At 43.4% G+C, this 52,478-nt stretch overlaps 1 long non-coding RNA gene across 1 annotated transcript; it reads right to left on the bottom strand.

The window, feature by feature from the left end:
* Positions 1-802: 802 nt before the first annotated feature.
* Positions 803-38,289, bottom strand: LOC134808783 (uncharacterized). Its single transcript, XR_010152521.1, has 3 exons — positions 37,933-38,289; positions 14,174-14,240; positions 803-1,147 (listed from the first exon to the last, which is right to left on the bottom strand). It is a non-coding gene; the product is annotated as an uncharacterized LOC134808783 (long non-coding RNA).
* Between the last annotated feature and the right edge of the window lie 14,189 nt (positions 38,290-52,478).

Raw genomic sequence — 52,478 nt, forward strand, 5'->3', positions numbered from 1 at the left:
TGAGCTATGATTCCACAACTGCACTCCAGCCTGGGTGACAGAGACTCTGTCTCACACAAAATATATATATACACATATATATATATATATATATATACATATATATATATATACATATATATATATAAAAAATAAAAAATTTAATAGTCAGCAATAATGTATTGTACACTTAACATTTTGTGAAGAGGCCAGATCTTATGTTAAGTGTTCTTGCCATAATTAAATTAAATTAAATTAAAATTAAAAAAAATTTTTTTAAATAATAAAGTTCGACACCCTTCCTCCCAAATGTCAGGCTGCAAAAGACACGACAATCACCAACATTTAAAAACTCAATATCCATGAAAGATTGATGTGAAGGCTTTGGAAGAACGTGACTTTTCCCCAGGTGCCTTCCTCTCTCCAGGTTAAGAGCTGCTGTGTGGCTTTTGGAACTGAGGACACCAAAGCCTCAGGTGTCTGAAAGGTGGCTACTGCAGTTAAAAAGCCACGCACCCTCTGTTCATGTTACATATTTATATTTTGGCAAAGCTTCCAAGTGACTGCTCAGAGGGGCACTGGCAATCCGTCATGCCTAAGGCATTCACGTGATAGCAAGTGGCAACTATGGGTGCCCACCAACACCACCCAACATTCCCAAACCCTCGCTGGAGCACATATGGCCTGCAAGTGCTTCGACACTGATGTTGAGTTTCAGTGTGAAAGCTGGAATCTGAGGTCCACACAAAAATCTTTTAACATTTGTTTAAATTAAAAAAAAAAAGAAAGAAAGAAAAGCTCATAAATAGCAAAGAGCCGTGTTTATGATTGCCTGAGATTTTGTTTGGTTTTTATTTTCGGAGCCAATTGCAGATTTTATTCCTTCCACTTGGAGAAGGCCAAATCCCAGCTGAGTCCTTTTGATCTTTATCTTGCTTCTGGATCACATCCTCTTTGGATAATTGGCTTCAGTAAGCTCAGTAAATTCCAGCCTTCCTCTTGGAAGCTGCAGAAATATGTGGCAGGTTCTGTAAGGGATGCAGCCAGTTCTCCATGGGACATGGATTTTAGGCCTCACCAGACCACCCCACTTTGAACCCCAGTTCGCAGCATCACTGGGAATAGCAGGAGTCTCCCAGGAGCAAAGAAACTATGATTCAAGTAGAACCTAAGAGATGTGCAGATAGAAGTAATTCAAGATGTTAGTTTTTGTTTGTTTGTTTGTTTGTTTTTTAGTGAGGTCTTGCTCTGTTCCCCAGGCTGGAGTGCAGTGGCACAATTATAGCTCACCGTAACCTCAAACTCCTGGCCTCAAGTGATCCTCTCACCTCAGCCTCCTGAGTAGCTGGGACTACAAGCACACACAGCCATGCCTGGCTATTTTTTTTTTTCTTTTTTCTTTTTTTAGAGACAAGGTCTCACTATGTTTTCTAGGCTGGTCATGAACTCCTGGTCTCAAGCAGTCCTCCTGCTTTAGCCTCCCAAAGTGTTAGGATTACAGGCATGAGCCACTGCACCTGGCCTAAGATGTTAACTATTTTAACTGTAACCCTGATAACACCAACCTAGATATAACTAAGTCTTCTAAGATCACTCTTTCCTTCACTGATGGTGTCTGATGGAGTGCTTTTAGCTGGAAGCACTGAAGCTTGCAGAAAACCCAATTCAACTGACTTAAGCAATGATAAATGCATAATCTAATACCTTGAGATGAAATCATGAATAAGGCAAGAATGCATATTCTCACCACTTCTATTCAACATTGTACTGGTAGTTCTAGCCCTTACAATAAGGCAAGAAAAAATAAATAAAAAGCATAAAGATCAGAAAGGAAGAAGAAAAGCTGTCTCTATTTGCAGGTGACCTAATTCTTTGTTGTTGTTGTTTGTTTTTTTGTTTTTTGTTTGTTTTTTTTTTTTTGAGATGAAGTCTCGCTCTTGTCCCACAGGCTGGAGTGCAATGGCGTGATCTCGACTCACTGCAACCTCCACCTCCCAGGTTCAAGCGATTGTCCTGCCTCAGCCTCCTGAGTAGCTGGGATTACAGGCACCTCCCACCATGCCTGGCTAATTTTTGTATTTTTAGTAGAGACAGGGCTTCACCATGTTGGCTAGGCTGGTCTCGAACTCCTGACCTCAGGTGATGCGCCCACCTCGGCCTCCCAAAGTGCTGGGATTACAGGCGTGAGCCACCGCACCCAGTCAACCTGATTCTTACATAGAAAAGGTTTAGGAATCTACAAAACAACCACTAGAACTTATAAATGAATTTAACAAGGTTGCAGAATACAGGGTCCATATACAAAATAATTACATAGCAAAATGCCTGAGGGTGGAAGAGTTGGGGAGGGTCCCAATGGGTCAATGATATCATCAAAGGCTTAAGTTCTTTTGAGCTTTTCATATTGCCAAACATAGCGTTGTTCCTAATGGTTGCAAGATGACTGCCACAGCTATGAACATCACATCTTCACAAAGTAACTTCCAAAGCCAGAGCAAGAAAGGAACACATGTTTCCTCCTTGGGTTCATTCATAAAATGAGAAAAATGTTCCCAGAGCCCCACCCCTCAGGCTTTCCTGCATTGGCCAGAATGGTGTCACATGCCTGTTTCTGAACCAATCACTGGCAGAAAAAAGAGGACTTTCCATGATTGGTTTGAAATATTCAAGATCCACTCTCCCATCTCATGGACCTGGGGAGAGGGCTAGGGTTCCTTAAAGCTCACGGCCACTGAATGTCTGAAGGAAACCAGAATTTGGCTGATGAGTAAAAAAGAGAAAATGACTACCAGGTAAGCAATGGTATCTGCCACGCTATCCCACACACAATTTCCAAGAATCAAGCCACTGCAGGACTCCAAGCTGATTATGAATGAGATCTTAGCTTCTGTCTGCACTCATGTGTACTGCCTTGGGGTGGCCTCCAGCCCCTCTGGGGCTTTCAACTCAACCAGCAAAAACCCTTCAGCTATTTATTAATATATTATTGAATGGTTAAAAAAGAAACAACTTCTATTAATAAATACAGTTCTATTTTTTTCAAGGCAATTTCCCATCCTTTGTATTATTTTCTCCACATGAACAACCCCAAGAAGTCCCAAGAGATTAAATGACGTCCCTAAGGTCACCCAGAAACATAGCAGCCACCATGTATGCACCAGAATCTGTGCTAGGCACTGTACGTAAATAGTCTTATCTAATTTTCACTACAACCTAACGAGGTAGACTTTACTGCTATTCTCATTTTATAAAGGAGGACTGAGGCACACAGAGGTTAAGTAACTTGTCTATGGTTACACGGCTAGTGAGTGGCAGAGCCAGGATAGACCTCAGGGCTGTCTGAGCCCCAATCCCGTACTGTTTAACCTCTAAGTTATACATATTTTCCCTTTTTTAACCATCGGTATTCCAGATGCCATTACTCAGATTGACTTATTAAGAGATTAACCTATACAATATTCCCTTGTGTTGTCACAAATAAGAACAGCCTCAGAAAGTGGAAATAATGGAATGGGAAGGACAGGGGCTGTCCTTCATGATTTTTTTTTTAATAGAGTTGGGGTTCTCACTATGCTGCCCAGGCTGGTTTCAAACTCCTGGCCTTCAGTCATCCTTTCACCTGGCCTCCCAAAGCACTGGGATTACAGGTGTGAGCCACCACACCTGGTCCTCTCGTCCTTCATAACTGCCCACCTACCCTGACTCACCTATTAGCTAGTTATATACAAAACCACCCCACACTCCCCCAAAAGACCAGAGGCCAGGCCTCCATTGTACTCACTTCTTTTTTTTTTTTTTTTTTTTTTGAGACGGGGTTTTGCTCTTGTTGCCCAGGCTGAAGTGCAGTGGCAGGATCTCAGCTCACTGCAACCTATGCATCCCGGTTTCAAGCGATTCTCCTGCATCAGCCTCCGGAGTAGCTGGGATTACAGGCACACACCACCACGCCCAGCTAATTTTTTGTATTTTTTAGTAGAGACAGGGTTTCACCATGTTGGCCAGGATGGTCTCGATCTCTTGACCTCGTGATCCACCTGCCTCAGCCTCCCAAAGTGCTGGGATTACAGGCATGAGCCACCTCGCCCGGCTTGTACTCACTTTTTAAAAAACATTTCCTATCCTCCATTTCATTAAAAAGGATAATATGAAGATATTACTCCATGAATACTGTTTTCTATCTTCCCGGAGACTTGAATTTAATTTTGCTAGGAGATGAGGAAGAACTCTCAATATTCCTCTTTTATCCTCTGATTTTATTATAAATTGTGAGAATTATAGCAACATAATTATATCATTTAGGGAAGGTTTTCAGGAAATTGACATTAAAAGAGAACTGAAGAAGAAAAAATCCTGTTCATTTTTAAAATCTATTTAGTGAATATTTGGATAGAATAGCACTCTATACCCATGCATACCTGTTAACTGGCAGTCTTTTCAACGCTATTTGGAGTCTAAATGACATTAACATGAAAAGTAGAAATGTATACCACACAAATATTCTAAGTACTCTAATCCAAAAAAAGAGAGTCCAGCAAAATGTATAAAGCAGGTAAGGCAAATTAATAGCTTTCAGGCAGAATCTGGTCCGTAGACACAGTTGTTTGCTCCATCTGGTGGGACTTTTTTTTTTTTTTTTCAGACGGAGTCTCGCTCTGTCGCCCAGGCTGGAGTGCAGTGGCGGGATCTTGGTTCACTGCAAGCTCCGCCTCCCGGGTTCACGCCATTCTCCTGCCTCAGCCTTCCGAGAAGCTGGGACTACAGGCACCCACCACAGCGCCCGGCTAATTTTTTGTATTTTTAGCAGAGATGGGGTTTCACCATGTTAGCCGGGATGGTCTCGATCTCCTGACCTCGTGATCCGCCCGCCTCGGCCTCCCAAAGTGCTGGGATTACAGGCTTGAGCCACCGCGCCCGGCCTCTGGTGGGATTTTTTAAAAAATCAGTTGCACAGCCAGGGTGCAGTGGCTCACGCCTGTAATCCCAGCACTTTCGGAGGCCTAGGCGAGCAGCTCACTTGAGGTCAGGAGCTTGAGACCAGCCTGGCCAACATGGTGAAACCTTGTCTCTACTAAAAATACAAAAAGTAACCAGGCATGGCTACAGGTGGCACATGCCTGTAGTCCCAGCTACTCAGGAGGCTGAGGCAGGAGAATCGCTTGAACCTGGGAGGTGGAGGTTACAATGAGCTGAGATCGCGCCTCTGCACTCCAGCCTGGGCAACAGAGCGAGACTCTGCCTCAAAAAAAAAAAAAAAAATTGCACAGCCTGGGCAACATAGGAAGACCCTGTCTAAAAAAATAATTTTTAAAAATTAGCCAGGCATGGTGGCATGCGCATGTAGTCCCAGCTACTTGGGAGGCCGAGGCAGGAGGATGATTTGAACCCAGGAGTTTGAGGAGGCAGAGAACTATGGACATGCCACCGCACCCCAGCCTGGGCAACAGAATGAGACCCCATCTCTAAAAAATAAAAGTAAAAATTAAAAAAAAGTCTTTTGTGGTTGGCTATCTCAATGGCTATTCCCTATCCTCTTCTCCCTTGTGCATGACTATAGGGTCTGAAAAAAATAAAATATAGATAAAAAAATAAAATATTACAGATACTTGTAATAATATGTAATTTCTGGATTTTGACCATTGCACTGTGGTTATATATAAGAATGAACTTGTACATGGCAAATAAACTCTGACACGTGCAGAAGTACAGAGCATTCTGTTTACAACTTATTTTTAAATAAACAGAAAAATAATACGAAAAATAGAACTATAAGGCAAATGTAGCAAAATGTTAATTGGAGAATGTGATGACAGATATATAGAAGTTTTTGATACTATTCTTGCAATGTTGTTGTAATTTGAACTTATATTTCAAAATAAAGTTACCAAAAATAATTAAAATGAGAAAAGTTTTTTAAAGAAAAAGAGAATAAAGGCAGATACTCACTGTCCTATCTTACCTTGAAGCTAAATGTGGTCGTGCGATCTAGGTTTGGCTCATGAGCTATAAGACAAGGTATGCTGGGCTTTTGTTTACCCTGATAAAATGGAAAGTCCTGTGAGGGGTGCTTAGGGGTGCCACCCCATCCTCCTCTTCACAAGTGGAATACAGATGTGATGCTGGAGCTGTGGTAGCCATTTTATGACCATGAGGCAACAAGACTAAGAGCCGAAAAAGCCAATATGTGAAGGATGAGTGTGCAGAGAGGAAGTGCCTGGTCCTTGATGACATTGTGGAAATACTGGACTACCTCTGTGACTGCCCATCTCTACTTTCTTGTGTCCTTGTGTTTTAAGCTGTTCTCTTTTATTTGAGACAGAGTCTCACTCTATCACCCAGGCTGGAGTGCAGTGACACAATCTCAGCTCACTGCAACCTCATGCTCCTGGATTCAATCGATTCTCATGCCTCAGCCTCCCGAGTAGCTGGGATGACAGGCAGGTGACAACATGCTGGCTAATTTTTGTATTTGTTAGAAGAGATGGGGTTTCGCCAGGTTGGCCAGGCTGGTCTGGAACTCCTGACCTCAAGTGATCCGCCCACCTTGGCCTCCTAAAGTGCTGGGATTACAGGCGTCAGCCACAGTGCCTGGCCTTAAACAGTTCTTACTATTTTGCAGCTGAATGCATTCCTAATATGGTCACTGTGCTTGACTTTTTTTTTTAACCTCGCAGCATCTAAACTTCATGTGTTGAGAGAATCCTGAAACAGGTTCTTCTCCCCATTTCAGAAGTCAACAGGGACAGATACTCCCTCTCCTTGTCCCCTGGAAGCCAGGGTACTGGGACACACAACCCAGGTGCTGCCAACAGAAGCACACACCCAGTATTTTGAATACAGGGGGAAGTTGGGAGAAAGCAAAGGCAGTGATATCAGTGGTCTAGAAGGTCATTGTTCAGTGTCCTGGGCAATATGGCCAATGTTAGCTTTTTACCACCTGCTATGTCCCCAGAGGCTGGGCCTCTCCCGGTTCTTGCCTATTTGTTTTTTTGTGTGTTGTTTTGTTTTGTTGTTGTTGTTCAGAAAGAGTCTCACTCTGTCACCCAGGCTGGAGTACAGTGGCATGATCATAGCTCACTGCAGCCTCAACTTCCCATGCTCAAGTTATCCTTCCACCTCAGCCTCCCAAGGAGCTGGGACTTAAAAGTGTGTGCCACCACATCCAGCTTTTTTTTTTTTAGTTAGAGATGAGTTTTCACTATGTTGCCCAGGCTGGTCTCGAGCTCCTGGCTTCAAGCAATCCTCCCTCCTTGGCCTCCCAAAGTGCTGGGATTACAGATATAAGCCATCATAACCTGCCTCTTGCCTACTTCTTCAGTCCAGCTTTCCACCTTGTTGGTCAATTTTTTGAGCTACCTGGTAAATTATTTTTCTGCTTAAGTCAGAAAGGATTTTGTTAGCAGTTGTTAACCCTGACTGATATAACTGCTCATATCTAAAAATCAAAACATTCACATTGAAATCCATATTTTTTACTTGTCTTAAAAAATCAGAAGACTGGCCAGATGTGATGGCTCATGCCTGTAATTCCAGCACTTTGGGAGGCCAAGCTGGGCAGATCATGAGGTTAAGAGTTTGAGACCAGATTGGCCAACATGGTGAAACCCTGTCTCTACTAAAAATATAAAAATTAGCTGGGTGTGGTGGCACACGCCTGCAGTCCCAGCTACTTGGGAGGCTGAGGCAGGAGAATTGCTTGAACCTGGGAGGTGGAGGTTGCAGTGAGCCAAGACAGTGTCATTGCACTCCAGCCTGGGCAACAGAGTGAGACTCTATCTCAAAAACAAAACAAAACAAAACAAAAAACAAAAAACAGAAGACTATGCAAGATTGGACCTTAATTTCCTTGCAGAAACAGTAGGCGGACACTGAGTAATAGCTACCACCTGCCTTTCAATGGTATATTTTGGTGACGAACATGTTGTTCGGGCTTATGTCTTTCAGTCCTAGTTATCTATGAACTGTTTTTACTCACAATATTTCTGACGCCCAATGTGTGAGTTTCTTCCACACCAACAACCACTTTTCCAGCTCTCTCAACTGGGTATCCTACAATTCAATCCAATTCTGATACTAACAACCTGGAGCTGGCATCAGACTCCACTGGCTTAAGGACTCAGTCCCACAAGAATGGCCTCGCTTCAGATGCAGGTCATAAGTACTGGGTGCTCAGGGAACCCACACTTCTGTCCAACTTGGCCACAAAGTCAAGGGTTCCCACAACTCCTCCTCTTTCAGGTTTGATGTTTTGCCAGAATAGCTCACAGAACTCAGGAATGCTCTTTTTTCTTTTTTTTTTTAACAGGGTCTCACTCTTGCCCACACTGGAGTGCAGTGGTGTGATCATAGCACACTGCAGCCTCAACCTCCCAGACGCAAGTGATCCTCCCACCTCAGCCTCCCAAGTAGCTAGGACTGCAGGCGTGTGCCACTGTGCCCAGTGAATTTTTTTTTTTTTTTTTGAGAAGGAGTTTTGCTCTTGTTGCCCAGGCTAGAGTGCAGTGGCGTGATCTCGGCTCACTGCAACCTCCGCCTTCTGGTTTCAAGCGATTCTCCTGCCTCAGCCTCCCGAGTAGCTGGGATTATAGGTGCCCACCACCACGCCTGGCTAATTTTTATATTTTTAGTAGAGACAGGGTTTCACCATGTTGGCCAGTCTGGTCTCGAACTCCTGACGTTGTGATCTGCCCACCTAGGCCTCCCAAAATGCTGGGATTACAGGCATAAGCCACCGTGCCCAGTGAATTTTTTCATTATTTGTAGAGACAGGGTCTCACTATGTTGCCCAGGCTGGTCTTGAACTCCTGGCCTCAAGCAATCCTCCTCAGCCTCCCAAAGTGTTGGGATTACAGGCACGAGCCACCATACCCAGCCAGGAATGCTCTTTGTGTACTATTACTGGTTTATTGTAAAGGATAAAACTCAGAAACAGCAAAATAGAAGAGATGCCTAGGGCAAAGTATGGGGGTGTTGGCTGATGTAGACCTTCCATGCGCTCTCTGGGTGCACCACCCTCCCAGCATTTTGATGTATTCATGAATCCAGAAGCTCTCCAAGCCCTGTGGTTTAGGAGGTTTCATTTCATAGGCGTGATTTGTTAAATCATTGACCATTGGTGACTGAAGTCAATCTCGAACCCTGGGATGTTGGAGGTGGAGCCAGAAGTTCCAACCCTCTAATCCTGCCTTGGTCTTTCCAGTGACCAGCCTCATCTGAAGAGATGTAGGGGCCCCCAGTCACCAGTCATCTCTTTAGCATATAAAATACACCCATAGGCAGGTGTGGTGGCCCGCACCTGTAGTCCCAGCTACTCTGGAGGCTGAGGCAGGAGGATTACCTGAGCCCAGGAGCTTGAGGCTGCAGTAAGCTATGATCATGCCACTGCACTGCAGCCTGGGAGACAGAACAAAACCCTGTCTCTAAAAAAAAAACAAAGAAAAAAAACACCTTTATCAGTCCAGAAATTCCAAAGGTATTAGGAGTAATGTGCCAGACACCAGGGACAAAGACCAAATATATCTTTCTAAGTATGCCTCAATATCCATATTAAATGTTTCATCTAAAAGTTTTCTTTCCATCAATTATATTAATATCTTATAAGAAATACTCAGAACTATAACATCCAATTAAGCCATTTTAACTCTATGTCAATTTTTTTTGACGTTGGTCAAGTTCAATGTCTGGATGTAGTAGGTTCCAATAAAAATATACTAAGTGGGGCCAGATGTGGTGGCTCACGCCTGTAATACCAGCACTTTGGGAGGCCAAGGCAGGCGCATCACTTGAGGTCAGGAGTTCAAGACCAGCCTGGCCAACATGGTGAAACCCCATCTCTACTAAAAATACAAAAAAAAAAAAAAAAAAAAGCTGGGCATGGTGGCGGTTGCCTGTAATCCCAGCTACTTGGGAGGCTGAGGCAGGAGAATTGTTTGAATCCAGGAGGCAGAGGTTGCAGTGAGCTGGGATTGTGCCATTGCACTCCAGCCTGGGTGACAGAGCAATACTTCGTCTCAAAAAATACACACACACACACACACACACACACACACACACACACAAAGTGGGTGAATAAATGAATATAAAGAATGATTATAGCATCAGTGGCGGTGAGGGGAATGTGCAGCCTGGAGAAAAGGGCAGCAAGTCTGTAAACAACCAGAGAAGTATTAGGGCAAAGAAGAAGTAGGTGTATTTTGGCTTGACCCAAAAGTCAGAACTAGAGCTGTACTGTGGAATTTATACAGAAGCAAATTTTCATTTAGACTAAGAAAAACTGCAAACAATTAGAGCTGCCCATCGCTGGAAAGGGCTGGCTGCCAAGAATGAGACCTCCATTACCGAAGGCATTCTTGCAAAGACTGAATGGCCAAGCCTGGGCAACACAGTGAAACCCTGTCTCTACAAAAAAAAAAAAAAAAATTAGACTGTGCACGGTGGTTCATGCCTGTAATCCCAGCACTTTGAGAGGCCTAGGTGGGTGGATCACGAGGTCAGGAGATCGAGAACGTCCTGGCTAACACGATGAAACCCCATCTCTACTAAAAATACAAAAAATTAGCTGGGCATGGTGGCACACGCCTGTAGTCCCAGCTACTCAGGAGGCTGAGGCAGGAGAATTGCTTGAACACGGGAGGTGGGGGTTGCAGTGAGCCAAGATCATGCCACTGCACTCCAGCCTGGGTGACAGAGCAAGACTCTGTATCAAAAAAATAAAAAAATCAATAAAAAATTAACCAGAAGTGGTGGTGCACACGTGTGGTCCTAGCTACTCGGGAGGCTGAAGTAGGAGGATCGCTTGAGCCTGGGAATTTGAGGCTGCAGTGAGTAGTGATCACGCCGCCATACTCCAGCCTGGGCAACAGAGCAAGACCCTATCTCTAAATTAATTAATTAAAAATTGTAAAACACTTGACTGGGCACGGTGGGTCACACCCGTAATCCCAGGACTTTGGGAGGCTGAGGCCAGCAGATTGTTCGAGCCCAGGAGTTCAAGACCAGCCTGGGCAACATAACAAAACTCCGTCTCTACAAAAAAAATACAAAAATTAGCTGGGCATGGTGGTGCACACCTGTAGTCCCAGCTACTCAGGAGGCTGACGTGAAAGGATCGTTTGAGCCCAGGAGGCAGAGGTTGCAATTAGCTGAGCTCGTGCCACTGCACTCCAGCCTGGGTGACAGAGCAAGACTCTGTCTCAAAAAAGAAAAAAAATAATAAGACTGAATGGGTATTGGGCAGGGAAGTAGGAAGTTCTGCACTCTGTGGAGGGCATGGTAAGACCGACACTTCTCAAATTTGAATGTGCACAGAGATCTTGTACAGACCGTGATTCAATATGCCTGGGTTTAGGGCCTGAGATTCTGCATTTCTAACAAGCTCTCAAGGAATGCCGGTGCTCTTGGTCTATAGTCCATATGTTGAGAAGCTAAGGATGAGATGAACCAGACTCCCTTAGGACCCCAAAGATTTATGAATCTCCCATCAATGTGTGAAAGCTCCAAGCCAATAGAGACCACGTCTTCCCTTTATATGTTATATCCCCAATACCTAGCATGGTGCCTGGCACATAGTAGGTGCTCGAAAAATGTTGTTGAGGACCGTGGACTATGCAGTCATAAAAAGGAATGAGATCATATCCTTTGCAGCAGCGTGGTTGGAGCTGGAGGACATTATCCTAAGCAAATTAACACAGGAACAGAAAACCAAATACCACATGTTCTCACTTATAAATGGGAGCTAAATATCAAAGTTCGCATGGACACAAAGAAGGGAACGGTACACACTGGGACCTATTGAGGGTGGAAGGTGGGGGACATGACTGAAAAACTACCTTCCGGGTACTGTGCTTACTCCCTTGGTGGTGAAATAATCTGTACACCAAACTCCCATGACATAAAATTTACCCATGTAACAAACTCACACATGTACTCATTGAATGTGAAATGAAAGGTGAAAGAAAAAAAAATGTTGAGGAATACTCCTCAGCAATAAAAAGAAACTAACTGAGTAATAGAAGCTGCTCTCAAAAGTTCATCTGCCACATGATCATATCTATAGGACATTCTTGAAAAGACAAAGCCATGACACAGAGCCTGTGAGTGTTTGCCAGGGGTGAGGGGTGGGGGGAATGTAATGATAAAGAGAAAGCATGATGGAGTTGTGGGGACGACGCAACTGTTTTGTATTCCGATGATGGTGGTGGTTTCAGAAATCTATACATGTCTTAAAATTCACACATCTGCACACCAGTCTGGGCCTGGTGGCTCATGCCTGTAATCCCAACACTTTGGGAGGCTGAGACACAAGGATTGCTTGAGCCCAGGAGTTCAAGACCAGCCTGGGTAACATAGGGAGACCCCATCACCACAAAAGTAAAAATTTAAAAATTAGCTAGGTGTGATGGTGCACACCTGTGGTCCCAGGTACTTGGGAAGCTGAAGTGGAGGAACATTTGAGCCAGTTGTGTTGAGGCTGCAGTGAGTTGTGATCACACCACTGCACTCCAGCCTGGGTGACATAGTGAGACCCTGTACTCAAAAAAAAAAAAAAAAAAAAAAAAATTCTGCATACCACAAAAGGTCAATCTTACTGTATGATCATTCAAAAAAATAAAATAAATATATTGGAAACTAATAATCATTATTGAAAACAGACATTTCAGAATGACATTAATTGAACACCTACCCCGTGCCAAGCCAGAGCCAGGTACTGAAAATTCAAAGATGAATGAGACAAAGCCCCCACCCCAAACCCAATCCTCATCATTGCTGAAACTGCTCTCTGAAAGTAATTATTCGAGAGTCATAAGGAACAAACAGAGGCTCGGAAACCATCTAAGGTCTTCATCGGTTTGTAATCACCATTGTTTATGCTGGGAATCAAGATAAGTACCGATTACATTCTGGGCGTTTGATAGGCTTGGAAAAAATTCCAGGAATGTTGCTCAAATTGCCTTATTTATTAGCCTGTCCCCACTTAACATGTCCACATGTTTGCCTCCAGACTTAACCTTGTAGACTGTCAAATCCATCCAAGGGGAAATCCAATTTGCATAATCTAGTCTAGCTGCCAACTGACAAATGAAACAGATCCAGCCCAGAGCAGAGAGAATCTTGACTCAGAACTTGTAAAAATTCAAACAACTCAAAACTCTAAAATGCAAAGATCATTTCTGTAGACAATTTGGTGTATATTCCTCCAGTGCTTTTTTTCTATCCATACACTAAAAAATGTACATACATTATTTGTTTTACAACAATGTGATCATACTGAATAAACTATTCCGTAACTTGCTTCTTTTCTTCACTTGACAGTACGGACAGTTTTTCATGTCAGTAACAGAAACTGACTTTTTTTTTTTTTTTTGCAAGGGCTGTACAAGTAAACCATTGCTGAAATGTACCATAATTTATTAACTTTGTCCTTGTATTAGTCCATTTTGCATTGCTATAAAGGAATACCTGAATCTAGGTAACTTATAGAGAAAAGAGGTTTATTTGGCTCACAGTTCTACAGGCTGAACACGAAGCTTGACACCAACATCTGCTTCTGGTCAGGACTGCAGGATGCATTTACTCATGGTGGAAGGTGAAGGAGGAGCAGGCATGTCACATGGCAAGAGAGGGAGCAAGAGAGAATAGGAGGGGTGCCATGCTCTCTTAAACAACCAGCTCTCACATAAACTAATGGAGGGACCACTCACTTATTATCAAAGGGAGGGCATCAAACCATTTATAAAGGATCCACCCCCATGACCCAAATGCCTCCCACTAGGTCCCACCTCCAACATTGGGCATCAAATTTCAACATGAGACTTGTCAGGGACAAATATCCAAGTTATATCAGTCCCTTCTTGGTAGATAATTGCATTACTTCCATCTTTCACTGTTATAAATTCTGTCAGTCAGGATGAGCTAGGTTAGGCTGCTGTAATGAATATTTCAAAGCTTAGTGGCTGAAAATAAGAAAGGTTTATTTCTTGCTCATGATACATCTCCACTGTTGGTCAGCTGGGACTCTACCTTATGTCATCCTCATTCCGAGAACCAGGCTGATGGAGCAGCCATTATCTGGAAGGTGCAGGACAGTGTAGCACAGGAAAAAAGAGAGTTTGACAAGGTGTCTTAGTCCATTTTGTGCTGCTATAACAGAATACCACAGGCTGGGTAATTTATAATGAACAGAAACATATTGGCTCACAGTTCTGGAGGCTGGGAAGTCCAAGATCACAAGACCAGCATCTGGCGAGAGCCTTCTTGTGCACCATCTCATAGCGGATGAGCAAGGAGAAGGTAACAGACAGCCAAAAGAGAGCCAAACTTATTATTTTATAAGGAATCCATTCTATCATTACTCTATCATGAGGGCAGGGCCCCCATGACCCAAACACCTCCCATTAGGCCCCATCTCCCAACACCACCATGTTGAGGATCAAGTTGCCAACACATGAACTTTGGGGGACACATTCAATGGTGAAAGCATCCTGGCCACTCTGGCAGCTGATTAGATGGTACTCACCTAGATTAGCAATGGTGGAAGCTAATGTTTTCATTGTTGGGGTGGGAGATTACAGATAAGCAAGTAGAGATGACTAAAATGATCCACGTGGAAGTGGATTTGAGTTAGAGACATTAGTACAAAGTCCTGTTTAGTGTACTATCATTCAGATGGTATATATATATATATCTATATATATATATATATATATATATACACACACACATGTATGGAGTTTATTAAGTATTTGCTCACATAATCACAAGGTCCCACAGTAGGCTGTCTGCAAGCTGAGGAGCAAGGAGAGCCAGTCCAAGTTCCAAAACTGAAGAACCTGGAGTTCGATGTTCGAGGGCAGGAAGCATCCAGCATGGAAGAGAGATGTAGGCTGGAAGGCTAGACCGGTCTAGCCTTTTCACGTTTTTTTTGCCTGCTTTATGTCCTGACCACGCTGGCAGCTGATTAGATGGTACCCACCTAGATTAAGGGTGGGTCTGCCTTTCCCAGCCCACCGACTCAAATGTTAAGCTCCTTTGGCAATACTCTCACAGACATACCCAGGATGAATACTTTGCATCCTTCAGTCCAATCAAGTCAGCATTTAGTATTAACCAGCACAGAGCTCTTTGGAGAGGCAGCTGATTCTAGGACAGGGCCAGTGTGTTAGTCCATTTCTGCATTGCTGTAAAAAAGTACCCGAGGTTGGGTGATTTATAAAGAAAAGAGGCTTAATTGGCTCATGATTCTGCAGGCTGTACAGGAAGCATGGCATCTGCATGTGCTTCTGGTGAGGACCTCGGGAAGCTTCCAGTCATGGCAGAAGGCAAAGGGGGGAGCTGATGTATCACATTGTGAGAACAGAAGCAAGAGACAGAGGGAAGAGCCAGGATCTTTTAAACAACGAGCTCTCATGTGAACTGAGTGAGAACTCACTCATCACCAAGGGGATAGCACTAAGCCATTTACGAGGGATCCGCCCTTGTGATCCAGTCACTTCCCACCTCCCCAACAGGCCCCACCTCCAACACTGGAGGTCACATTTCAACATAAGATGTAAAGGGGACACACATCCAAAGTATATCCACCAGGAAATATAAAGACAAGCCTGGAGAATCTTGTAGTGCCAGAAAGGAAGGAAATGCACGCGCACGCGCGCACACACACACACACACACACACAACCCACAATGGGAGACAGTATGCCAAAGGGAGACAGATGCCGACTAAAAGGGTCTCAGTAACCAAAACTAGAATAATCTGAGCGACAAAAAGCCCCCAAAACATAAAGTTACATTAGATTAGAACTCAAAAGAACTCATGAGTCCATACTGATACAAATAAATGATTTATCTATTTTTATCTTATTTTTACTTTTATTTTTGACACAGGGTCTTGCTTTATCACCCAGGCTGGAGTGCAGTGGTGCAATCACAGCTCACTGCAGCCTGAAACTCCTGGACTCAAGCAGTCCTCTCGCCTCAGCCTCCCGATGTGCTGGGATTAGAGGCATGAGCCACCAAGCTCGGTTTAAATAAATGATTTCATAAACAAATAAGGAAAACTAGCTCATGGTTCTGCAGGCTGTACAGGAAGCATGGCACTGGCATCTGCTCCTGGTGAGAGCCTCGGGAAGCTTCCAATCATGGCAGAAGGCGAATCACCCATGTGGAAGAATATTCCAAATAATTCATGTAGACACTTTGTCCTCAAGAGTTGGGGGAACATAATGCCTCATTCCTTAAGTGTAGGCAGCACACGGTGTCTTCCCTCCAAAGAGTGCATGCAGTATGGAAAGGGGTGGAGGGAGAGTGAGCGTGCAGTGGAGAAACCTGGTAAACCCAGCCTCAGCCAGGTGATGAAGGTCAACATTAACAGTGACCCGTCACGTCGATGGTAGGCACCCTCGACATGCGATGAGAGAGGCACTTTACCTCTGAGGTCTTCCTCCCAAAACCCCATAACCTCTGCCTAATGATGATAAAGACATAAAACCAAATTCAGGGACATTCTACAAAATAACCATCCAGCACTCCTCAAAACTGTCAAAAAAGCCAAGAACAAGGGAAGTCTGAGCGACTGTCACCATGAAGAGGAGCCTAAGGAGATATTAGGACTAAGTACAATGTCATGTTTCTGGATGGGATCCAGGATCAGAAAAAGGACATTACAGAAAACTAAGGACTTAATGCCATTTCTGGTTTTGAGACAAAGTATAACCCATGAATAAAACAGACAGAAACTAGTGTTGTGTGATTCAGTTGGGGTGCTGCCATCTGCAAGTATTAATAAGAGAAACTCCAGCCAAAAATGACCTAAGTGTAAGAATCCAGAGCCAGCTGCAGTGGTGCGCACCTGAAATCCCAGCTACTCAGGAGACTGGGTCAGGAGGATTGGATCATTTGAGCCCAGGAGTTTGAGACCAGCCAGGGGAATGTAGTGAGACCCTGTCTCAAAAAAGAAAAGGAAAGGTTGTGGGCTCAGTGGCTCACGCCTGTAATAATCCTAGCACTTTGGGAGGTCTGAACTCCCAGCCAACATGGTAAAACCTCGTCTCTATGAAAAATACAAAAAAATTAGCCAGGTGTGGTGGTGCATACCTGTAATCCCAGCTACTTGGAAAGCGGAGGCAGGAGAATCACTTGAATCCAGGAGGCGGAGGTTGCAGTGAGCCAAGATTACATCACCACACTCCAGCCTCGGCAACAGAGTGAGACTCCATCTCAAGAAAAAAAAAAAAAAGAAGAAGAAGAGAAGAAAAAGAAAAGGAAAGGAAAGGTCTGACTCAGTGGCTCATGCCTGTAATCCCAGCACTTTGGGAAGCTGAGGTGGGTGGATTGCTTGAACTCAGGAGCTGGAGACCAGCCTGGGCAACATGGCAAGACCCCATCTCTACAAAAAAATACAAAAATTAGCCAGGTGTGGTAGCACATGCCTGGGGTCCCAGCTACTTGAGAGTCTGAGGTGGGAGGATTGCTTCAGCCCAGGAGTTCAAGGCTGCAGTGAGCTGAGATCACACCACTGCACTCCAGCCTGGGTGACAGAGTGAGACCTTGTCTAAAATTAAGAAAAAAAAAAAAAAAAAAAGAATTCAGGCAGCAGAGAGAATCCAGGGCCAATTGGTTGAGTGGCTTAACCAAGTCAAGCCCTTCCATCTTCATACTTGGCCATTTTTGGGGTCTCCTCCTCTGATTGACCTGATATGGGCACTTCCAAGCACTGTGGGCAGGCAGGGATGGAGAGTAGGAGCTGTTTCTTCTTTGTGTGTCTCTTTTTTAAGACTAAAAAAACATTTCCAGAAGCTGCCCAGTAGACTCTGCCTCATTGACCAGAACCTAACACCCCTTGCTAAGCCCAGGCACCACCAGAACAGGCTGAGACCAATCAGAATTTGCCCTGCAGTCACACAGGGAGGGCTGGACACAGGGTAAAAATCAGGATTCAGGCTGCATAAGGGCAGCTGGCTGCTTCAGCACAGTCTTGTGAATACAAGAGAAAATGGAAAGAACAACTCCTTTCATGTGTAATTAGAAAACTAAGGTGAAGCCAGGTGCAGTGGCTCACATCTGTAATCCCAACGCTTTGGGAGGCCAAGGCAGGAGGATCCCTACAGCTCAGGAGTTCAAGACAAGCCTGGGCAACATAGTGAGACCCCATCACTACTTCTAAAACAAGTAAAAATAATTCTAAAAAGGAAAACCAAGTTGAAACTATGTTCCTGTCACCAAAACACACCACTTTCCCCAAAGCCAGATTTTCTCACTAGGTTGGGTGATATGAGGTCCTACCCAAATGCAAAGAGAGAAAAAAATTACCATTTCAAGACCCTTCTAGTCTGAAGACACTAAGTTTCTATCTAGGACGTCAAATTGCTTTGTGCCCTTCAACATATAACCACTTTCTCTTTGAGTTACAATGTATTTGACTGTAAATAAATATGGAAATATGTCTAATTCTGCAATTTTTAATTTTTTTAGAGACAGAATATTGCTCTGTTGCCCAGGTGGAGTGCAGTGGCATGATCTCGGCTTACCGAAGCCTCAACCTCCTGGGCTCAAGCAATCCTGCTACCTCAGCCTCACGGCTAGCTAGGACTACAGGCATGCATTACTACGCCCAGCTAACTTTTGTTGTTGTTGTTGTAGAGACAGCTATGTTGCTCAAGCTGGCCTCAAACTTCTGGCTTCAAGTGATCCTCTGGCCTTAGCCTCGCAAAGTTCTGGGAATCGCAGTCATGAGCCATCATCCCTAGCTATCTCCAATTTCTTGAAATTACTGCTTACTGAGTTTTTTTAATATACAAGTGCAACCTTCTAATAACATTTTGTCATCAATATTATTATATTTATTAAAGAGACAGCATAGCTAATTGATTAAGGATGAGACTGTATGAATATAAATCCCAAGTTTACAACAAATCTATTAATAGTAGCAGTGTGACATTAAAGAGATTTATTAACCACTCTAAGCTTCAGTTTCCTTGGTGTACTAGTCTGTTTTCATGGTGCAAATAAAGACATACCTGAGACTGGGTAATTTATACAGGAAAAAGGGTTTAATGAACTTACAGTTCCACGTGGCTAGGGAGGCCTCACAATCATGGTGTGACGCAAGGAGGAACAAGTCACGTCTTACATGGATGGCAGCAGGCAAAAAGAGAGAGCTTGTGCAGGGAAACTGCCATTTAAAACCATTAGATCTTGTGAGACTTATTCACTATGGTGAGAACAGCATGGGAAAGACTCGCCCCCCGTGATTCAATTACCTCCCACCAGGTTCTTCCCACGACATGTGGGAATTGTGAGAGTTACAATTCAAAATGAGATTTGGGTGGGGACACAGCCAAACCATATTACTTGGCTACAAAATAATAACATTTACTTCTAGGAGAATTATATAAGATGAGGCCTGTGACGTGCTTAAAATGTGTCTGGCACATAATAAATACTCAATAAATGTGAGTCCTTATACACATATGAAAGTCAATATTGGCATCTTTTGCCAGATTGAATCCTCTCTCCTGCCATCATGTGGAGCTGAATGAAAATGATCAGGTGAGGGTGGGAGGAGGTGTGGTAGAACTACACATCCCAAAGATGGACACGTTCTAATTCTCCCGAATTTCTAAGAATACGTTACCTTACATGGCAAAAGAGACTTTGCCCATTTGATTAAGTTATGGATCTCAGGCCAGGTGCAATGGCTCACACCTGTAATACCAGCACTTTGGGAGGCCGAGGTGGGCAGATCACTTGAGGCCAGGAGTTCAAGACCAGCCTGGCCAACATGGTGAAACTCTATCTCTACTAAAAATATGAAAACTAGCTGGGTGTTGTGGTGGGTGCCTGTAATCCCAGCTTCTCGGGAGGCTGAGGCACAAGAATTGCTTGAACCAGGGAGGCAGAGGTTGCAGAGAGCTGAGATCGTGCCACTGCACTCCAGCCTGGGCAACAGAGCGAGACCCTGTCTCAAAAAAAATTATGGATCTCAAAGTGGGAGATTATCCTAGATTACCCAATTGGACCAAATCTAATAACACAAGTCCTTATCGATAGAAAGGAGAGGCAGAAAAGTGGGTCAGAGAAATGCTATAAGCAAAAGACGCCTCCAGTCACTGCTGGCTCAGAATATGGAGGAAGGGAACACAGTATGTGGAAGTTTCTAGAAGATGACAACAGCCCTTGGCTGATGGCTGGATGGAAAACCAGGGCTCCATCCCTATAGCTGCAAAGGGCAGAATTCTGCCCACAACTCAAATAAGCAGGAAAGGGAATCTCCCTTGTAACATCCAGAAAGAAATGCAACCCTTTGCACACCTTGATTCTAGACCAGTGAGACAAATTTTGCACTTCTGACCTATAGATACATAAGATAATACATTTATGAGGTTTTTTTATTCTGGTAAAAAAAATACCGTCTTAACTATTTTTAAGTGTACAGAACAGTTGTGTTAACTATAGGCACATTGTTCTGCAATGAGCCTCTAGAAGTTTTTCATCTTGCAAAACCGAGACTATATCCACAACAATGCCCTGTTTTCCTCTCCTTCACGCCTCCTGATAATTATTGTTTTACTTTCTGTTTATAAGAGTTTGACAGCCAGGCATGGTTGCTCATGTTTGTAATCCCAATACTTTGGGAGGCCAAGAGAAGAGCATCACTTGAGCCCAGGAATTTGATACCAGCCTGGGCAACATAGTGAGCTCCCATCTCTACAAAAATTAAAAAATTAGCTGGGTGCAGTGCTGTGTGCCTGTAGTCCCAACTACTCTGGAGGCTGAGGCAGAAGGATCACTTGAGCCCACTGAGCCCAGGAGTGAGCTATGACGACACCACTGCACTCCAGCCTGGCAACAGCGTGAGACCCTATCTAAAAAAAAAAAAAAAAAAAGGTTGATTAATTTGGATACCTCATATAAATGGAGTCATGCAGTATTTGTCCTTCTGTGACTGGTTTATTTCATTTAGCATATTTCCTCAAAGTTCATCCATGTTGCAGCATATGATAAGATTTCCTTTTTTAAGGCTGAATAATATTCCATTATGTGTATATACCACATTTTGTTTATCCACTCATCTGCTGATAGATATTTAGGTGCTTCTACTTCTGGTTATTGTGAATAATGCTGCAATGAACATGGGAGTATAGATATCTGCACAGATGCTTTTCCAAATATTTTAGGTATATACCCAGAAGGAGGATTGCTGGGGCATATGGTAATTCTATTTTTAATTTTTTGAAGAACCTCCGTACTGTTTTCCAGAGTGGCTACATCATAAATTTATGTTGTTTGCAGCCACTAAATTTGTGACAATTTGTTGTGGTAGTGATAGGAAACTAATATTGGGTCTTTATTGATTTTGCTTCTTTTTATTAACGTTTTCTTTTTTTTGAGACAGAGTCTTGCTCTGTTGCCCAGTCTGGAGTGCAGTGGCACAATCATGGCTCACTGCAGCCTCAAACTCCTGGGCTCAAGCAATTCTCGCAGCTCAGCCACCTGAGTAGCTGGGCCTACAGGTGCATGCTATCATGCCCAGCTAACTTTTTCTACTTTTTTTTTTTGTAGAAACAGGGTCTCACTTTGTTTCCCAGGCTGATCTTGAACTCCTGGGTTCAGCTCCTCTTCCCACCTTGGCCTCCCGAAGTGCTGGAATTACAGGCATGAGCCACCATGCTCAGCCTTTTTTTTTTTTCCCAACCTTTTTGACGTATAACATACACACAGAAAAATGCACCTATAAGCAAACAGCTTGCTAAGTTTTCACAATTTATCACCTGTAAAACCAGCATCTGGATCAAGAAACAACTCTATGACCCCTCCCCCAGGAGCCCCTTCATACCTGGAAGGAGCCTGTGGGAACTAGCAAGAACCAAGGCCCAGGAAGGTGCAGTAAGTAGCACCATATATTTATTTGGAAAATATCAAGTACTCTTTGAAAATGCTTAATTGATAGAATTGTTGGAGGAAAAGTCATTCCTCTTCTGGGGAAATCCATTTAATGTTTCCATTTTTAATGACTTTTAAAAGGAACTTCAAGAAGGTTTTTCATGTGCTGCAAACAGAAATCATTCCATAAACTTATGGGATTGTTCATTAAAAACGACTTTTAAAAAAAATGTAAACCCACACCTGCTGTCAATCTTAGGGGGAATGAGAACACAGGTCCAGTTATTGACTGTGGCCTAGCCTCTTCCGCCACCTGCTGGTGGATTATGGGAACCTCATCACCATGTGATGCTTGTTTGGGGTATTTTTCATTTCTTCTATAAATACATATTGAACAAATAATATGTGTTGGACACAGTCTTATGTCCATAAAGCTCAGGATTTGGTAGAGAAGATGGACATCCATTCACATATAATAACTGTAAATTTACGAGTGTAATAAATTCAGCCGTGACAAGAGATCCCCAAGCTGTCTGTTCATCAGATCCCCATAAGAATTTTGTTAGAATAATTTTTACCAAAAACCCCACTCCCAGAGATCTGTGTCCATAGGCCTACTGTGGGGCCCAGGAAATCTGTATTTTCTGTCAGCACCCAACAAGATTGTTGATGCACAGATAAGGATGTAGTAGATCGGTTTGGGGTGGGTTACAGGGAACTTTGAACGTTGAATTAGACTTTAAATGCACTGACAATAAAATTACAAACAAAGCAAAGATATCAGAGCACCAAGAACCAGTGAATGGAAATCATCAGGTTAGCAAGGCAGTTGGAACTGGAGAAAGTTGTAGAGGGAAGAGGGAGAGAGAAAAGTAAACGGGGAGATTGATTATAAGGCAGGGAATTGGGTTTTATGGAAGAAGAGGGAGAGAAAAAAGCAAGAGAGGCCAGGCACGGTGGCTCATGCCTGTAATCCCAGCACTTTGAGAGGCTGAGGTGGGCGGATCTCTTGAGCTCAGGAGTTCAAGACAAGCCTGGGCAATGTAGTGAGACCCAGTCTCTACCAAAAAAAAAAAATTTAGCTGGGCATGGTAGCATGCGCCAGTAGTCCCAACTGTTTGGGAGGCTGATGTGGGAGGACGGCTTGAGCCTAAAAGGCAGAGGTTGCACTGAGCTGAGATCACTCCACTGCACTCCAGTCTGGGCAACAGAGTGAGACCTTGTCTCAAAAGAAAAAAAAAAAAAGAAAGAAAAGAAAAAAAGAAAGCAAGAGAGAAAAAAACATTTTCAAAAGCACAGCCCCTTATACCACGATACTCAATCCCTACCACTGTAATCACTGCATCATATATACAGTCATGCACTGCGACAATGTTTCCGCCAACAGCAGGCTGCGTACACAATGATGGTCCCATAAGATTATAATGCTGTATTTTTACTGTAACTTCTCTATGTTTAGATATACAAATACTTCCCGTTGTTTTACAATTGCCTAAAATCTTCAGTACAGGAACGTGCTGTACAGGTTTGTACCCCAGGAGCAACAGGCTATACCATTATACCTATAGCCTAGGTGTGTAGAAGGCTATACCATCTAGGTTTATGTGAGTACACGCTATGATGTTCACACAAAGATAACCTTGCCTAATGACACATGTCTCGAAACATATCTTCATCGTTGAGCAACTCAGGACTGTACTATAAGGGCTCAAAAGAGTCAAAACAGTAAGCATGACACTCAGGGCCCGGTGTGGTTGCTCACCCCTGTAATGCCAACAGTTTGGAAGGTGGATCACTTGAGCCCAGGAGTTTGAGACCAGCCTAGGCAACATGATGAAACACTATCTCTACAAAAAATACAAAAATTAGTCAGGCATGGTGGTGTGCCCCTGTAGTCCCCGCTACTCAGGAGGCCTCCCAGCTGCTCAGGAGGCTGAGGTGGGAGGACCGCTTGAGCCCAGGAGGTCAAGGCTGCAGTGAGCTATGATTGCACCACTGCACTGCAGCCTAGGTGACAGAGAAAGGCCCTGTGTGTGTGTGTGTGTGTGTGTGTGTGTGTGTATATATATATATATATATATATATATATATATATATGAATGAACGAAAGAAAGAAAGGAACAAAGACAGAAAGAAACAGACACTCAGCACCCCAGAGCACAAAGCGTGATAAGAAGTGCGATCCAGGATATATATTTTGGAAATGCTCTACCATGCTATGTGCCAAAGTCTGGAAATTTCCCAAAAGACCACCAGACAGGGACTGGTAAACTAACCAAGGCAGGGACTCACCTGCCATCACCGTCATTGTCTATAAGCACGTGGGTGCTTATAGAAAAGACACATTGAGCAGGGCATGGGCGCAGGCACCTGTAATCTCAGCTACTCAGGAGGCTGAGGTGGGAGGATCCCTTGAGCCCAGGAGTTCAAGATTACTGTGAACTGTAATCTGTGCCACTACACACCAACCTGGGCGACAGGGCAAAACCCTGTCTCAAAAAGAAATCTTGTGCTCCATGGTCAGTTTGTACTGCTGCCCTGCTTGTTGCAGGCACAAGTCGAAGAGCAAGTCTGAGAGGAACCATAGTACTTCAACTTGCGGACACAATGATTGGGCCAGAGTGTGGTCATGTGACACTCAATGAACCAATCAAAGTCCTTCCCTTGCCTTTTAGAAACAGACTGGGAGATATTTACTGAGCACCTATTTTGAGGGACTTACAAGGTTTCCTTCCAGCTTTGAAATCCACGAACCTATAAAAATAATTCCATTTTTAATTCCTCACTTGGAAACAATGATTTGTTAAGCACTTATTGTATGCTAAGCAATATGCTCTATGCATTATCTTTCAACAATCTTACAAGATAGACAATATTTCTGTTTCCATTTTTTAAATAAGGAAAGGTTTCCCAGAAGTTAAACAATTTGCTTAAGGTCAAACAGCTAGAAAGTGCTCAAGTTTGAAGTTTCAATTTCTCTGACTCCAGAGTTCAGAGTCTTAATTAATGGCTAAACTGACTCTCATTGACATAATTATGCTCTGAGCCCATCACCAGTTCATTACAATTTCTTTGAAAATACCATTTTTAATGGCTGTAACTTCTTTTTTATCTTGTGGATGCTGTATAATTTAAGTAACTCCCAGTTGTTGAATAATTAGGACATTCACAATCTTTGCCATTATAATCAGCATTTTGTTCTAAATCTCAGTCAGCAAACTGCAGCTTGTGGGCCAGATTCACTTTGCTGCCTGTTTTGTTGGAACACAGCCACGTGCATTTATTCCCATAGCGTCTATTGTTGCTTTCAAGGCAAAGTGGAGTAGTTGCAACAGAAACCTTATGTCCCACAAAGCCTCAAATACTTACAATCTGACTATTTACAGAAAAGGTTTGCCAACCTCTGTTCTAAATATTTATCTACAATGCTGAGTCCATCCTTAGGATAAACATATAGAAAGAGAATCAAGGCCGCAAGTGGTGGCTCATACTTGCAATCCCAGCACTTTGGGAGGCCCAGGTGGGCAGATCGCTTGAGCCCAGGATCCTGGGCAACATGGCTAAACCCCATCTCTACAAAAAAAAAAAAAAAAAAAATTACAAAAATTAGCTGGCATGCACCTGTAGTCCCAGCTACTTGGAAGGCCAAGGTGGTAGTATGGCTTGAGCCTGGGATATGGAGGTTGCAGTGAGCCTAGATTGTGCCACTGCTCTCCAGCCTGGGCAACAGAGCCAGACTCTGTCTCAAAAAAAAAAAAAAAAAAAAAAAAAAAATAGAACCAGCCAGGTGCAGTGCTGCACACCATAGTCCCAGCTACCCTGGAAGCTGAGGCAGAAAGATCTCTTGAGCCCAGGAATCTAAATCCAGCCTGGGCAACATAGCAAGAACCCTACCTCTTAAAAATAAATAAATTAATTAAAAATTTAAAAGTAAGACCAAGTGCAGTGGCTCATGCCTATAATCCCAGCACTTTGGGAGGCCAAGGAGGGAGGATCACTTGAGGCCAGGAGTTTGAGGCCAGCCTGAGCAACATAGTGAGACCCTGTCTCCACACACAAAATATATATATATATATAATTTTTTAAGATAATAAAAGTTTAAAAATATTAAATTTTTAAAATCGAGACAGGGTCTTTCTCTGTCATCCAGGCTGGAGTGCAATAGTGCAAACATGGCTCACTGCAGCCTTGACCTGCCAGGTTCAAATGATCCACCTGCCTCAGCTTCCTAAGTAGCTGGGATCACAGGCAAATGCCACCACATTTGGCTAATTTAAAAAAAAAATTGTAGAGACAGGGTACCACTATGTTGCCCAGGCTGGTCTTGAACTCCTGGGCTCAAGTAATCCTCCCGCCTTGGCCTCCCAAAGTGCTAGGATTACAGGCATGAGCCACTGCACCTGACCTTAATTTTTTTTTTAAAGAGAGTATCAAGTCAAATTACTTTTCAGAAAGTTGATTTCAAGCAACATTGCCACCAGCAGTTTGTTTAAAGGTTTCATATCCCAGGCCTGCCACCTTGGCCAGCCCTGGATGACATTATGCAAATAGAAATTGAGGTATTCCACTGTTTCAGGGGCCTCTGGGGATACAGCAGTGACCAAAATACACAAGTCATTGCCCTCATGGGGCTTGTAATCTATGAAAGGGGTGAGGAGATACAATAAACTGCTTGCCAAGTAAATATGTCATTTGTCAGATGGCAATCGGTGCTATGAAGAAAATCAAAGTGGTTGATTTTCCACCCAAGAAGGTGGAGTGGGGTGCTAGTTTACATAAGGAGTTCAGCATCTGTCACTGATACGATGACATTTGAGCAGAGAACTGAAGGAAGAGCATCCCAGGTGGAGGATAAAGCAAATACAGTGAACATGATATTTTCAAAATTCAGCAGGGAAAATCATTATTTTTAGCTCCATAGTAGAGCGGTGCTGGGGAGTATTGAGGTAACTTTGTCCAGCAGGTAAGTCCAAAGGTATTTCTGTTTGACTCTGAAGCCCCTTGTACTTGCAGCTGATTTGCTTTGAGATTAGGGTTTGCTAAAGCTAACACTAAAATTAGCTTTCGTTTCCTAAATAAACAGCAGCTGGCAGTACATTTGGGGGCGGAGAGCAGCCTGAATGAGCAGGGTAACAAGAAAAAAAATTGAGGCTTTCACATTTGCTAAGGAAGGAGAGATGCATATCAGTAACTGAGTCAGGTGATATATTCAAGCCTCCCTGGGTGATGGTGTCTTCCGAAACCATAACATGTTAAAATCTTCACTGTCATCAGAAATATTTTCCTTTCCCTCCTCCTCCTTCTTCATTCAATCACCAAATCCTGTAATATCTCCCTCAGAATGAGCACATGAGGCTGGGCACAGCGACTCATGCTTGTAATCCCAGCATTTTGGGAGGCCAAGGCAGGCATTAGGGCCAGGAGTTCCAGACCAGCCTGGGCAGCATGGTGAAACCACATCTCTACCAAAATATGTATATATATATATATATATACAAAAATTAGCTTAGCTGGTCATGGTGGCACACACCTGTAGTCTCAGCTGCTTGGGAGTGATTCTAATAATAGCATCTACCTCTGTAGAAGAAAAAATTATTCAATGACACATGTTAAAATACGGTAAGGCAGACTATTCAGGACCATCATGATAGGTATAGGGAACACAGTAATGAAATTTTGCAATGGGAGAGAGATTGGGCTCAGTCTTAAATGGCTGGCCGGCTAAGTGGCTGACTGGGAGGCTGGGTGAGGGGTAGGCTGGGAGGCTGGCCGAGTGGCTGTCTTGGAGGCTTGCCAGCAGGCTGGCTGGCCCGCTGAGAGGCTGGTGGGCTGGCTGAGAAGCTGGTCGAGAGGCTAGCGGGCAGTCTTCCTGGCTGGGTGAGAGGCTGGCTGGCTGAGAGTCTGGCTGAGAGGCTAGCTGAGATGTCGGCTGGCTCCGTCTGGGTTGGATGAGGACACTTTGGAGGAGGGAGCAGGAATAAGGAAGATACCCTTACCACCTGCTATCCCCCAGAGCTGGGAGCACCCGGTGCTGAGGGTGGGAGGTGGCAGTGACCGGACACAGCTTATAGCACCCGGGTCCCTCCGTGCACCCTCGGATGCCAGGAACACCTTCCCTATGAGCGCTCCCCATGGCCCTACCGTGGTGGACTGCCGGCTGCAGTCTCTATCTTATCCTCAAAGGTTTTCTGTAGATCTAAAACTGTTCTAAAACAGAAAATTATGTGTGTGGGTAAGTAATTTCCTGGCTCAAAATAAAAGCTATTTTCATTGTGGTTAAGGGTAAGGTCACTGGATGGGAACCTGGTTTCTGATTATTTCCTGTGTGAGCTGGACCACATGCCACAACCTTTCTGAGCCTGTTTTCTCATCCATAAAATGAGGATATAAGACTAGAACTTAGGTCTCAGGGCTGTGGCAAGAACAATTGCCTAGAGGCAGTCTATATTTCCATCGATAGGAGATGGATTAAATAAATTTTGACACATCTGTGCAGCAATTACCTCTATATGTAGATATATAGAAAATTATATTTATAGAAGGTTTATTATTATTATTAATATTTTGAGATGGAGTCTCTGTCGCACAGGCTGGAGTGCAGTGGCGCAATCTTGGCTCTCTGCAAGCTCCACCTACGGAGTTCACGCCATTCTCCTGCCTCAGCCTCCCGAGTAGCTGGGACTACAGGCGCCCGCCACCACACCGGCTAATTTTTTGTATTTTTGGTAGAGACGGGGTTTCACCATGTTAGCCAGCATGGTCTCGATCTCCTGACCTCGTGATCTGCCCGCCTCGGCCTCCCAAAGTGCTGGGATTACAGGTGTGAGCCACTGCGCCCAGCCTATAGAAGGTATATTATGAAGTGAAAAAGCAAGGTGGAAGCTAGACATAGTGGCTCATGCCTATAACCCCAGAATTTTTGAGGCTGAGGCAGGAGGTTCGTCTGAGTCCAGGAGTTTAAGACCAGCCTGGGCAACATAGCAAGACACCCATCTCTACAAACAATAAAAAAGTAAAAATTAGCCAGGGGTGGTGGCACATGCTTGCAGTCCTGGCTACTCAGGAGTCTAAGGAAGGAGGATTGCTAAGCCCAGGAGTTCAAGGTTACAGTGAGCCATGCTCATGACACTGCACTCCAGCATGGGTGACAGAGTGAGACACTGTCTCAAAAACAAAACAAAACAAAACAAGATGCCAGGTAAGCCACCTTTGGGGTTAAAAAACCAAGAATATATGTGTATATGTTTGTAAATGCATCATACATCTCAGGACAAGGGCAGGGAAAATTTTACTGATTACCCCTTTTTTTTACTCCATAGACATATTACTAATACATGCTCAAATTTTAAAAAATGATCTTTAAGTCTGTGGCACAGAGGAAGTGTCAGGAAATGATGGCTATTTCTATTGTGAGACAATTCCTCCCTCTTCCCTTCCTTACTGGAGGCCACCTCCCCGCCCCCAGTCCCAGCCTGCAGGTCTGGAAAGGGATGGGTGGAACCCAGTTGTTCCACGTATGGAAGATGGAATGTGATGGAGGCGAGTGGTGACTGTGCAGTGACCTTAGAGAGAAGACCCAGCACTTCCTGCTGGCTGCACCTGGCACCTGGCACCTGGCCCTGACTTGGATCTGCACCTGAGCCAGGGAGACCTCAGTTTTTTCTTCCAGGAGCAGAAGAATGAACCAGGTTCCTGAAGGAGACTTCCCACTCCCAGAAGAGGAACAATTTTACAGGAATAGAAATTGGATAGTTCTTCAGGAAACAACAGTCTCTTAAATCTCCTGTTTGAAGGAATAGAAGACGACCATTTAGGAGGATGTCTTTGTTCTCAGGAGGTACCTAGAAAAGTAGCTGGGATTGAGGTAGGCTAAAAGATGTCTCCCGAAGATTTCAGACCCTAATCTAAAAAAAAAAAAAGTGTGAACATTACTATGTAGTGAAGAATTACTTTACTCACAGAGAGGTCTATCCCTTTGCCTCCAGCTCCTGGGGGGTGATCTCTAAGCCCCTGAGATGGCCTGCATGACAGGACATCTTTATTTACCTGGAGCCTTGGGTGACATCAGATAATTTAGCAATGTGATTTATGGTGGAGCTTTGAGAATTAGCCAACAAATGTATGATAATTTGTTGCAGCAGTCACAAGAAACGAATACAGGAATGCAGTTTCAAAAAGTCTGTAATTAACTCTCATACGGCTCAGAGAGAAGTAGGAAGAAGCAAGTCTGGTAAAATGTGAACAATTAGTGAACTTACATAAAAGGAATGTGGTTGTCTATTGTACTGTTCTTGCAAATTTTTGTTGGTTTGAAAATTTTCAGAATAAAAGATGGAGGAAGGAATAAAAATACTCATTTAAAACATTACAGTATAGGCCGGGTATGGCGGCTCATGCCTGTAATCAACATTTTGGGAGGCTGAGGCAAGAGGATCGTTTGAGGCCAGGAGTTTGAGACTAGCCTGGCCAACATGGCAAAACCCTGCCTCTACTAAACATGCGAAAATTATCTGGGTGCGATGGCGCACAACTGTAATCCAAGCTACTCAGGAGGCTGAGGCAGGAGAATCTCTTGAACCCAGGAGGTGGAGGTTGCAGTGAGCTGTGATCACACTACTGCACTCCAGCCTGGGTGACAGAGTGAGACCCTGTCTCTAACAATAATAAAAATAAAATAAAATGAAACAAAACAGCATGGAAAAGTCTAGCATCTTCAAATATTGCTGGAGTATTACTGCCAAGCCCAATGTAGTCAGAAGTAGGATTTGAACATTTAAATGCATCCTTTGCTGATTGGACAGAATGTAACCTTTAAAAATTATTTTCCTTCTTATACAAACAGCAGGGTTCCTTCTTCATCACTGAAGAATAAGATGGCATGCTTCAGACCACAGCGTCAATGCCCATGCCAGGTAGCTTCACTTTGTGGTTCCTGGGTGATGGCTCTGGGTTCCCATCCAAATCTCATATTGAATTGTAATCCCCAGTGTTGGAAGTGGGGCCTGGTGGGAGATGATTGGATCATGGGGGTGGTTTCTAATGGTTTATCATCATCCTTCTAGTGGTGTCTTGTGACAGAGTTCTCCTGAGATCTTCTTGTTTAAAAGTGTGTAGCACTTCCCCTAAGCCTCTCTCCTCCTCCTTCTCCTGCCATGCAGATGTGCCTGCTTCCCCTTTGCCTTCTGCCATGATTGTAAGTTTCCTGAGGCCTCCCCAGCCATGCATCCTGTACAGACTGTGGAACTGTGAGCCAATTAAACCTCTTTTCTTTATAAATTAGCCAGTCTCAGGTATGTCTCTATAGCAGTGTGAGAACAGATGAATACACTGGGCTTGTTTCTTGTGCTCAAAGGCCAAGTGTCATGGATATTAATTACCAAGTCACATGCTGGTCATAAACTTACATGATGTGCTCCCTGGAAACTAAGCTAGAAACTCACCAAGGAGGCTTTGGTGGCGTGGGGGTGCAGGTCAGGGGATCAAAGGAACTGATGAGAGGCACAGAGAATAGGAGACCTGGTTTCTTGCACTCTGCCCTCTATCACATTTCTGCTGGTGCTGAGGTTAATTGCACCACCTCTGGGAGTGATTTACTCAGGCTGTGATCCTGGCCCCCGCTCTGACTACTTGGTAGTTGGCAAATTATTTGACATCTTTGTGCCTAAGTGTCCTTATCTGTAAAATGGATGCGATAATAAGTGCTGTAATTTTTAAAAAAATAAATAAGGATAGGGTCTCGCTATGTTGCCCAGGTTGTTCTCAAATTCCTGGGCTCAAGCAATCCTCCTGCCTTGGCCTCCCAAAGTGCTGGGATTATAGGCATAAGCCACCATGCCCAACTGAGTAATATTTACTGCTGCATAACAAATTTACCCAAAATATAGCAATCTAAAACAACAAATAAGAATTTATTGTGTCTCACAGCTTCTATAGGTCAGGAATTCAGGAGCAGCTTAGCTTGGAGTTTCTGGCTCAGAAACTCAGGGTCTCTCATGAGTTTGCAGTTAAGATGTTGCAGGAGCTGCAGTCATCTGAAGGCTTGACTGGGGCTGGAGGACCTGCTTCCAAGGTGGCCCAGACACATGGCTGTTCCTCTGTTCCTCTACACACAGGCATCTCCACAGGGCTAACTGTGGGTCCTTACAAAATGACAGCTGGCTTCTCCCAGAATGGGTAACTCAAGAAAGAGAAAGAGGAAGGAAGCAGCAGCAGTGTCTTTTATAGCCTAGTCTTGGAAGTCACATGCCGTCATTTCTCTGTTTTCCTTTTTTTGAGACAAGGTCTCACTCTGTAGCCCAGGCTGGAGTGCAGTGGTACAATCACAGCTCACTGTAGCCTCAACCTCCTGAGGGCTCAAGAGATCCTCCTGCCTTAGCCTCCTGAGTAGCTGGGACTACAGATGTGTGCCATTGCCACCATGCCAGTTAATTTTTAATATTTTGTAGAGGTGGGGTCTTACTATATTGCTCAGGCTGACATACCATTATTTCTACAATATCTTATTGATTGCACATATTGGCCCTATTCACAGGGCATACACAGGAAGGTGAATACCAGGAGGGGAGGATCATTGAGAGCCATTTTGAAGGCTGACTACCACAAGTATCTAACTCAAAGGGTTGCCATGGGGATTAAATGCGTTAGTATATGGAAAGAATCCTAGACCAAAGCTTATATACAGTAAATGCTTATAAATGTTAGTTTTTGTTATTATTGGCCCGTAGCATAGCAGTTTCACTACAGATACTGTCATTTTTAAGGTAATAATCTTTCTGTCTTCGTTTGTTTGTTTGTTTTTATCTGTTACAGATTAAAATCAGCAATTATCTTTTTTTTTTTCCTTTTTTGCCCATCTTCAATCTCAAAATCACCTATGGATTTTTGAGTTGAATGTTGTCTTTTAAAACAATTTTAAATGGTTTTGAACTTATGAAAATAATGCTTGTTGAAAAACTTGACAGAAATATGTATAACATGGCCAGGCACTGTGGCTCATGCTTATAATCCCAACACTTTGGGATCACTTGAGGTCAGGAGTTTGAGACCCAACTGGGCAACAGGGCAAAACCCCATCTCTACTAAAAATACAAAAATTACCCAGGCATGGTGGCACGTGCCTGCAATCTCAGCTATTCGGGGGGCTGAGGCAGGAGAATCGCTTGAACACAGGAGGTGGAGGTTACAGTGAGCTGAGATCGTGCCACTGTACTCCAGCCTGGGCAACAGACCAAAAATCCGTCTCAAAGAAAAGAAAAAAGACATATGTATAACATATGCTTGTTTTCAATAACACAGAAACAAGCAGAATAAAAAGTAGCATCCCTCTTCATACCTCTCTCATGCTTCTCTTCCCAGAGGTAACCACTTTTAAGTTTATATTCTTCTGACCACTTTGTCTTAAAAGACATGCTGTACTGGTATTAAATACATGGGATTATTGTGTTTATATGGGTCAGTGATTTAAGAATTGGTTGAACAGTTTATCTTGAAAATTATGCATGTTATAACAAGGCATTTAGATAATAGCCCCAAGCCCTACCTCACTCCTGCTGGCATGACCATCGTGAAATATTTTTTTTCTAGAGGGTAGGGGGATGTTTTCATATTTTGGGATATTACATAGGATGGAATAATGGAATTGTGATACAGCTGGATCTACAAATAGGCTGGTTGACTTCATTTCACATCTACAATGCAATATTGGAGAAAGGGTGTGAGCTCTGAATTGGAGACTGATCTGGATTTGAATGTTGGTTCTGATGCTTCCTAATGAGATGAGTTTAGGCAAGTTTTTCTTTGTTTGTCTGTCTGTATCTCTCAGTTTCCATATTTGCAGAGCCACCTCATGGATATGTTAAGTGAGGTCATGCATGATGTCAGGTGCAAAGTTGACTCCTAGCCTGAGGTGCTTAGTCCAGGTTAGCTCCCTTCCGTGGTCCAGGTTAGCACCTTTACTTTGCCCTAGGTTGGCTCCCTTTTCTTAGTTTTGGTTAGCACCGTTTCTTTGGTCTAGGTTAACACCCTTTTCTGCATCCCACTTCTGGAAAGACTGTGGGACTTCCCACAAGGGGGCGCAGGTACAAAGGGATTGCAGCCGGGAAGCAGAGCACAGTCCCTGCCCATGGAGGCTAAGGGGCCACCTTTGTATGTCTCTGCTGTGTGCAAACACCATCCTCTCAGGCGAGGGCACAATAAAATGATCTCAGTTATGAGTGCTCCAGGGGTTGGCCACAGCTCTATTCTCCCTCTGGGGAGCCTGTCTTCTAGTTGCTATGCAATTTTCCGTCCTTCTCTTCCCAAAGGCACTGAGTGAAATCCCTTTTGTGACCAGGAGCTTTAGTTTTTACCAACTTTAAAGTAGATGATGTCGTACTTCCAGTGTTTTCTCTATCAGGTTAGCTGAAGAAATTTGGACAGAATCAAGGGCCACTCAAAAAATGCTTGCATGAACACAGTGTAACATGCTTATGAAACCGACCCAATAGATCGACAGACAGACTTCTTTTTTTTCTTTAAACATGGAAATTGACTCTTCTGGTTGTTTCGTTGTTGTTGTTTTTATTTCGTTTTGTTTTTGTTTTTGATGAAGTCTCATTCTGTTGACCAGGCTGGAGTGTGGGGGCACAATCTCGGCTCACTGCAACCTCTACCTCCTGGGTTCAAGCCATTCTCCTGTCTCAGCCTCCCAAGTAGCTGGGATTATAGGTGTGCGCCACCACGCCCAGCTAATTTTTGTATTTTAGGTAGAGATGGGGTTTCACCATGTTGGCCAGGCTGGTCTCGAACTCCTGACTTCAAGTGACCTGCCCACCTCAGCCTCCCAAAGTGCTGGGATTACAGGCATGAGCCACCATGTCTGGCCGCTTCTGGTCTTAAAGCTTGAAACTTACATTTGTTTTGTCTGAGTTCCTTCCTCAGAAAACATCTTCAGGCCTCTCAAAAAATAAAAAATAAATTTTAAAAAAAACTATCAAAGAACTGAAACTCACCAGATCACCACATCAGAACAATGAGGTATGGGACCCCTCATTTATCATGATTGCTTCCTTGCCCCTTCCTGTTTTCTTATACATTGTTACATTTCTTCCCTGTTATGTAAACCCCTAGATTTAGTCAGTCAGGGAGATGGATTTGAGCCCGAGCTCCCATCTCCTTGGCTGCAGCACCTGATTAAAGCCTTCTTCCTTGGCAGTAGTCATTGTCCCAGTCATTGGCTTTCTGTGTGGTGAGCAGCAGGACCAAGACTGAACCCCTGGTATTTTGGTAACACTTAGATTTTTAAAATTATTTTTAAAAATCAGTTATTGTTATGTTCCAGGTCTTACCTCATTCAATGCTCAGAACCACCCTATGAGATAGGTACTGTCATTATTATTATTTTGAGACATGGTCTCATTCTGTCATCCTGACTGGAGTGCAGTGGTGCAATCTCAGCTCACTGCAGCCTGGATCTCCAGGGCTCAAGTAATCCTTTCATCTCAGCCTCCCGAGTAGCTGGGACCACAGGTGCATGCCACCACACCCAGCTAAATTTTATATTTTTTGTAGGAATGGGGTCACACTGTGTCCGGAATTTATTCCTTCCAGTGGGTTCTTGGTCTCTCTGACTTCAAGAATGAAGCTGCGGACCCTCGCAGTGAGTGTTACATCTCTCAAAGATGGTGTGTCCAGAGTTTGTTCCTTCAGATGTTCAGATGTGTCCAGAGTTTCTTCCTTCCGGTGGGTTCGTGGTCTTGCTAACTTCAGGAGTGAAGCCGCAGACCTTCACAGTGAGTGTTATAGCCCTTAAAGGTGGCGTGTCCAGAGTTGTTTGTTCCTCCCGGTGGGTTCGTGGTCTCATTGACTTCAGGAATGAAGCTGCAGACCCTCGCAGTGAGTGTTACAGCTTGTAAAGATAGTGCAGACCCATAGAGTGAGCAGCAGCAAGATTTATTGTGAAGAGTGAAAGAACAAAGCTTCCACAGTGTGGAAGGGGACCCGAGCAGGTTGCAGCTGCTGGCTGGGGTAGCCAGCTTTTATTCCCTTATTTGTCTGCACCCACGTCTTGCTGATTGGTCCATTTTACAGAGTGCTGATTGGTTCATTTTACAGAGTGCTGATTGATGCATTTACAATCCTTTAGCTAGACACAGAGCGCTGATCGGTGTGTTTTTACAGAGTGCTGATTGGTGCGTTTACAATCCTTTAACTAGACACAGAGTGCTTATTGGTGCATTTACAATCCTTTAGTTAGACACAGAGTGCTGATTGGTGCATTTTTACAGAGTGCTGATTGGTGCATTTACAATCCTTTAACTAGACACAGAGTGCTGATTGGTGCATTTTTATAGAGTGCTTATTGGTGCATTTACAATCCTTTAGCTAGACACAGAGCGCTGATTGGTGCATTTTTACAGAGTGCTGGTTGGTGCATTTACAATCCTCTAGCTAGACAGAAAAGTTCTCCAAGTCCCCACTCGACCCACAAGTCCAGCTGGCTCCACCTCTCAACATGATATTGCCCAGGCTGGTCTTGAACTCCTGTACTTAAGTGATCCACTGGCCTCAGGCTCCCAAAGTGCTGGGATTACAGGTGTGAGCCACCAAACACAGCTGGTACTATTATTAGCCCCATTTGATGAGTGAAAAAAATAGAGACAACAGAGAGGGCTGACAACTTTCCCAACATCACACAGCCAGGAAATGCTGGAGGCAAGTTTCAAAGTCTTTTCTGTCCAAACTCCACAGCTTGCAGGTCTTAACTGCTGCATATGTAGACTTTCTGCTCGAGATAAAGACAACTGGACTTGGAATTAAAACACATGGTTGAATCACTGTTCTTTACCACTGAGTAAACTGATCATGGGAAAGTCCCCTGGTTTTATCCATTTCTTGATAAAAAACTGAAGTCTGGGGAGAGTATGAATTTTTTTGTTTTGTTTTAGAGACAGGGTCTCACTCTATTGCATAGGCTGGAGTGCAGTCGTGTGACCATAGCTCCCTGCAGCCTCTAACTCCTGGGCTCAAGTGATCTGAGTTGCTGGGGCTACAGGCATGTGCCACCATGCCTGGCTAACTTATTTGTTTTAGAGATGAGGTCTCAGTATGTTGCCCAGGCTGGTCTCAAACTTCTGGCCTTAAGCAATCCTCTCACTTCAGCCTCCCAAGTTGTTGGGATTACAGGGGCAATCTACCATGTCTGGGAAAAGTATGAATCTTAACTCCACTGAGAGCACTCTCACCGGGTTGTGTGTCATATCCAATAATGGGTGTGAAAGTGCTTGACAAACTGTAAAACAAGGTACACCCATATTAAGGGTGTGTTGACAAAGTTGAAGCTGATGATGATGATGGCCAGGAAACAATCAGTCAGGGACTATAGGGTTCTCATCAAATTTGGGGGTTGCTTTATTTTTTTCTCCTTTCTTACTTTTAGCCCCAGGGACCATATTCATTCAATAGATGTTGAATACCTACTCTGTGCCAGGCACCATCCTAGGCACTGGGGATTCAACAACAGAGAACAGAACAGAGCAAAGTCCCTGCCCTCTGGGAGCCCACATTGTAGAGACAAGACACACATGCATCTATAATGTGTCAGGCAGGGATGAGTGCTTTGGAAAATAATAAAGCAGAAGCCGGGTGTGGTGGCTCATGCCTGTAATTGCAGGCTCCCACCAAGGTGGGAGGATCACTTGAGGCCAGGAGTTCAAGACCAGCCTAGGCAACATAATGAGACCCTGTCTCCACTAAAAATTTTTAGAAGTTAGCCAGGCATAGTGGTGCACGTCTGTAGTCCCAGCTACTCAGGAGGCTGAGGCAGGAGGATCACTTAAGGCCAGGAGGTCAAGGTTGCAGTGAGCTAGGATTGTGCCACAACACTCTAGCATGGGCAATTTCAGGGGTCCCTGATGTCCCCTCCTTTTCCAGAAAACCTAATGATTATTCCACCCCCTAATTAAAGAAACACCAAATAAAATTAGAAACCCAAACTCTGTTTGCGTGACTCGTTCTCACGAGCATGCACCCACTTCTCTCTTAAGTGCGGACTTTTGCTTTCCAATAAAAGTTTCTTGCTTTTCACTTCATTCTGACTCACCTGTGAATTCTTTCTTGTGACGATGTCAAGAATCTGGGGACCGGCTGTGGCTGGGGTCTCACTGGCATCCAGAAACCCTCCTGAGCCCTCTTGTGACACCAGGATTTGCCGACAGAGCAAATGTGAGGAGAGGCATCAGAATTTCTCTAAGACTTCTGAACTGAGCAACCATCTAGAAGGCTGGAGCTGCTTTATTTGGTGGGGAATGTTAGGGAAACCAGCCCCACACCACCCAGTGGGTACCCTGAGTCTGGTGGAGACAAAGGAGTTAGAAAGAGACAGAATAAGCATTTAAAAGGCGGGTCCAGGGGACCAGAATGTCGGAGGCTTGCTCACGGCCCAGAGCTCTTGAGCTCTGCCAAATTTACTGGTTTACAAGCTCTTTGTTCTTAGGGCAGATGGGAGCGGGAGGAAGGGATGAGGAAAAGGATTAATCAGTGAAGGAGAACTCGTGAGTCATTCGATAAGATGTGTAGCAGTGGCGGTTTCTGTGAATTTCCTTGAGCAAAGGCGTGTGTCTAAACTACTTAAGATCTTTAGCTTATCAGGACTGAAATGGGTGGGAGCAGGTTTAAGGAGGAGCCAAGATGTTTGATTATACTCCACTGCTTCAAGGGAGTGTTGTCTCCCTGAGCAACCTGTGGAATGCTGCTGAGTGGTTATGCTCTTGGGGCATAAAGACATGAAAGCAATAAGGAGACTTTTCTCCCCAGAGGCTGCCCATGGCTTCCCATGGGTGTCTCACACAGGGGAGACCAACTCAACTGGCACCCCAGAAACACTTTCCCACATGTTCCCCTTTTTTGCCTCTATTGATTTTTTTTTATTAATAACTGCCATTGCTATCATGGCTCATTCATGGTGTCTGGTTTCTCTCCCAAGGCACCATCTGCATCTGTAGACTAAAAACAAGCAACATAAACAGACACAAACCAAAATAAAATTTGCAATTGTTGATCCACCTATGGTTTCAATCCACTTTAAAGGATTGGTATTAGAAAGGCCATCAGAGGCTCCAGCAAGAATATCAGCTCCAGGCAATAGGGTGAGATGAGCCTGAGATGCCTCAAAAACTTGTTTTTTCAGTTTAGCAATATCTAATGTTAAATTATCTTCTTTTCCTTGTAGGTGACATCTAATCGTCTCTCACTGGTGTTCAATGGCATTATAAGAGCTAGGAGTAAAACAAAAATCGGAAGTATTCCAGTCACATTGTTTTTGAATTCTATGCTCCAAGCTCATAATCCAATCTCCCATCCAAATTACTGTTTGACAGAGATCATTAATTTGATTTGCCAATTTTAGACCTATTTGGCTTTGGGAATTCCAAAGCTTAGAAGAATTTTTCTGCCAACTATCCACAAAGCCCACTGTTTGAATAGAAGAGTGCAAAGCAACACCAGCAGCGGCAGCAGTAGCTGTGACAGCTATAAGGCCCATGATCACAGCTATTAAAGTAAATATGAATCTCTTTGATCTATTAAGTATTCCTTTTAGTACTTCTGTGATATTATGTATGGAGGGAGAGGCCTCCCAAGGTCTATTGAGGGAAACAGTTATTCAAACTCCTTGGGCCCTAACCAGTAAAATGCTATTATCTTTATTAAAGGTAGAATTAATGCAGGTAAAAAGATGACAGTTGAGGCATGATATGGTTTGAGAGTCAGTTAGGATATTAATTTTTCCCACTGCCAACATAAAAGGAGGTTTAACAAAACTCTGCAATGGGAATGTCTGATTAGAGGTCATGGCTACAACAAATCAAAGTTTTTTTTACTAAGGGTCTTTGTTTTATATTCTCCTTTCCAAATCCAAATTGGGGTTTGAGCCATCATTAATTTCCACAATTCTAGATGTTCTGGACTTATAATTGGATCAATCATTTTTGGGCTTGAAAGAGCCATACCGTTCTCCTCCCACTTAATAGGTTAATTTGTTTTAATTCTTCTATATAATTTTGGTGCATTATCTGGGTAGTTGTTTGCAAAAGGAGTCTCTCTACCATCTTCGCACTGTCCATTACAATTTACTGCAAAGCGCCCCATAGGGGCCCAATCAATGATGATTCCATAGGAATTACTTTGCAGTACAGCAGTGCTGTTTGCAATACAATCTTCCCAGTTTAGCACCTCTAGCTTTCCAGACCATTTAGTGGCCTTCCTAGGGCAGGGCTTCTTATTAGGTTTATATTTATTAATCTGGCGATGTGTCATAACATAGCCGTGCTCAAGGTATTTAATAGTGTCCAAAGATTGAAATGTTCTTCCACTGATTGCATGAATAGGGGCTTTTGATCCATTATTTGCAGGGACACAAGTCATCCAACTTTGTTTATCATAATTTAAACATCCTGCTGCCGGCCCCAGGCAGATGGAAGGAAAGTGATAACCAATGGAAGCATTCATTAACATTCCTTCCTCCTCTGGATGAGTAGGGCCTCGGTTATCTATTGGTCCAGGCATCCAGATACTATCATTAACATGGGGTCTAACCATGTTACAGGCCTAATCAGTGGTGGGAATGGAATGTAGGCCCAGTAAGTGTAATTTTGATCTGCCTCAGCTATGGGGAGACTCACTGCAGGGAGATTACCACCATCATAGCTACCATTAGATTACTGGTGGTCAGCAGCTTGTTCAGAGACCTCAGGTTCTCTTCTGCAATGTGAGCTAGTCTCTTCACCTGCCCCCAGGTCAGTGGAGTTGCTTGGCGAGTTTTACTGGTTTCCATCTGCTCAACAGAGATGTTCATCTGAGCCATCTGATGAACTGGGGGTGCAGGGATGTTCCGAGGTCTTTTCCTCTTCCTTGGATTCTGGCTCATGGCACAGCTTAAGATGTCTTGTGGGCACCCAGACAGGAAGCTGATTCTCTTCTGGTGAGATACAAGAAAACCCTTGACTCCATGTAATGATTTTGCCCTTTTCCCAGGTTTTGGTTCTGATGTCTTTCTACCACACATGTTTTCCTTCATAAGCATTTATTTTTTGCCTTGTCAAATGCTGCTCTGCTGCCATTGTAACCTGATCTCTAGACAAATTAAGAAAATGTAAAGTGATAAGAGCCAATTGTAGCTGCATATAAGGAGTAGCGTATTCTCTGGTTTCCCCCTCTGTCTTTTGTTTTTGTAATTGAGATTTTAAGGTTCGATTAGCCTGTTCAACAATGGCTTGACCTTGAGAATTATAGGGTATTCCAGTACTGTGCTCAATGTTCCACTGTTGAAGGAATGCCTGTAAAGATTTACTACAGTAGCCTGGGCCATTGTTTGTTTTAATCTTTTGTGGGATGCCCATGGCAGCGAAACAGGGAAGTAATATCTTAATATGAGCAGCCGCCTCGCCTGTTTGGCAAATTGCCCATACAAAATGAGAAAATGTATCTATAGTAACATGGACGTATGAAAGTTTCCCTAACAAAGGTACATGGGTTAGGTCCTTTTGCAACAACATATTGGGGGTTAATCCCTGTGGGTTAACACCAGTCCTTTCACGTGGCAGTTGTACTACCTGGCACTGAGGGCAATGTTGCACAATGCCCTTTGCCTGTCTCCAAGTAATTTGTTATTTTTGTTTAAGTCCTGCTGCATTAACGTGTTAGGGAGTGAAAATCTTGTACATTAGTAAGCACAGTGGAAATTAATAAATCAGCTTGATCATTAGCCCTTACAAGGGGCCCAGGAAGATTAGTGTGTGCTCAAATGTGTGTAATATAGAAAGGAAAACGGTGATCATGCACTGCCTTTTGTAAAGAAGAAAACAGCTGATAGAGTTGTTCATCCACCAGATATTTAATGAGTGCAGTTTCTATGTGTTGAGTGGCTTGAACAACATAAGCTGAATCAAAGACAATATTTACAGGTTGCTTAAAGTTTTCGAACACACCTATAACTGCCTGTAATTCAGCCTTCTGTGCCGATTGAAAGTCAGTTTGAATAATTCTGTTTTAGGTCCTACGTAAGCTGCTTTTCCATTACTAGAGCCATCTGTAAACACAGTCACTGCTCCTTCCAATGGAGCACTACAGGTAATTTTTGGAAGGACCCATGTTAGCTTTAAAAACTGAAAAATTTTGTTTTTTGGATAATGATTGTCAAGAACTCCAATGAAGCCAGCTAAATTTATTTGCCAATTGACCGAATTAACAAAGGCTTGCCAAATCTGATTTTTATTCATTGGAATTATAATCTTATCTGGATCTGAGCCACAAAGTTTAACAACTCTAAGGCAAGCTTGCTCAGTCAAGATTGCCATCTGATCCAAGTATACTGTGAGTGTTCTAACAGTATTGTGAGGCAGAAAAGACCATTCAACTAAGTCCTCCCTCTGAGCTATAACCCCTGTAGGAGAATGGAGAGTAGGGAACACAATGAACTGTAATGGTAAACTTGACTTTATTCTATTAACCTGGGCCTGTTGTATTTTTTCTTCAATTATTTGTAATTCTTTGTCAGCCTCAGGAGTCAGTTATCATTTACTATTGAGAGCAGGGTCTCCTCTTAAAATAGAGAACAGATTAGACATAACATAGGTAGGGATTCCCAAAGTAGGTCAAATTCAACTGATATCCCCTAATAATTTTTGAAAATCATTTAGTTTTCAGAGAGTCTTTTCGAATTTGAACCTTTTGGGGTTTAATTGCCCTTTCCTGAACCTGCATTTCCAAATATTGGAAAGGAGTGGCCGTTTGAATTTTATCTGGTGCTATGAGCAATCCAGCATTGGCTAGCACCTCCTGTAAATATGAATAACACTGGATAAGTTGGTCTCGATTTTCAGCCGCACACAATATGTCATCCATATAATGAATGACATATGAATCGGGAAACTGATCTCTCACAGGTTGAACATCCTTCCCCGCAAAAGTTTGACAAATAGTAGGACTATTCAACATACCCTGCAGCAAGACTTTCCAATGAGATCTGGCTGCTGGTTCCTTGTTGTTCATAGCAGGAATAGTAAAAGCAAATTTCTCAAAATTGGACTCTGCTAGAGGAATATTAAAAAAGCAATCCTTCAAATCTATAATTATTAATGGCCAGTCTCTAGGAATCATGGTGGGTGATGGAAGCCCTGGCTGCAGGGCCCCCATCAGCTGGATGACTGCATTGACCGCTCGTAAGTCGGTTAGCATGAACCATCTGCTGGATATTTTCTTTATTACAAACACTAGCGAATTCCATGGAGGAAATGTGGGCTCAATGTTTCCTTTGTTTAATTGCTCTTTGACTAATTCCTGTAAGGCCCCCAATTTTTCCTGAGAAAGTGGCCCCTGCTCAACCCAAACAGGATTTTGGGTCTTCCATTTTAAGGGAATAGAACTTGGAGACTCAACAGTGACCAGCCCTAAAAATGGTAACCTAATCCTTTTCAGTCATTTTTTACAGTAACCTGTATGGGTTCAATAATGCCAGCCCCCTGTCTTCCTAGGCCTTTTCTGGGAACATAGCCCATGTTTGACATTATTTTTTGACTAGCTTGACTGAACTGGGGAGAAGGGATTGAAATTTCTGTGCCCCATTGCTGAAGCAGATCTCTCCCCCATAAGTTATCAAGAATGGGCATAATTAGAGGTTGTAGTGTGCCTTCCTGTTCTTCTGGACCAAGACATGGTAAGATAAAAGTACTTTGGAAAACTTCTGAAGCAATTCTGACCCCAACAAGACCTACTGGGGCCTTTTGTTTGGGCCAGTTTTTTGGCCATTGATAAAGAGCTATGATCGACACGTCTGCTTCTGTGTCCACCAGACCCTCAAATTGTTTTCCTTGAATAGTAACCATACAAATAGGTCTATTGTCAGAGACTTGATGTACCCAATAGGTAGCATTGCCTGCTGAATTTGTGTTCCAAATCCTCCTGTTCTTTTTTCTGAGCTTTCTCCTAACTTAACATATGGTAAAAGCAACAGTTGAGCTATTCTGTCACCTTGATTAGCACTCCAGGGAACAGTGGAGGAGATAACAATTTGAATTTCTCCCTGGCAATCAGAGTCCACTACTCCAGTATGTACTTGAATTCCCTTTAAGTTTAAGCTGGACCTTCCCAGTATAAGTCCCACCATGCCATTTCATAATGGGCCATAAACTCCCATTGGGACCTTCCTAGGAGGCTCCCCAGGAAGGAGGGATATGGCTTCAGTACAGCATAAATCTACTGCCCCACTTTTAGCTGTGGAGGGGGACAATTGCTGTACATTCATACAGGGATAGACTGGGCTGAGGACACTCCGTTTGGAGTTGGGGACATCCCATCCTGAATTGGGAATGCCCCATTTTGAATCGGGGCCCAGGGCTGGCCCTTCTGTCCGTTTCCTGGCAAGTTCTGTCTGTCTGCTGTCATCAAACTTTGAATGACATTGATTAGCACAGTCTTTTCCTTTTTTACTTCTAGGAAAGGTACTTGGTTCCCTGCTTTTTCCTCCTGAGTTTTGCCTTTTTTGGCTCTTTGTACACTCTCTTTTTGTATGTCCTATCTGTCCACAATTATAGCAAGATCCAGGGCACGCTCATATGTTTTTTGTTACCCTTAGTCCAGCCATTCCTTGAGCAAGGAGGCTGGCCTTATATAAGTGCCCCCCAATGCCATCACAGGCTTTAATGTATACTCTTAAAGTTTTTTCCTCATTTAGATCTGCCTTTCCCTTAATAGGTCTAATTGCTGCCTGACATTCTGTATTAACATTTTCATAAGCAAGTAGCTGAACGATCACTTTCCTGGCATGAGAATCCAAAATAGCCTTTTGAGCTACATCTTGCAAATGAATGATAAAATCTGGATAAGGCTCCCTTCGACCCTGTCAAACTGAGTTAAAAGAAGGATAAGTAGTACCAGGGTAGTGAATTTTTTCCCAGGCTCTTAGGCATATAGTTCTGAGCTGATCAACAGCCTCATCGCCCATTACCATCTGTTGATTTACAGTACCCCATGCCTGTCCAATTCCAAGCAATTGATCAGATGTGATATTAATGAAAGTTTGGGCTTGAGCATTTCTGCATGCCTGATTTATTGCTTCATCCATCCACCAGGTTTTAAATTGGAGAAATTGAGAGGGGGCAGGGTGGATCAGGCTAATGTCTCCCAATCCATCGGTATTAAATGCTGGTTATAAGCCACAGATTGTAACAAGGAATGAACATAAGGAGAATTTGGCCCATATTGTCCAACTGCTTGCTTTAAGTCTTTTACTATTTTAAAAGGAAATGGCTCCCAGCATGCTTGAGCATGTTCTCCAGGCTCCTCAGCTGGCGAAATAATTACCAGAAACTGCCAAGCATCCAAATCCCCCATTTCTCATGCCTGGCGAATGGATGCCTGGATTGTCCCTGCGCCATAATATGTATTTGGGCCGGTTCACAGCATTCCTCTACCATAATTAACAGGTGGACCAACCTGGATCATTCCCTCACTGTAACTGGCTGTTGGGCAAGACTGAAGCTTCCCTTTGCCGTAGTTAATGGTGGGGCGTGCAACAATGGGAGTGGCAAGCTGCGTCTCAGGCTCTCGTTACAAAAATTCATAAGGCTGAGGCAGGGGTGGCCGTTCCGGACCTTCCCCTAAAGGCGCAGTAGGTGGCACTGTTTCTGCAGTAGGTGGAACTGTTTCTTTCATAAGTTTTTGGAGGTTAGCCCATGTAGCTTCCTGTTTCTCCCCCTTTTTTAAACTAGACTGTGATGGTTCACTTTGCTGATCATCAGACTCATGATTATTAAACTTTTGTATGTCATCCTGAAACTCCTCCTCCTCAGTGTAGAAGGGCTCCAGTGCTGTTTTAATTGCTGGCCACACAGACCAAGTGGAGAAGGGAATATCATAACCCTCTTGTTTTGCTCCTTTTAAGTCTGATCCGACCTTGTCCCAATCTTTTACATTCATGGTTCCATATCCTGGGAACAAAGGAGAATACTTTTCTATGAGATGGAACAAAGATGTGAGATTTTGGGTACTCACAATTACCCCCCCGTGGCACAACAACTGCTGTACCAGGCTTAAGTAATTTGCAAACTTACTTTCAGCCTGACCCATATTTTCCTGAGGTTACCCTGGAATTCTCTGAGCACCCTACTTACCCATAGAGCCTGAAGTGAAAATGTACTCAGGCAACCTTTGTCAGTCATCCTCCACTTTCCACGCTCTGGCATTTCTTCACTGGATTATTTGTAGAGATTATGGGGAGCCCCACGTTGGGCGCCAGATGTTGGGGAAACCAGCCCCACACCACCCAGTGGGTACCCCAAGTCCGACAGACACAAAGGATTTAGAAAGAGACAGAATAAGCATTTAAAAGGTGGGTTCAGGGGACCAGAGCATCAGAGGCTTGCTCAGGGCCCAGAGCTCTTGGGCTTCACCCAATTTATTGGCTTACAAGCTCTTTGTTCTTAGGGCAGATGGGAGGGGGAGGAAGGGATGAGGAACAGGATTAATCAGTGAAGGAGAACTCGTGAGTCATTCGATAAGATGTGTAGCAATGGTGGTTTCTGTGAATTTCCTTGAGCAAAGATGTGTGTCTAAACTACTTAAGATCTTTAACTTATCAGGACTGAAACAGGTGGAAGTGGGTTTCAGGAGAAGCCAAGATGTTTGATTATACTCCATTGCTTCAAGGGAGTGTAATCTCCCTGAGCAACCTGTGGAATGCTGCTGAGCAGTTATGCTCTCGGGGCATAAAAACATGAAGGCAATAAGGAGACTTTTCTCCTTAGAGGCTGCCCATGGCTTCCCATGGGTGTCTCACACAGGGGAGACCAACTCAACTGGCAACCCAGAAACTCTCTTTCCCACAGGGAAATTGTGGAAGAGCAGGTTAGAAGAGTAACGCTCAGGGGTCGATTTTAGTTTTGTTAAATTTGAGATGTACCCAATATTTTTTTTTTTTATGATAGGGTCTTGTTCTGTTACCCAGGCTGGAATACAATGGCATAATCATAGCTCACTGCAGCCTCTGCCTCCCAGGCCCAAGCAATCTTCCCACCTCAGCCTTCCAAGTAGCTGAGACCACAGATGCATGCCACCACGCATGGCTAATTTTTTGAGGAATTTTTTTTTGAGAGATGGGGTCTACCTAATGTTGCCTGGGCTGGTCTTGAACTACTGGGCTCGAGCAACCTTCCCCTGCCTCAGCCTCCCAAAGTGCTGGGATTACAGGAGTGAGCTATTGCCCCAGACTCTGAGATTCACCCTACTTTTGAGTGGGGTGATGGATTCTGATCCTGCAAGATCACATTGAAAAGGGTATGTTTAAAGGGATGGGAGGACTTTGTGATAGCATGTAAAATGGTCAGCACAGTTATTACATGGAACTAAATTTCTTTTTATTTAACAAGCACTTACACACTTTTATGTGTGGCAGGCACTATAGGTATAACTCTTTATATAAGCTACTCATTAAATCCCCATTAAAGCCCAAAATGATAGGTCCTATTGTTGCAGTATTTTTCTTTAGTTCAGCTAAAGATGGGGTTTTTTGTCTCACAGCCACAAAAATTCAGGCTCACAGATAATTTGAATGGTGAGTAAGACCGGGTTTTATTGGGTGGAAAGGGAAGAAAAGGGGGAAACAGGGACTCTTGCTAGGTCAGAGTCCCTGCTAGAGCACTTCCCACCTGGCCATTCAAATCCCAGATTCCACACAGAAAGAGGAGGGGCCAGGCTCCTCCCAGCTGCAAAGTCACAAACTTGTGTGGCTCTTTCCAGTGAGCAGGCCAGTTGGAGAGGTTGGAGGTTCTCTGGGGACCCCCCTCCCACCTAGCTGTCTCATTCCCACCTCTAAAAAAGTACATCTAACTGCCATTAGATTAAGGAAAAGGACAAAGACTGATCTTAACTGCTTCCTGCTGACAGGGGATGCTGTTTTGGGGAAATGACAGTCAGAGCTCCCTCAGAGGTCTATCTAAGGGTTCCCAGCAGAAGGGACCATCATCCCAGGCTCCAGTTATATGACTGTTTGGAGTTTGATGGCCTGAAGGCAAGAACAGACAAACTAGGTTATTAGAAAACATGTATCAAAACGAAACAAGGGGAAGGGGAAGGACAGCTCAAAAATTTCAAAGCCTTTTACCAGTTTGCACAGGGAGAGGGAGACCAAAAGCCTGACTGGCAAAAAAGCTTTACCTTTTGCCAGCATGTTGGGCTTCTGGGTTCCCTTCCCTTGAGGCCAATCCTAAGCCCACCAGTTTAAGGTTTGGGAAATTAACTCTTTCCAGTTTGGAGGATGCATCTGAGGGGAGTGTCCCATACTATGGAGACACAATTACCTATCAGTGATGAGAGAACAGAGGAGGAGAAAGGAAAAAGAAGGCGTTTTTCAAAGGAGTCCGGGGGCTTCAGGATGCATTTGAAAGGGGTACAGACTGAAGATGAATGGCTATCCATCTAGAAAGAGGGGAGAAGTCATCCCTGGTTCCCTTCTCTTCCTAGCAGATACCTGGGGCACATGAGGGAGGGAGGGAAGAGCGTCTTCTTTCCTCTTCCATCCTGCATTCCCGTGTCCTCGTGACCTTGGCAGGCATGGCCACGAGTGCTAAAGCAGTTTGCACCCATGAAGCAGGGAGGGCCTAGAGAATACGAATTATTCTCTCTCACCTATGCCTCTATCCCCCCTACTGTCAGTAGCCTTGGAGTTCCCTAGACCTCATTTATGCCATGGATTTTAACGTGGCCATTATCCATGAAACAGGAAGCTCGGGGTTGGCTTAATCGTCAGGAATCAGCCATGCTCACCTGCGCTGTGCCCTTTAATTACTGTTGTCATTTGACTCTGGATTCCTCAGATTCAGTTTTCCTTTCCAGGGCTTTGACATGATGCTTGGAATTGAGTTTGGGATAAAAATGTGTCTCACGGGGATTGCATGGACTCCTTATTATAAGCTGAATGCTAAGGTGAAACTGTGGAACTGAGTCCTCCTCCAACAAGGGAAAGAAGAGGATGTCTTGTGACATGCCCAGATAACTGGTGGCTGTAGTTATGTTTGCTAGGATTTGGGTGCATTGTGCTTGGCTTTGGTTAGCTCCCTTGGTCTTACTTTCCCAAAAAGGAAACCTCTGGGTGATGGGCACCCTCTTTATTCCCATCACCTGGCGGGATCTGCGAGATAATTGCTCAGAACTAGAATATTGATCCAGATTTTTACATTAGCCATCCCTCTTGCTCTTTCTGAGTTGCAGTCGGAGATTACTGGTTGGTTCACAGGAACAAGCAGGGTTAGTCTAAAATGTAGGTGAAAACTTAAAAACAACTAGTGAGTTTAGAATTTAATGACAAATATATAAGTTTTGACACATGATTTCTCTCTCTCTAGTCCACATGTTTGTTAAAAAAAAAATCATCATAGGACTGAGTGGTTTGCAGAATAGACTTCAGTCTTATACCTGGCCTGATTATTTGCATAAAGTGCAGCAAGAATAACTATTTCTACATGGCCTTTTGGATTCGCTTTGATGGAAATTTGTTCCACAGGAATCTCAGATAAGAAGACCTTTTAAAGCCAAGGCTAGCCATGGATTTATCCTCAAATTCCCGTGAGTTGGGTGATCCTTTCCTCTTAAGGTCCCAAGATAAAGTTGGAGATCCTGGATGTGTTAGAAAGTGACGTTCTTTACTGACCCCAAGTCAGGAACCCTGTACAGGGATTGCGTAAGCAAGGGTATGAAGCCAGTTTCCCCCCTGGGCTTTTATTGGCTCTGCAAGTTGAGATTGACTCCTTAAAGGGAAACATACCCTTCCAGTCAAAGCCTTGGTAAAATAATCACTTTCTCCAATTGTGTCCTGTTGCAAAAGAAAACTGGATTCTTATTTGCACTGATGCAAACAACCATATTGCCGTAATTTAAGAATACTCACACATAGTTTCCAAATTCTACAGGAACCAGGTGGAGAGAAACAGACGTGCTCCAAATTTTGTTTCCAGGAGTATACCTTGCTCAATTATTAAAGGCCATAAATAGTTCAAAATAAGTTTCCTTGAATCTGAAAAACAAAACAAGGATTAGCAATGTTCCAAGCAAAAGTCAGAAAGGTTTCTTCAGCTTTTTGAGTTCAGTCCATTTAGTTAACTCTTGTTTTGCTTGATATTTGTGAACATTTCAGCTCTTTATGAGTCCTATACATTTTCCTTTATCCAATGGTACAATCTTTAAAGTTATCAGAAGTTTGTATTTGAGAGCACCTGTTAAAGTTCTATAGCTCATTATAAACTGTCTTTGAAAAGGATTAAAACAAGACAACAAATGTCTGTGAAGAGCAAAATGTCCAGGGTGGTTACAGTTAGAAACAAAATTGACAAAGAAGTTTGGTTACCTCCATGGTTTACAACAACTTAACATAAAAACCTTAATTATGATTGATAGCATATACTCAGACACAAGAATTTTAGAAATCCCATATAATTTTGGAACATATATTAGCATTATTTACCAAAAATATAATCTAAAGAAGATTGAACATCATTTTGGCAATCCCATGTACCTAAACATGTCAAATAATCCTATTTACCTCTCTTTTCTGGACACTTATGGGCCCTCTGAAACATCTGAAAAGCCAGGTGTTAGGAAAGACAATTTTGAAATTTCAGTTTGATTTTGGGATGCCTTTTAAATATGTTTAAAGCACTCGATACTATGAAATAGAATTCCAGGTTACCATAAGTTATTTATTTTGCCAAAATAATGACTCAGAAATTTAAAAGAAGCAAAAACCTTTTATAACCCTTTATGAATTTTGCCAAAGAGCAGATTGGCATTTTAAGAATACCTTGTTGTGTTTTTATTTCAATTCTCAATTTACAGAAAAACCATATAATACCCTTTTGAATTTAATTAATATGTTCACACAGAGAACCTTTTCTGCAAAATTAATCTCCACAATTCTTCCACCACTTCTTTGAACTTTCAGCTTTTCCCTATCTAATTTAAAACAATCCTTTAACCCTAGGCAAAAATGTATATTTCCATGCCTTCTTATAACCTTTTACAAAAAAAAAAAAACCACATTGTACTGTTCTTACACATCTTGCATGTAAATCTATTTCCAGTAGTTTCAATTACATGTTATAATGGTAACCCCTAGCAATTTTTAACTTTAATTTAAAACCTGGCAAGTTGTTTTAATTGTGTGCTAAGTACAGACAAGTTTTGACTCCACTATAATTAAGGGTGTGGTTAGTTGCATAGGTCCCCAGGCCTTACCAGTTGTGAAGCTGGCAAGTCAAATAGTTCTCAAAACCCAAAAAGCAGTTTGTAACCTCAAAACACTTAGCAAACCTAGCATTTGACCTGCATTATTTTGTCCACCTACTCACATTTTAATGACATCTACTTTTTACAAATAATCTTTAAGACTGTTTTTATTTCTCAAAGATTAAAGTCACGTGAACTGAAAGGTACCACAGCTTTTATCTCCCCTTTAAAAAACATTAGATGCAAGCACTTGTCTTTCTTTAGGCCAAATTAATTAGAGTTCTTTTACAGACATCACATATAATACACACACAGACAGGCAGAAGAAAACCCAGTCCTCTGGGTAGGGCCCTTTAACAGACAGGGCTAGGAAAACATGCAAATATCAAACCAGAAAGAAACTTATTCCCTAAGGCAGGACTGCTAAACAAAGCCTTGCCACCACAGTTACAAGCCATGCCCTTGGGATGTAAAACAAGATGGAGGCTTGATTTCACAACTAAAACTTTGCAGAAAATATAAACAGTGATAGCTTTGGGGACTGGCCTAGTAAAAACGATTTCTAAAAGAAAGAAAAAAAAACTTTAAAGGTTAACTGCTGATAGGGTGGACAATAGGAAAGAAAAATAAACAGTTTAAAAATGCCTGGGGAAGAATGTCTTATTCTTATGCAAGTGGTTCCTCCACCAGGGAGACAAGTTTAAGCTTAATTACTGTCTGGTAGAATTAAACTCCTTGGCTAGGGAAAGGGAAGGCCACGGCAGGTGGCATGTGGCTGGGAACCAGCCAGCCAGCTGAACCCTTGGGCCATGCATCCCAGCCCCATGAGGGAGTGGGGAGCAGCGGGGAGCTGCTGCTTTCTGGTGCATCCCAAAAGAGGAAGGAAAAAGCCATGAGGATTAAAAGGCTCGGAAGGGAGAGAGAAAAATAATTCTTGATTTGCATCTCACTCACCACTTCTCAGGCCCCACGTTGGGTGCCAAAAATGTCACAGGGCTTTTCCTTAGTTCAGCTAAAGATAGGGTTTTTTGTCCCACGATCATGAAAATTCAGGCTCACAGGCAATTTGAATGGTGGGTAAGACAGGGTTTTATTGGGTGAAAAGGGAAGAAAAGGGGAAACAGGGACTCTCACTGGGCCAGAGTCTCTGTTAGAGCACTTCCTACCTGGCCATTCAAATCCCAGTTTCCACACAGAAAGAGGAGGGGCCAGGCTTCTCCCTGCTGCAAACAGCACAAACTTCTGTGGCTCCTCCCAGTGTGCAGGCCAGTTGGAGAGGCTGGAGATTATTGAGGGACCTCCTCCCACCTGGCTGTCTCACTATTATTGCCCTCATTTTACAGATGAAGAAACTGAGGCAGAGAGATTAAGTAATTT

The sequence above is a fragment of the Pan troglodytes genome, chromosome 18 (assembly GCF_028858775.2).
Source record: "Pan troglodytes isolate AG18354 chromosome 18, NHGRI_mPanTro3-v2.0_pri, whole genome shotgun sequence".
NCBI classification, from domain to species: Eukaryota; Metazoa; Chordata; class Mammalia; order Primates; family Hominidae; genus Pan; species Pan troglodytes.